Raw genomic sequence first — 72,089 nt, 5'->3', positions numbered from 1 at the left:
AGAGGGTGGGTCACAAGGAAAATGTGAAGGTACCCATATTGGCTTATTAGATTCTCAGTGTAAATAGCTCCCTCTCTCTTCTTTTAACAAGAAAATCCCTATGCAACCCAAATGAGAAACACAACAGAAGAATGTAAATCTTGGTTCTTTAGGTGTTTCTGGCAAATGGGTCGTGGAAACAAACCTACCATTTCCAACCTTCTTTGGTACCACACTCCCTAATGATGTCTCATGCACTTGAAAGAGTGTGGGACTGCTTCTCTTAAAGATTAATGTTCAGAGAGAGAGAGAGAGAGAGAGAGAGATTGAGAGAGATTGAGACACACACTAACAGATGGTAGTACAGATAAATGAATTAATTGTATCATTTAACATCGTTTGTTGGCCTAGGAAAAGGTTAGGTGGTGGTTGAACCCCCAGGTGAAGAAACATGTATATCTTCTACTCTTCCAAAAAAAAAAAAAAAAAAAAAAAAAATAGCCTACTAACAATTATGCTTTTCGTTTCTATACTACATCTTCCAATGACATTTTGTTTACGAAATAGACAGAAAAAAGTGTTTCTTCTTTCTTTTCCTTCTTATTAAAGCCAAGAGAAGAAAAAAGGGCTACTATCTTGTCCTTCACAAATTCTAGGTTGCATTTTTCTCATCCACTTAGTTAGATTTCATTCTCTCTATATATTTATAATTAAGAATAGCCCAACTCATTAATGTCAAAATTATTATTATCATTTTTTCAACAAAATACGTCTCCAAACCTAGAGCATTTATTGCACGCTGTCTTAGCCACATGACTCCCATCCCCCTTAGGTTACAAAGCCCATCACCACCGTCTTTTAATTTTTTAATTTTTTTTTTTTTTGATGAATACCGTCTTTTAAATTATAGTAATAAATGTAAGATGCATATATTTTATCATACAAGACTTATGTGTTGTTTTTTAGGTTCACCTCTTAAAATTCAGCTATCTGGATTTTTTCTCATGAAATAGAAGTATATTTTTTAGTTAAGTAACCACATGGCTGAATTTTAAAAAGGGAACCTAAAGAACAACACTTAAATTATAGTAATCACATGACTCCCATCCCCCTTAGGTTACAAAGCCCATCACGACTGTCTTTTAAATTATAGTAATAAATGTAAGATGCATATATTCTATCAAGCAAGACTTAGGTGCTATTCTATAGATTCCCTTCTTAAAATTCAGCTATATGGATTTTTTCTCATGGGATGGAAGTATATTTTTTAGTTAAGTAGCCACATGGCTGAATTTTAAGAGGTGAACCTAAAGAACAACACTTAAAGTATTGTATTTAAGTTTTGTCATATTCTATCTGTATGATATTTAGGTCAACTACAAGTAGGGAGTACTTGTATTGAAGATCAAGGAATTAAATACCTGTAAATAATACAATAACTAGTAAAAATCCACTATTAGTACCTAATTTGGCCTAACTAGTGGTTAATATTGATGCAATATATATGTGGGGGCCCGGGGACCAAGGAAAGGTTCAATAAGCTGTTATCGTCATTATTAAGGCATCATAAGCCCGAAGAGGGGATCTACCCGAGGATGGGAGGGGAAGAGACAAGAGACTACTGGGAAGTCCAAACGAGGAGGATGAGGTGTAGAGAGAGAATCATGGAAAGTAGGGGAAGTCTCCAGTGAGAGTTATCCTACTGCCTCTGCATTAAATGACTGACAACAGCTTTATTAGTTGCATTGATGAGGAAGTGACTTGAACAGTAGAATCCACAGCTAACCAACTCCTTCTACCACCTTCAACAGAAGTTTAAGGGGACAAGTGTCATAGTGAGAGCCTGGATAGGTGGAGATGGAGGGCCAAGATGTAAAGGGCTGAGAAGTATATAAGGAAAAGGAACTTCTAAGTGAAAGGGAGGCAGAGAAAAACAAAGGAAAGAGAGAAACTAGAACAAGAGCATTGAGAGAAGAAAGTGAACAGTGTATAATTCTGTGTAAGATTGCCTCCTCGGGCAAGCTTGTGATAAGCCTTATATATACGTAAACTTTGATTTGTAGTGAAGCTCTCCCTATTTTTGTCCTCGGGCTAAGCCCTTTCCTTTTTTGTTTAACCTACTCTCTTACAAATATCTATTGATTTGGGCATAGTTGAGCTGCACAATCCTTAATATTCTAAGTGGGATTGGGCTATTTGATTTTTATGTCCTTACAATTGGCGCCGTTTGTGGGAAAAAGTATTGTTGTGGGTTTATCCTAAGTAGTCATGGCCAACTTGGAGCAAAATAGAGAGGAGTCTATTGGTTCACAAAGGGAAAATTAATTTGTAAATTTGGAGCGAATGAGAGACATGCACCATACACCAAGTGTCATGATAGAGTCTTATCACACTGAACATACAGAAAGGAGTCACTTGAGGACCAAAAGTCATATTTCACATGATCAAGAGACTCGAAAGTTTCAGCTTGAGATAGATCACTTGCACAATAAACTGCGGCGAAAGGAGCATGATAGGAGTTCTTCACCCTCATCAAGTGATGGATCAAGGGGAAGTAGGGATCGCTCATATTGCCATAGGTCAAGAACTCCATCCAATGAGTCCTTCTCAGCATCATCACACTAGGATAAACTAGAAAAAGGCAAGTACAAGAGCGAGCAAGGGTCATCTTACCATAGCATGGGGAATGATGTGATGAGTAAAGCACTTCTACAAATTTCTAAATCACCCTTTGTTAGAAGAATCAATAAGGCCAGGCTTCCCCATCGGTTTTCACAGCCAACATTTACCATTTACAACAGAAGGTCTAACCATATGGAGCATGCGAGCCATTTCAATCAAAAGATGGCAATTCATTCTGGCAATAAAGCCCTCATGTGCAAGGTTTTCCCCTCCAGCCTCGAGCTTGTGGCTATGCAGTGGTTTGATGCTTTAGAGGAGGGGTCAATAAGATCTTTTGAGGAGCTAACAAGGGCATTTGGAGCAAGATTTGTAACATGTAGTAAAACCCCTGGACTCTCTTTTGTCCATGGCCATGAGGGAGGGTGAGACTCTTAAGACCTACTTGGATAGGTATTGGGAAACATACAATGAAATAGATGGAGATTTTGAAGATGTAACAATGAGAACATTTAAAGTGGGGCTCCCAATGAAACATGAATTGTGGAAATCATTGTGAATGAAGCTTGTCCTTAGGGCAAAGCTAAGGTTTTCCTAGAGAAAATGGATCCTCGGGGAGGAGGATATCATAATAACTACTGTAGGAGAGACTTCTCCAATCAGACATCATCTGCGGGGGCTCAAGTGATTAATTCATTATTTAAAGAGCCAGTCTATCAAATACTAGAAAAGATAAAGAATAAACCATATTTCAAATGGTCCAATAAGATGGGTGGGGATCCTTCCAAGAGGAACCAGAGCCTTTATTGCCATTATCATCAAGAAAAAGGGCACACCACAGAGGACTGTAGAACTTTACGGGATCACTTAGATCAACTGGTGAAGGCAGGGAAGCTAAGTCAATTCTTGCATCAGCCTATAGGTCAGTTCGGGCATTCAGGAGTTGGGTATCAGAGGGGTGGAGCTCCTTGGCTAGCATTAGGCACAATAAATGTGATTTTCGCTAAGCCTAGGGGCGACGCTGGGACCTATTTGGGGTCATGTCTATGGCTGTGGGCCTTGATTCAGGAGATAGGGATTGGACACTCAAAAAGGCCAAGATGGTGGCCACACCCATTTTGGGTTTTCCGGAGGAGGATAAGGAGGGAACATTCCAGCCACATGATGATGTCTTGGTAGTAACCATTAGGATTGGTGGCTATGATGTAAAAAGGGTCCTGGTAGACCAGGGGAGTGGAGTGATAATTATGTACCCTGACCTGTATAAAGGGTTGAATTTAAAGCCCAAGGACTTGGAGAGGTATGACTTACCATTGATAGGTTTTGATGGGAGGATGGTAGTCCCCTGCAGGATACGAGGAAGTGCAATTCAGTTTCATTGTTGTGGAGGCCTATTCCCCTTACACAGCTATCTTGGCCAGACCATGGCTTTATGCTATTGGAGCAGTCTCGTCAATCTTACACTTGAAAGTTAAGTACCCCACACAAGGAAGAGATAGGGAATTAGTAGGAAATCAAGCAATGGCTAGGCAATGTCTGATAACTACCATTACACGGCAATCCACAGGTCAAGCCATGGTAGAAAAGGAGTGAATCCTATAGCAATCAAAGGGTCTCGAAGTAGGACTTGGTACCGAGTCTCAGGGGGTGCTGTTCGAGGAGTTGGAAAAAATTTGATTGGATAGGATGAAGAAAATTTCTTTCAAGTGGGGTCTTAGTTGCCATTCTTAGAAAAGACAGCCTTGGTGAAGTTCTTAGAGGACAACATGGATGTGTTTGCCTGGAGTACCTATGACGTACTTGGGATTGACCCCGAGTTTATATGTCATCAACTGAATGTGAATCCAAAGGCGACACCATAAAGGCAGCCACATCGGCGTTCGTCAAAAGAGCATATTGAGGCAGTAAGGGTAGAAGTAAACAAACTTAAGCAAGCAGGGGCAATCAAAGAGATCTTTTACCCCAAGTGGTTGGCTAATATCATAGTAGTAAAGAAGAAAAATGGGAAGTGGTGTGTGTGCATGGGCTTCACGGATTTGAATAATGTTTGCCCGAAGGATCCTTTCCCTATTCCTCGGATTGATCAACTCGTGGATGCAACAGTTGGACATCTTCGGATGAGTTTCTTGGATGTCTTCCAAAGGTACCACCGGATACCTTTAGCATTAGCTAATCAAGAAAAAACTGCTTTCTGCGCACCTAATGGAAATTACCATTATTGGGTGATGCTCTTTGGCCTTAAGAATGCGGGATCCACGTATCAAAGAATGGTGACATAGATGTTTGAGTTATAGATTGGGAGGAATGTGGAGGCATATATTGATGATATGATGGTAAAGAGCAAGCAGGTTGTAAAGCACTTAGCATATTTGGGGGAGGTGTTCTTGATGTTGAGGGAACATAGGCTGAGCTTAAATGCATCTAAGTGTTCTTTTGGGATCAGCTCGAGAAAGTTTCTAGGCTATATGATTACACACTGAGGAATTGAGGTCAATCCTGACCAGATTAAGGCCATTAATAGCTTGCATCCTCCTCGGAATGCTAAGGAGGTACAAAAACTAACGGGGATGGCAGCAGCTCTGAATAGATTAATCTCCCGATCAGCGGATAGGTGTCGTCCATTTTTCCAGCACCTCCACAAGTGGAAGGACTTTCAATGGACCGAGGAGTATATGTTGGCCTTTAAGGAGCTCAAGTAATATTTGTCACACCCTTCAGTCCTTTCTAGATGCAAGAAAGAGGAAGTTTTGTATGTGTACTTAGCAGTCACAAATTATGCAGTTAGTCTATTTTTGGTCAGAAATGAGAGTGAGGTGCAAAGACCCATCTGCTATGTTAGCAAGTCCTTGCATGAAGCTAAGACACGCTATTTACCCCTGGAAAAGGTGGTGTTGGCCATTATACACGCCATGAGGAAGCTTCCACATTATTTTCAGGCACATACTGTGGTGGTGCTCACCCAGCTTCCCTTGCAAGCACTCTTACGAAAATCAGATTACACGGACAGAATCGCTAAATAGGGGACCATGTTGGGTGCCTATGATGTCAGATATATGCCTCGTATTGCAATAAAAAGAAAGGTTTTTGTAGATTTCGTGGCGGAGTTTACAGAAAGTGTAACTGATGAGGGAAAAGGAATAGTGGAGACTATGTCAATCTCAGTCTCTATTGTCCCCACTTGGGAGGTGTACACTGATGGAGCAGCCAACCAAAAAGGAGCACGGGTAGGAGTTGTATTAATAACTCCCGAGAAGCTGGTGATGGAAAAGTCATTGCGGTTGGGTTTCCTAATTATTAACAATGAAGTTGAGTACAAGACTTTGTTAGCTGGAATGGCGATGGTTAACAAATTGAAAGGAAAAGTCATAGAGGTATATTCAGACTCACGATTGGTGGTGGGCTAGGTTAATGGAGAGTTTAAGGCTCGGGATGAATGCATGCAGAGATATCTCGTTAAGGTTAGACAAGCTCAGGTTTAGTTTAAGGGCTTTACTCTAAAGAAAATCCCAAGGGGACAAAACTCTCATGCAGATTCTTTGGCTATGCTAGCAACCTTTCTAGGGTCAAATCTGCCTTAGGTCATTATTGTTAAAGACATAGCTAGTTCCACTCTTGTGGAGAAGCCCTTGGTTGGGGTACATAGTATTTAAGTTGGCCCAAGCTGGATGGACCCCTTGGTTACTTTCTTGAAACAAGGATTGTTACCTAAGGATAAGGGTAAGTCAGAGAAAATACATAGGAATGATCCCCATTATTGGTTGTCCGAAGAACAAAAGTTGTATAAACGTTCTCATTCGGGGCCATATTTATTGTCTGTACATCCTGAGGTAGTGGAGTCCTTGTTAGAAGAGTTGCATGAGGGAATATGTGGGAGTCATACAAGAGGGAGGTTTTTGGCCCACAAAGCCCTTACTCAAGGATATTGGTGGCCAAGCATGCAAAGAACATCTCAGGATTATGTGAGGAAGTGTGATTAGTGTAAGAGGTATGCCTCGAATATTCACTAACCTAGGGGGTTTTGAATTCACTTTCCAGCCCTTGGCTGTTTGCTCAGTGAGGCTTGGATATAGTGGGACCATTTCCTCGAGCCATGGGAAACCGAAGATGGCTTCTTGTCGGGACAGACTACTTTACTAAGTGGGTAGAGGCTGAACCTCTATCCAATATCAAGGATATGTGGATGCTAAGAGGTTTATATGGAGAAATATCATCATCAGGTTTGGAGTCCCATACACGTTAATCTCGGACAATGGTCTTTAATTTGATAGTAAAGCCTTCCAAAGATACTGTGAGGAGTTGGGGATCAGGAGTAGGTATTCTACTCCAGCTTACCCACAAGGGAATGGTCAGGCCGATGCTACAAATAAGGCCATAGTGTCTAGGTTGAAGAAAAGGTTGGATGACAACAAAGGGAGGTGGGTGGATGAACTACCCCATGTGTTGTGGACTTATGGCACTACACCCTAAAGATCAACTGGGGAGACTCTTTTTTCAATGACTTATGGGGCAAAAGCAGTAATCCCTATTGAGGCAGGGTTCCCAACCCTAAGAACTAATCAGTTTAGCATCGAGGAGAATAATTGCTTGCTCTCAGCCTGCTTAGATTTAGTTGAGGAAAGAAGAGAAGTGGCTGCAATGAAGATGACACATTATCAGCAGAGGCTTAAGTAAGGATATGACAAGGGAGTGAAGTTAAGGCCATTAGCCCCAGAAGATCTAGTTTTGAGGAAGGTAGTAGGGACAACCAAAAACCAGGCCTGGGGAAAGTTGGGTCCCAATTGGGAAGGCTCTTATAGAATAATATCAGTGGCTAGTATTGGAGCTTATTATTTGGAAGACTTGGGTGAAAATGTAGTTCCATGTCCTTGGAATGTAACTAATCTACAACATTATTACTTTTAATGATATGAAGTTCTTTTTATTCATATATGGTTCATCTGTGCCTTATTATGGTTGTGAGTAATTGGGTGGTTGCTTAAGTAAAAGGTTTTTAAGTGTTAAACAAAACCTTGGTCTTGTTTGACTCCTCGGCAAGGAAGTCAATACCATACCGGAGGCTGTACCAATTTGACCAGTGGTACGATATATTTCAAATACCAGTCAATACTGGTGTACCTTTTCGGATTTATCGCTAATTTTTACTATTTTATTCAATATACAAAGTTATAATGATATTTTTTGATAAAAATTTAGTTATAATGATTATTTTATTGGTATGTTTAATGTTTTATATAATACTTTAGAGTCAATAAAGAGAGGTTTTTTTTTTTTTTTTTTTTTTTAGAAAAAAAAAAAAGTAAATAAAGAATACTCTTCAAGAAATTATATAGAAAAGTATCTACTCTAAAATTTGAATCAACAAAAATAAAAATAGAAAATTCTCAACTCATTAAAATCAAATGTCTACTCACTGTCACGTCATCTAGTTCAAGTCTCTGCATTGGCTTTTTTACATTAAAGGTAATTTCTCTTAAATAAATAATGAAAGAAGCCAACTCATTTCCCATTAAAATTATGGTTTCCAAGCAATCTGATACAGTTTTCCAAGCAATCTAATAAACTCCTTTCCAGACCTTTACTTTGTCTTCCCAACCCATTTCTCAATTTTCGTCTCTTCCTCTCCCCACTTCTCTATCCATGTCTTCCCTAGTTCCTTAAAAATTCTGTAACAAAAAAGTCTCTCTTTTGCAGGTTCGGTCTTTCATTCACTCTACCTCTTTCTCTCTCCTAAAAGTGGACTTTTCGGTTTTGTAAGTTTAAAAAATTGGAGTGTTCATTGGTTACCTTTTTCATTTTTCTCCTTCTTTCTGCTAGGCTTTCTTGGCTTACTCAGGTTTACATTTCGTGTTTCGTGTTTCGGCCCGATATCCATTTACCAGCCGAAACAGTTGGATTTCATCGTTATGGCCGGTATGCGGCTAGTACAACCGATATTTTTTCCGGTACGAAACAGGGGGTGTACCTGTACTGGTGCACTGGCCGGTACGGTATATACCGGCCATACCGGCCGGTACGGTACGATATCACCCACACTGCTCCTCGGATCACAAATTTTGGATAAATTAGCTTTTGTGGAAAAAATTTTCTAACTGTTAAACGGAACCTTAGTCTTGTTCGACTCCTTGGGTCACAAACCTTAGGTAAATTAACCTATATGGAAAAAAATTTCTAAGTATTAAACAGAATCTGGATCTTGTTCGACTCATTTGGTCACAAACCTTGGGTAAATTAACCTTTGTGGAAAAATGTTTCTAAGTGTTAAACAGAACCTCGGTCTTATTCAACTCCTCGGATCAAAAACCTTGGGTAAATTAACCTTTGTGGAAAAAAGTTTCTAAAAGTTAAACAGAACCTCGGTCTTGTTCAGTTCCTCGGGTCACAAACCTAACCTTTGTGGAAAAAAGTGTCTAAGTATTAAACAGAACATTGATCTTGTTCAATTCCTCGGGTCACAAACCTTGGGTAAGTTAACCTTTGTGGAAAAAATTTTCTAAGTGTTAAATAGAACCTCGGTCTTGTTCAACTCCTCCGGTCACAAATCTTGGACAAGCTAGCATTTATGTGGAATTTTCTAAGTATCGGATAGAACCATAAGTCTTGCTTGCTTCCTCGGGTTACAAGCATAAGGCAGTTTGGTCTTTTAGTATTTTAAGTCCAAGGTGAGGTAAGTGTTGTTTGAAATTTTTACTAAATGTCAAAATATGGTTACAAATCACCCTAAGTGTTAGTTTAGTAACTTCCTTAAAGTTCATTTCATGTTGAATAGGATAGTGAGGGTAATTAATTCGGTTAGTCAAAGGTTAGTATGTTACAGATAATAAAAAAAATAAATAAATAAAATAGTAGGAGATATACTCAGACATATTAAACTTAGATGGATGAAATTTTATAAAGTAAAAGTTAGGTGTTTCCATTAAAGTTTAGGAGTTGGATTACAATAGAAGGAAAAGGGGCATCAACTAAACTTAAGCCCAATTACAAAATTAACTAATTGTGACTTAACCTAGGACTCAATTATGTTGATGTTTCTTTCTCCTTTCCCCCTTCTTTTACTTTCTCCTTCTCCCTCTTCTTCCTCTTCAACTATCCCATTTCAGCTGCTTCTTTTGTCTCCACGTCCACAACAACTACTAGAGGTGGCTGCTATTGCCCTTTTTCTATAGCAGGTGGGGAAGCTGGAGTAGTAATAGGCTAGACTGAGTCAGAGGCAGAGGCAGAGCCAGGATCAGTTGAAGACTGAGAGAGGCTGGGGGCCAAGCATAAGGCTGGAGGGTAATATACTCTATCAAGGGCTCTAAGCTTTGATTCAATGCTAACCCCAATTGTAGTGAAGGCTTGACCCCATACCTCAAGGAAAAAGGCCTAAGCGATGTCCCTGAGTTGGGCAGTTAGACTTTAGGCAGTCTTAGTCATACCCGTATCATAGACCGCCTGATCGGCCTTAGCCTTCTTGACATCCTTTGTCTCTAGTTGCTTTTGTTGCTGTTTTACCTTCACCATGGTTTAAGGCCAGCTAGTTTTCAGCTTTCTTTTAAGCCTTTAGGGACTCTGCAGCTTATTTCTCATAGCTAGCCAAGGCAGCCTCGGCATTCTTCCAAGACTTCTCTACCTCGATCAATTGGGAAAGGGCCTCTTTGAGCTTTTTATCAATCTCTTCATGGCCCCTCTCAGCTACTTCCAACTTGCCTTCAACCTCGCGAGCCTAACCAAGGGCATGGTCCACCCATCCTTCTGCCACAAAGGTTGCTTGCACGGATTGCAAAATTACTAAGGGTTAGAGTTTGTAAATGTTTTATGTTAAGTTGTACAAAGAAGAAGGTGATTATATACCTTGGCAAGATCTGTTTTTAGTGATAGGAAGACCTTGTGCTTCCAAAAAGACCGGAGCTCTTGCATGTCCTAGGGTAAAAGGAGGGTCTTTTCCAAGTATTCAACTAAGATGCCCAATCTACCCTTCTAGGTATCCTTGAGGTTGGCATCATCCATAACAAGGTTCCCTGAACTTAGCACAAAAGAAGGCCTCCAGGCAGGGGCCTTTACTTGTTGCTCCCCTTCAGTTCCTTGGGAGACCTCAGAGGGAACACTTTTCTTTTGCTGAGCCCTAGTAGTTCGGACTTCCTTGTTTGAGGGCTGATGGGAAGAGCGTGTAACTTCCCCCTCTTCAGTATCCTCGGATCCTTTTCCCCCTTGTACTATTTTCCTCTTTTTATTCGCAGCGTCACCAGAGGACGCATGCGTGGGGGCAGGAGTTGGTGGTCGGGGGACCATAGGAACTGCTTAGGAGGCACCCCTAGCATGAGCAGTGAACAGTGCTAGCAAATATGGGATCTTTTCCTTAAGCACCATCCCTTCAGGTATGCTGGCTTCCTCTTGGCTAATGCTTACTTGAGCAGGGAGTAAGCAACATTGGGAAGTATTAGGAAGGTCTTTGGAGTCCTCTTGCTGGAAGAAGACTTCAAAGTCCCTATTTGTCACTTCCTGGACAGGTTTGGGAGTAGGCTCCTGAACTTTGTCATCTAAAGTAATGGGAGGCTCCTAGGAGTAGAGGAGTTTGGTTGCACATGGGGCTGGGAGTTGAGTGTCTTGGGTTCTAGTTGGAGGAGGTTCGGTTAACAGAAAACCGAGGATTGCTACGTCGATCAACGCTAGCCTGGGGTCTTTAGCTCTAATCATGTGCTTGGGACTTTGGAAATGCTTGGAAATAGGGGTGAAACCGAGGATCATGTGTACCGCTTGAAGCTGACCGTCCTTTTGAAGGAAAATTTTTGATTTCAGGATTCGGTTGAGTTCGGGAAAGTTTACAAAGTTCTTGTTCAGGGCGGTGTGATGTTCGTCTGTAAGTGAACAAACAGCATAAGTTATAGATTAAAAATAAAAAATAAAAAAAAGAAAAAATAATAAAAAAACCTTTATGGAAATTTTATTGATGTAAGTAAGAAAAACCCTACACACATCTAATGTTTATGGGAACCCTACCTGGTTCCCCCTCTTAGGTGGGACAATACAAACCATCGTGCCAGTCTCTCGAGACGATGAGGAAGTCCTCATCCATGCCCTTGTTGGACTCAAGCATACAAGAGATTAGCCTAACAGAAGGTACCCTACATTTAATATAGTAATTTTTTTCCTTCCCTTTTTGGCAATTGCATACCCAATTTACGTCATGCCATGTAAGGTTGGTCCCCATTTTACGATTTATCATATCTACACTATCGAGAACCCTAAAAATGTTGGGGGTGCATTAGGTAGGAGACAATCTATAGTTTATAAGGAAGTCTCTAGAAAGGCGATTGTCTCCTATATTGAGCCTTAAAAGCGGCCATGTCTAGAAAGGCGATTGTCGGAGTTCAACACCGTTAGGGATCCTATATTGAGCCTTAAAAGCGGCCATGTCTTCGAGGGTATCCACTAACCTAGCAAATATACCCATGGAAACCTATGGTATAGGCAACAAGGAGTCTAAATATAAAAGTAAAAAAAAAAATCAAACACACTTATAAGCAATGAAAGAATCTCTCCTTGGACTGCTACTTCAACAAAAAATGGCTAAATGAGTAAAAGGAGAAGATTTAACCTCAACCTCTCCTTATATAGAGGTAAAAAATGAGCGGTAAAGTTCCTGCTCATAAATACTATTAAATAAGGACCGTAGGATCATCATCGTACCGTAGAACGTAGGGGGACAAACAGTCGCCTGACACGATAAATATGAGATCATGGATTCTGAAGCGTTAGGGATTTGCTAGAGACATCTGAAGAGAAGTTGTCACATGGGAACGTTTTTAGCACATATCACATGGAAAAGGTTTGACTAAAACCTTACTTTTTACCTCAAGGTTAATAGCAAGGTTTTAAGGGGCTATTGTGGGGGCCTGATGATCGAGGAAAGGTTCGATAAGTTATTATCATCATTATTAAGGCATCATAAGCCCGAAGAGGGGGGTCCACTAAGGATGGGAGGGGAAGAGAAAAGAGACTTCTAGGAAATCTGAATGAGGAGGATGAAGTGTAGAGAGAGAATCATGGAAAGTAGGGGAAGTCTCCAGTGAGAGTTATCCTACTGCCTCAATATTAAATGATTGGCAACAACTTTATCAACTGCATTGATAAGGAAGTGACCTGAACAGTGGAATCCACAGCTAAGCAACTCCTTCTACCAGCTTCAATAGAAGTTTAAAGGGACAAGTGTCATAGTGAGAGCCTGGGTAGGTGGAGATGGAGGGCCAAGATGTAAAGGGCTAAGAAGTATATAAAAAAAAAGAACTTCCAAGTGAAAGGGAGGCAAAGAAAAACAAGGGAAAGAGAGAAACATAAATAGGAGTATTGAGAGAAGAAAGTGAATAGTGTATCATTCTATGTAAGAATTGCCTCCTCGGGCAAGCTTGTGATAAGCCTTATATATACGTAAACTTTGATTTGTAGTGAAACTCTCCATATTTTTGTCCTTGGGTTAAACCGCTTCCTTTTTTGTTTAACCCACTCTCTTACAAATATATGTTGATTTGGGCTTAGTTGAGCTGCACAATCCTCACTATTCTAAGTGCGTTGTGCTATTTGATTTTTATGTCCTTACAATATATATATATATATATATATATATAATAATTAATTAAATATATATCATATATCATATATATATATATATATATAAAAGAGCATTCCTAATTTAATTAAAAAATTATTAAAATAATATCAAACTTAATTTTATCAAATGCAATGATGACTAATGATAAAAACCAAGTTAACAGAGTTTAATTATAGTTTAAAATAACATAGTTTGACACTATATATAACTCTAAAAAACTTTTAAGATATATGTTACAATGATGTGAGAAAATGTGGACTTTCAAAAGCTTGTGTTACAACCTTAGAGGAAATTAATAAATAATTATGGACTAGTTGGAAATCCAACTTTAGTTCTTAATTTGGCCAACTAGTCGCTAATTTTGAGCAATGCAAAAAAATGTCAATAAAATAATTTATATATGATACATATTTAATTAATAAGTATTGAATATGTAAAAAGTCAAATTAATCAGATATATAACTTATAGAAAAGAATATACCAAATGTAATTAGAAGTTACTTGGAGAATACTAAACCAAACTTTATCACGTGAAATAATTAATAAGTACAAAAAAAAAAAATTAAACTAACATAATTTAATTATTTTAAACTACAAAGCTTAGCACTATTTATAACTCTAAAAATCAATTTAAAAATTTGATACATATTTAATTAATAAGTATTAAATAAAAAGTATTAATTAGATAACTTATAGAAAATAATATATCAAATGTAATTAGAATTTATTTGGAGAAGATTAAATCTAAATTAATCAGGTGAAATAATTACTAATTAGAAAAACAAAATTAAACTAACATAGTTTATTTAGTTTAAACTAATAAAGTTAAATTCTCAAAAAAAAAAAAAAAAAAAAACTAATAAAGTTTAGCACTTTTTCTAACACTGTCAATTTTGTCTGACGAGCAAGAAAATGCCCCTTAAGTTTAGATAGGGTAAAAGTTATCAAGACGTTTGAGTGGAGTTATGGTATGCTTTTGTACTAAAACTCTTTTCTCTCTCCCTTTTGTGTGTGTGTGTTTGTTTCTCCAAAAAAAAAAAAAAAGGTTTAGATAGGGTAATGTGCCTTTATTAATAGTATATTAGAATATTAAGACACTTCTTTCTTAAAGTCAAGTTTCACACTTCTTACTTTAGAAAGATTGCATTTTGACTTTTATCTGGAGAATATCCCATAACCACTTAATAACTCAATAAATTTATAGGGAAAAAAAAAAAAACATACTAATTTAATTAGAACTCATTTAGAGAAAATCAAAGCTAATTTTATCTAGTGAAATGATAATTAATTATAAAAAATAAAAAATAAACCTTTTTTTTATTGAGAAGATATAAAAAACCAACTTAAACTAACATTTTTTTAATTAGTTCAAAGGTTAAACTACGTATTTGGTTCCTATCCTTTACATCATATTTTAATTTGGTCCATAAACTTTCAATTGTGTCAATTTAATCCTCAACCTTTTAGTGCCATGTCAATTTAGTCCCTGTCGTTATCTCTTGAATGAAAATTGCTAACATAGCTAATGACTAAAATAAAAAATTAGTTTCCGTTAATGTGACAATAAACTAATCTTTTATTTTGGCCGTTAGCCACATCAGTTTTTCTATCTAAGAGATAACGGCAAAAACTAAATTAAGATGGCACTCAAAGGTTAGGGACCAAATTTACACAATTAAAAAGTTAAGGACCAAATTGAAATATGGTGTAAAGGATAACAGGAACCAAATACGTAATTTACCATAGTTAAAAATAACACAGTTTAACACCAATTATAACTCTAAAAATGAAATTAAAAAACATATATTAAAATAATGCTGTAAAAAATGTAAGCACTCAAAAACTTATGTGGTAACCTTAGAGAAATTTAACAAAAGGTTGAAGGTTATCTTGTTCAAATTGATTGGACATTAGTCCATGATGATTTGGGTTGACCAATCGATAATCCATGTAGTGCACAGAATTATTTATTTATTTTTTTTAATTATATAAAAATACTTGTAACTTTATTAAGATAAAGATAAATTCAATACATCATGAGCCAAAACCAACTCAATAATAATTGGATCCTCTTCTACCCAAGTTACAAACTAACTAATCCTTTGGCATATTGAGCTAAAATATGCACCGGTTTATATCCTTCCCTCCTCACATGGGACACTTGCACAAACCGAAAAGCTTGCAATCTATGGCAAATCCTAGAAACAATTTTAGATATGGCCACCGGGGGGGGGGGGGGGGGGTGGGGGAACTCAAGCCTTCAATAGCATTAGAAAGCATAAGTGAGTCACATTCAGAGTTGACATCTCGAACACCAACATCCCAAGAAAAATCAACAATTTCTTCAAAAGCTTTTGCTTCAGCTTCTAGTGTCCAAACAAGTAGTGGAGCTTCTTGCTTAATGCAGCTACAACTCTACCTGCATGATCTCTATTAGGGTTATGTTGTATTGTAATTGACTAATCCGTTGACAAAATGCACTTTGCTTGTAATTAGGTAGATCTAAGATGGGTTTAATACTTCAAGAAACATGTTATTCAAATCAAGTATTAAAGACATGTTGGTCCAAGAAACAAGTGAAGAAAAGTTTTTCTTTAAGTCTCGACAGATAGCTCGACAGATGTTTGCTATCAAGACTAAATATGAAACTCGATAGATAGCTTCATAGCAGCTCAATCTATCGAGAATTATGATTTTAAGATTTCCAGATCTGAAATTTGGCCCAATCGTAATGTTTTAGGGTTTTTTTTCTCACAACCCTAGACATATATAAGGCTTATTTTAAGAGCCATCACATACAGATATGGAGACCAAGAGACTTATTTTCTTTATGAGAAATTACTGCGTTTGTACGCCATAGGGTTTTGTAACAAAGTGCTTCCTAATCTTTATTGTTGATGAAGTGAAGAACTTTGCAGCCAATAACATCTGTTCAAGTTGCTGGAGTTAGTCATGTACTAGGATTCGTGCAAAAGGTTAGTCACAAATTGGAGGTTTGTGCATCAAAGGAAAGAAGGCTACTACAAGATCAAGTCCAATTGGGTATTGGAGCGAAGGTTCAACTGTAGGTTGGTATTTTGGGATAGGCCAGGGTAGTTGGTAAGATTCTTTATACTTGTAACCGCTTGATTGTTGATTAGTGGATTCTTGAAAGTGGTGACCTTAAAATCACCCAGTGGGGTTTTTGCCTTGTGAGATTTTTCCCATTTGTCATCAAATCACTGTGTCTAATTTATTTTCCGCTACTCTTAGTATTTTTGGTGATTTGTTGGTGCCTTCGTGATTTGCATGCAATTAAACTTAATTAATCAACTTGGGTAATTAAATTAATTAATCGGGGTCAAGCTATCTTAACCAACAATCTCGAATTACAAAGATACATATCTAATCTAATCTAATACTATATATAAAAGCAAAAGCTTTTTCCTACAATTAAAGTCATGCTGCCACATTAGAAAAAATACCCATCTAACTTTCAGCCACGTTTATGATTAAAAAGCGAAACATTATACTGTTTCGGCAAAACTGAAACACCATTTAATAGCCTCTCAGTATAAAAAGAAAACTAAACTACTTAAAAGTTAAAATACAATCAGAAGGCTTGCTATACGGAGAAAGAGAAAGAGATAGAAGAAAATATCTTCCTCCTTTCAATTTTCACTTTTGCATCTTCTTGCACTTTTTTGTTATCTTTTGTTTCTTCTTTGCATAATGCATATACCCAAGGTTAGCATAGCGTTATTATTTTCCTTCTTCAAATGCTGTTTTTGCAATCCAAAGCTTTTTGCTATTGCTTTTCCTATTTGAATTAGCATTACTATTTTTACTTATTTCTATACTTTGGAGTTTTATTTTACTTCATTGGCTAGGGATTTTCTTCAATCGCATTTTGTTAATTGTTTGGTTTATGCTCTTTCTTTGGAAAATTTTTCCCCAGATTTACGATAATCCGGCTTTTGGTTTGGTGCTTTTAGGGGTTTACTCCTTGAATATTTGTAGAAAAAGCCATATTCCTTTGGATGGTTGATTTTTCAATCCTGCTCTGAGCATCCGTATTTGAAGGGAAAGTCTATATATTTAACTAATTTACAGAGAAGAGCACCCAATTTCATTAGAATTTATTTAGAGAAGATCATACCTGGTTTAAATAGGTGGAATGATGACTAATTATAAAAATCAAATTAAACTAACCTATATGGTTTAAATTAACATAGTTTAGCATTATTAACAACTTTAAAAATAAAATTAAAAATGTATGTTAGAATGATGTTGTAGGGACACGATTATTTAACGGCCCAAGAATGATGTTGGGCTCACACATGAAAGATCCCTCACAATATGATTTGTAGAGAGTGGGTTTAAAAGGCTTGCCTTTGATCACGGGGCGATGGTCCGGACTTGATTTTAGGCGAACTCATGTAAAAAAGGGGTTCAACCTGAACATCCAGGCTCTACAGCTTCGTAACCTGAGGGATTGGATTCCTCGGACTTTGTCCGAGGAGCATTAGGCTCTTCCCCCGGTTACCCGGCGGTGGGTTTTTTGCGGTGTGCATACATTGTTAAAGTGTTTTCACTCATGGATTCTTTCTCCTGGAGGTGGGATGGGAGGCTCTACTTTTTGGCCATTATTCCCCCCCCCCCTCCTACAGATTACTTACCTTTTCTTTTATACTAGCCTACGTTCGCTATCCTTCGTCCACGTGTAGGGTCGACCTTTCTAAGACTGATATTTGTCCTGTCAGTCTAATCCCAGAATCGTTGGGGGTGGTCGAAAAAGCCGAAGAATCCGGTTTTGTTAGGTGCAGAGTCTTATCTGGGGAGGGTAGTAAGGGCAGCTTTCCTGAGGTATTTTAGGTTTTCTTTCAAGTTTGTTCCTATACCTTTTTTACCCCTCTTCTCAATGGAACATTGGGTCTGCCGAGGACTGAACTGTCCTCGGCTGCATCTCCGGGCCACTTCGTGCTTTATATTATTGAGCTTGGGCCATAGCCTTCTTCGGCTTGGACCTTTGGATTCCCCATGAGCAAGTGGGCCTGGCCCATAAATTATCGGGCCCCACAATAGCCCCTCAAAACCCTGTTGTCCGACCTCTTGGTTGGAGAGGGGGGTTTTGGTAATACCGAGCCTTTATTATGGCTCATTTAATTCAGCCTTTGACTGGCGTTGGCGATTCTTCACCTGCCCAGGAAATGTACCGGTCTACGAGATGTTCCTCTTAATTTGTTCACGATGCGCTCATGCCGTTTGGTTATCCAAAGCGTGTCTTTAATAGTTTCCCTTCACGAGACCCCTCAGATTTAATGGTTACTGATGGTGTGGGGGAGCGGAACGGGCATATTCTTGTTGGTGGATTTCCTTGGAGATCTGAACACATTAAGTACCCTCCTCTTCGTCCCTCATATAAAGAGAAAAAACAAGAGTTGGTTCTCTCATACCTGAATCCCTTAGATTCCTCCCAGAGTTTACTTTTACCCTCTGATTATACCTTAACCTGTAATACGTTCACCATAGTAATAAGCAATGAAGAAACCATTCCCCTCCCAAAACCACCATGTTCTAATAAAGCTTGAAATGGCTCGGTCAGGGCAAGGATGGCGGAGACTCAAGATTTGTCTCACCTTCCTTTCAGCCAAAATCCGAAGCAGGGACTCGTCACGTCTCACTTTCGGCGTGACTGAGTCGAGGACACCCATTATCAGTACCACCCGCTCTCTCATGAGCATATCTAACATGGCACTAGTGTGTTAGGAGTCAGGACCGGGGCAGGGACTAAGTGCCCCTGCTTCTTCCTCTCTTCGTTCACTAGCGCCTCCTTTTGCCTCTCTTTCTTCTTCTTTCCACCACCAGATCCATCCTGGTGCTTTTCCTTCTCCCTCTTTTGCTCCTTTTTCTTCATTTTCATCTCTTCCCTCTTCTTCTCCTCCTTCTTTTCATTCATCTCCTCCATCTTCCTCATTCATCTCCTCCATCTTCTTCTTCCATCTCCTCCATTTTCTTCTTCCATCTCCTCCATTTTTTTCTAAAGACGGTCCCTCTCTCAATATGGGCGATACTGAGGCAGAGATTGGAGAGACTTTGAAAACGAGTTTAAAAGACACCTGACTGTTTACTTATCTGTATTGCTGATGTTATCGTTGTTTCGGCAGTTCACCTTTTGTATAAGCTTGTTTAAGCCCCTCTTTGTACGTTGTAATACATCTTTATATTAATAAAAATTGTTATCATTTTACTTCGCATGTTATATTTCTATGTTTTCAAAATGATAACGCAATGCATAGACATACAGTATTGTAAATTCTTTTTATTTTTAAACCGTGACCGACGTCTAGGACCAAAGTTCCAGTTAATAAAAAGATCTTGCTCTGTGTTTATAAAAATAATCCTGCTCAATAATACTGAATCGAACAAATGATACTTAGGGCTGAAACTCCCATTAGGCAGGAACATAAAGGATATTATGATGAGCTTACTGAATCGGCCGAGCACAATACTGTCGACCTTAGAGTACAATACTTGGGTCCTTAACCCCTTATCAAAGAGAAAGGCGTTTTTACGAATTTGTAAGTGCTGTTCGGCACAAAAATATAGCATTTGAATCAATGACAACTAGGGCCAAAATACTTGCTAAGAAATAGGTGTAACCATAACTTTAATAGAGTTGTTTGGCACAACAATGCCGACCTGTGAAGAATGATACTTATCCTAAAACTAGCCGAGATGAGAACTGAGTGCTCGATGCGGTGTAGGAAGTATCCATCCGAAGACATATCACCCGCAAAATGAACAGCCCCCTTAGGCTACTGAACAGTGGGGCGTTTCGCCATCTTCTTACACTCTTACTGGCCTTAACCTTTTACAGTATTTGAGCCGAGGACTTTCCCCATAGGCTTGAGTCCGAGGACCATGCAAGGCCTTGGTTCTGTCCAAAACTTTTTTTGAGTACTTGGTTTCCCCATAGGCTTGAGTCCGAGGACCATGCAAGGCCTTGGTTCTGTCCAAAACTTTTTTGAGTACTTGGTTTCCCCATAGGCTTGAGTCCGAGGACCATGCAAAGCCTTGGTTCTGTCCAAAACTTTTTTCTTTAAGTATTTGGTTTCCCCATAGGCTTGAGTCTGAGGACCATGCAAGGCCTTGGTTCTGTCCAAAACTTTTTTTGAGTACTTGGTTTCCCCATAGGCTTGAGTCCGAAGACCATGCAAGGCCTTGGTTCTGTCCAAAACTTTTTTTGAGTACTTGTTTTCCCCATAGGCTTGAGTCCGAGGACCATGCAAGGCCTTGGTTCTGTCCAAAACTTTTTTGAGTACTTGGTTTCCCCATAGGCTTGAGTCCGAGGACCATGCAAAGCCTTGGTTCTGTCCAAAACTTTTTTGAGTACTTGGTTTCCCCATAGGCTTGAGTCCGAGGACCATGCAAGGCCTTGGTTCTGTCCAAAACTTTTTTGAGTACTTGGTTTCCCCATAGGCTTGAGTCCGAGGACCATGCAAAGCCTTGGTTCTGTCCAAAACTTTTTTGAGTACTTGGTTTCCCCATAGGCTTGAGTCCGAGGACCATGCAAGGCCTTGGTTCTGTCCAAAATTTTTTTTTAGTATTTGGTTTCCCCATAGGCTTGAGTCCGAGGACCATGCAAGGCCTTGGTTCTGTCCAAAACTTTTTTGAGTACTTGGTTTCCCCATAGGCTTGAGTCTGAGGACCATGCAAGGCCTTGGTTCTGTCCAAAACTTGTAGTTTTTTCTTTGTGTACTTTTTTGTACTTGTTTGCTTTTTCGCAAGTCAGCCCCTTGACCATGGCGGGGAGAGTTGGCTTGAGGCCGAAAGCCCCTAGAGTTGCTCGTGCCGTTGGCACTGCAGGACGTAGCCCCTGGCAGAAGTTTATGTCGGAACAACAACTGCATGTCACCGGAGATGGGGGAAAACCCGCGAATCTCTGCTTGCTAGAGAGTTGACTCAAACGCCACCTGCGCCAACGCGCAAGCCTTTCCCCACAGACGGCGCCAATTGTAGGGACACGATTATTTAACGGCCCAAGAATGATGTTGGGCTCGCACATGAAAGATCCCTCACAATATGATTTGTAGAGAGTGGGTTTAAAAGGCTTGCCTTTGATCACGGGGCGATGGTCCGGACTTGATTTTAGGCGAACTCATGTAAAAAAGGGGTTTAACCTGAACATCCAGGCTCTACAGCTTCGTAACCTGAGGGATTGGACTCCTCGGACTTTGTCCGAGGAGCATTAGGCTCTTCCCCCGGTTACCCGGCGGTGGGTTTTTTGCGGTGTGCATACATTGTTAAAGTGTTTTCACTCATGGATTCTTTCTCCTGGAGGTGGGATGGGAGGCTCTACTTTTTGGCCATTATTCCCCCCCCCCCCTCCTACAGATTACTTACCTTTTCTTTTATACTAGCCTACGTTCGCTATCCTTCGTCCACGTGTAGGGTCAACCTTTCCAAGACTGATATTTGTCCCGTCAGTCTAATCCCAGAATCGTTGGGGGTGGTCGAAAAAGCCGAAGAATCCGGTTCTGTTAGGTGCAGAGTCTTATCTGGGGAGGGTAGTAAGGGCAGCTTTCCCGAGATATTTTAGGTTTTCTTTCAAGTTTGTTCCTATACCTTTTTTACCCCTCTTCTCAATGGAACATTGGGTCTGCCGAGGACTGAACTGTACTCGGCTGCATCTCCGGGCCACTTCGTGCTTTATATTATTGAGCTTGGGCCATAGCCTTCTTCGGCTTGGGCCTTTGGATTCCCCATGAGCAAGTGGGCCTGGCCCATAAATTATCGGGCCCCACAGATGTCATGCAAAAATATAGACTTTTAAAAACAAAAATTCATTATATTATAATAGCTAGTTTAAATCCACCATTATTCCTTAATTTGGCCTGAATTAGTTTTTATTCTTTTAATTATAAAATTAGGCCTAACTAGTTGGTACTACTTACTGTCATTATAGTAATGTAAAATCTAATTTTGCTAGAAATATAGATTTAGATATAGACGTAGACGTATATGTAAATGTAAATATAAACATTGACGCACATCTAAATATAGATATAAATTTAAATGTTACCTAGGCCTATGGTTTTTTTTTTTTTTAAGAAATGATAACAAATGCTTTAAAAAATTGACTTATAAAATATTTTTAGATTTTTTTTTTAAAAAAGAAAAAAAATAATTGACTTTTTTTTTACAACTTTTTATATTATTCATAAAAGTTGTAATTTTTTTTAATAACTTATTAACAAATGTCCAAAAAACATCAATTAACAAAACCCTATTTTTTACTCTAAAAAAAAAAAAAAGACCCTATTTTATTTTAAGTAATACAAAAAATGTCAACAATATCAACAAAAAGATCCTGCCCATGCTTTAAGTGGATTTAACTTCTAAGAACTTGAGCCCAGAAAAGTGGTTGGACCATGATTGGACGGTGTGATTGCTCACCGAAAGATCATAGTCAGATCGTTACTCTAACAAGTAAATTTGTGCCAAGTGTGTTGATGTTATAATAAGGAGTTCGAACTTATATCACTTAAACCTAATATACGCCTATTTATTTTCTTGATTCAACTACTAATAATCAATATATTTTTGGATGACATCAGTTGCTGCGAGACAGCATGGAAAATGTGGCACCAACCATGAAATTCATTGGCTCTAAGCCTCTAACAAATGGAGAAAGGAAAATGTGGTGACATGAAATTCATTTTAGGCCATACAATGATACAATGGATGTATACAAATATCACAAGATGGATTTCAATATTATCGAAATTCTTTTCTAGATTGTTTTAGTTAAAGGTCAGTACATATAAACCATAAAGGCCTCCATTTGTAGGTTATAACGAAGTCTTTGTCAATATTAATTGTATTAAAAATCTATTTAAGTTAATTTCCAGCTTAATATCCTTCACCACACAGCTATGTGAATTAAGAATATAATGTTCTTGTGTCTCGGACATGTGCTAAATAACTTAAAACCATTGGGCATGCGGCAAGCGCCAGTGTCATGGAAAAATTCTAATTGAGAGTTTAATATAATATATATGAGCATCACTTAACCCAAAAACTTAATTAAGTCAATGAGTTCGGGCCCGATTACATTATTATCTACTCATTCACTCATTCTTATCAATATTATTCAATGGGGGATTATTTCACCGCTTAATTAGTCACACCACTTACATATGAATATTTCAACAAATCTCTTCCATTTTGTACGTGCCTTCTACCAAACCATTTGTGGTTACACCTCAATTGTTATGCAGTACCATCACCAGAGTGTCTTTTACTCAACCATCGGTGGAACCAACATGAGAGTATTCATTCCTAAATTCTGAGAGTCACCAACATGTACAAACAAGAGAAATCTTGATTGATCTAGTAAGAGTCAAGAGGCCGTTGAGAAAATGCTTCAATTGATTGAGATATAGTTGAGAGACATTAGTAAAAACATAAGATCACTTAAACACTTCAATAATTTTTGATTGATTTTGAGTCAATTGAATAAATAGAGCAAACATGCAATTAATTAAGCATAAGCAAAATTATGCAGAAAATGCAAAATGATGCAATCTCTCTCAAAACTGTTCCAACAAAGCAGCACACCTGTCATGAAAAGCACATACTAATGCAGCTTTTCATGCAAACAACTCCTCTCAACCAAATTTGAAAAAAAAAAACACAAAAAACAAAAATAGGGTAGTGGCAGATCATAAAATAAAAAATAAAAAAACCTAGCGTGTAGTTTGTAAAATAAGCTACTGTGCAAGTTTAAAACCTTAAATTTATTAGGGTAACAACAATATATGCGGACATATAATAAAACAAGTAAAACTCACGACACAAAATCTAAACTCACTCGCTATCCTCCAGAGAGGTACTCAATACGTCTACTCCTCCTAACCTTATGCCATTACATGCAATGTGTTTGATGATCACCTTTTGCCCAATACATGATCATCGACTTTTTCCATCAACAAAGAACAAAATAACCCTTTATTCAAGCAGTGTTCACCTTTTACCTGGTTTAGGAACACCGGATTTTTCTCTTAAGCATGAGAAAGGCACCGACTTCATTAAAACCGGTCATTGACTTAGTCAGCGATTCTCAATTGACTAAGCCGCTGTCGAATATCAATCAAAATTCATCTTTTGATCCATCAAAACTGTAATTTTGATTTATTGAGGAGCAATCGAAACTCAATTGAAATCTTTAGTAACAGTCTTCTTTTGATAGACATTACAAACTCAATCTAGATTACAATTTCATGAAATTTGACCATCTAAAACCTAACATTCTTTTTTTGTTGATAAGATATTTGTTTTTGTTTTGCTTGTAAAATGGGAATTCTGTTTTTGTTTTGGAAAGGGACCATAAGTAATATATATATATATATATATATATGGTTTAATTGATCATTTTACTTTTCGGGTTTTTTAACACAGTTTTCAATTCCGAGGATGGGTTTTTTTTTTTTTTTTTTTTTTTTTTTGGGGGGGGGGGGGGGGTGGGGGGTGGGGGGATAATTTGCAAAAAAATTATTAGGAAACACAAAGCCAAAAGCAGCTACAAACAAAAATGCAGCATTCAAACACTGGGCTGCACTTCCGAAATGATCTTTTTATTCTTTACAAATTCAAGGGGTTGAGCCAAAACAAAAAATTTCGACATGACAAACTTCAAAAAAACACCTAGCTAATACTTTTTTTTTTTAAAGAGATAATTTTAATCTATAGCGTTTGCTAGCTGTTAATGATTGTCTTTTATTATTAGATCAATACATCAATTGGTTTATGATATAAGTGAGGATCGAACCTTAAATTTTTTATTCAACTACAAAAGACTTTATCAATTGAGTTAAAATTCTGAAACCCACATTTCCTAGCTCTGAAACCCACCTTTCCTAGCTAATACATGAGCTGCGTTATTTGGATTTGGAGGTGGGGTTGTTGGTTTTTTTTAATTTTTGTTGACCAGGTGTGAATTTTTTTGGACCCACAAACTCTCAAATCTTAATTTGAAAAAAAAATTTATGGGACATGGTGATGACCCTCCCTTGTCTCTTCATAATTCCGCTGCCATTGCGGATTATGCTACAATTTTTTTTTTTTTTTAGTTTGACTTTCTTCCAGTACTATTTTAACTGGAATCTTTTTTTGTTTTAATGAGAAATTGTTACTTCATCCACTAATTAAATAAAATGTAGAGATTAAAACTCATTACCACTTGTTATTGTATATTTAAAACAAAAAGACATGTCTAGTTATAAAATTACTTGAAGTAAGCCAAACCTTTTTTTTTTTTTTTAAACTCCTGTACAAATCCTTACGATGTTACAGCATTTTCTTCAATTCCACAAGATAAATAATTTGATTAATTAATATTTCAGCATAATCAGTAATTTCTTCATTATACAAACATTTTTTTCCCCTCACATTATCCTTTTTTTTAATGAGATAATTATATGTGCTTCTTGGACTATATATATAATATATGTTGCGTAATGTTGTACTGGAGATCTCCAGTGATGTTGTTGTGATTCTCAAGAATAGCACAATATGTAACAAAATACTGATTCAGTCATTTCTTCTTGCATCATCTTTCTCTATAAGGTCAAATGTGGTTATGCATTTTTTTTCCCTTTCGTTTCCTGTCGGTTTCCTTTGTCCTTAATTTGGGAATTAATAAAATAAAATAAAAACAGAATATTGAAGATCATGATATAATAATATATAACAACAGAAGTTGTGGTCATTTCAAAATGACAAATGAATGTGCATCTTTTAGTTTGTGTGTAAAAATCATCGAGAGATTTGAGACATGAATTAATGCAGTCTAACAAGTAAAACACTCACTGGGACCCTGTAAATCTATGGCTGTCTACACGAAAATGTTGTCTTGTGAAAATGATAAGCCACTAATTAGTTCCATCCGTAGTCTTCCTAGTTGCTCAGCAGAAGACGTCATTAACGTTTGTCATACCAGCCTTGCCAGTAGGGAGCCCACTTAATTAATTAATCAAACAATGGACGGTCTTTCTTTTGGTCATTAAATCTTGTACACAAATTTGTTTCATAATATTATTGTTTTTAAAGATATGATTGTTATTTTTAAGTAAAAATATCAATTGATTTTTGGGTAGATAGAGTTTGAATCTTAGATCTTTTATTCAATGGTAATAGAATTTATCAATTAAGCTGATTAAAATTCATATAACGATTGATTTTTACATAACATGTTGTGATTGTTATATGACAAAGGTAAATATATAACAAAGGTAATGTCAATACTCAGTTGTGGACTCAAGTAAAAGGGATTTTTTTTTTTTTTTTAAAAAAAAAAATTCTATAGCTACAATAGAGGGGGAAATGATCTCTTAGAAATACTAAGAAGTTCCAATTAAACTATAAAGCTCTTGGCATAAAAGGATTAAAACTAATATAAATTTTACTACAAAAAACTCACAAATTAATGTGATAATAAAGTGATTGATGCCACTTCATCAACATAAAAAAAAATAAACCAACAAGTCTATATATTGACACTAAAAACTTCATCGAATTTTTACACCCTCTCTTGTGTTTTTGAGTTATGGTGGGTTTTGTTGAGTGAAGTGGCAATACTTGTAAGAGAGGATGTGAAAATTCGGTTCCACTTGCAAAACTATAAATAAATTCTAAATGACTTTTTAGATTACACATTAGTTTTTAAAGATAATATAGTAAATTTATTCCATGTAAAAATGATGTTGAAGTAATGACACCTTAACAAACGGTAAAAATGTAAAAAAAAAAAAATAGTTTTTTTTTTTTTTTTTTGAGAAAAAAAAAAAAAAAAAGGTTGTGTGATCTAACATTGTTCCAAATATGAGGTCATGAACACATGTAATATGTCAGTATTTCATAGACCTAGTCTCCCACGAGGGGGAGACATGTTCAAAGATGCCCTTACCTGCTTTGGCAGGCCATACGTATATACCTACTCAACCATCCTATTTTATTTAACTATGTTAAGGTTACAAATTACAATATAATTTTCAAAACAATGAAGATCTTCGTTATTTTTTTGTTTATCTCCTTGCATATCTTGCCATGTCTTTCTTTTACTTCATTTGTGTTTGGAGATTCTCTGGTTGATGCTGGAAACAATGACTATCTTTTCACACTCTCAAAGGCAGATTCACCTCCTTATGGCATTGATTTCAAGCCCTCTGGTGGTAAACCCACAGGCAGATTCACCAATGGTCGAACTATATCAGACATTGTGGGTAATGATACATGCTTGTTTTTTTTTTTTTTCTTAACTATATTTTTATGAAGCTTATTTCTTAAGTAAAATAAACCAATCTAAATAAAATACCAAACCCACATTGAGTGTGTGTTTGGTACTTTGGTCTTCTAGAACATAATATTTGGCATTAGCCACTCCATTGAAAGTTGAAACTGTCTCATTCTCTATTGATTGGTCTCGCAAGTAACTAGTCACTCAGTAGGTACCGACACCTTTTTATCGGTGTTGAGCTTATTAGTTCTAGTATAAACGATGTGGTTGACAGCAAATCGGAGAATATATATAAATATATATATATATATATATGTAAATCTGACATTATGGTACATTGTTACTATATATGGTAGTACTTTACCTTTTCTTTTAAAATTAAGGCTTTATAATTGATTCTGGTCCTATAATTTTTCTTATTAATATGCTATGACAGTTTTTTGGCAATAAGTTTAGGTAAAGAAATCTGCTGAAAAGTATTAGAAGGCATTAATGCCAAGGTCGGTAAGTAGGGAGAATGATAAAAATAAATATGTGCAAATGTTGCCCCCAACTGCCCCCATTCATATTCTCGAAAATGACATTTATTATAAGTTCAGTGGGTGAATTTCACAATTTAAGGTCTCTTTGAATACCGCTTATTTTGCTGAAAACTAAAAATATTGTAGCAAATAATTTTAAACTAATTTTCACTCTCAGCCTTGACGCAGGATAGTACAGTGAGACCATTTAGAGTGAAAACACGGTAGCAAATTATGTTTGGATACCACTGTAGCAAATAGTTTCAGCAAAATCATTTCAACTAACTTTAGTTGTGGGTCCCACTTTTTCAAACGCAAACGCAAACTTTCAACTAAAACGTTCAATCCAAACGCACACTTATTTTATAGGTGTTGTTAACTAGTGCTTTAAGGCACATGTTAAGAATTAATAAAGGAAAAATTTTTACTGGTAATTGCTGCATAATAGGTTATGTAGCAGCCAAAAAAAAAGTAACATGTGTCCTAAAGTCATGTGCAATATATGTACATGATCAAGGGGCCCTTGAACATATGTTGCTTTCTTTTTGCTGTCATATAACCTATTATGCAGCAATTACTGTAGTATGCAACAAAATCTTTCCCATTAATAAATGCTTAAATATAAGTTGTAATGCATATTTTTCAAAAAAGATAATAAACTTGTTAATGATTTAGTGGGTTTCAGCACAAATTCATTTGAATATTTGTGTTTGTGTACAATTTGAGTTTCTTACTCGTGACTCATAATGACACCGTTTGTTTAAATATGGTTTGGGACTTTGGGGTTCAAATGATATTGAGATTTGGGGTTTATATATTGATAAAATTTAAGTACAATTCCTTAGATATTGTACTTTATATTCTCCAATTAGATTCAATTATATGGTTATATTGACCAAAGAATTATATTGTTAAATTTAATTGTTCATAAAGAAGATAACACTTGTCTCTTCTTTTTTATGAGAACCATAGCCCAAATTTTCCCTCCTCATTTTTCTAACTATCAAATTATTAATTTTTTTTTTAAAGAAAAAAGATAACATTGTTTATATTAACCATAAATCATGCTAAAATTTACTATTAACCATTATAGATTGTAATATTAAATTTTGCTTATTGTGGTAAAATCAGGTCAAGCCCTTGGATCCAAGTCATTTCCCCCACCTTACTTAGCCCCAAACACTCAAGTTGATGCAATTCATAGAGGAATAAATTATGCTTCCGGAGCCTCAGGCATACTGGATGAAACAGGATCCTTGTTCGTAAGTATATGTTAGCGTTGATTTCATTCACAAGATGATCAATTGAGTTTCTAAAGTACTGACTAGAACCACTTCTTTTCTTCTCTCTCTCATCTTTTTTTTTTTTTTTTTTAATAATTTTTTTGAACTTATTAGATAGGGAGAGTTCCATTAAGGGAGCAAGTGAACTATTTTGAGCAAAGTAGAAATTACATGGTGAATGTGATGAGAGAGAATGGTACAAAGGAACTTTTAAAGAAGGCAATCTTCTCTCTAACCACTGGGTCCAATGACATATTGAATTATGTTCAACCATCAATACCCTTTTTTGAAGGTGACAAGGTTTCTCCCTCTACCTACCAAGATTATATGGTTTTCAACTTAACCGCACAGATTAAGGTATAATAATTTGAAGAACATAGATATATAGTAACATTTAATATATTTCTTCTTTCAAGTTGGTGATATTCAATTACATCATTTATTATCTATGGCTTTGTGTAGCGATTACATGAACTGGGGGCAAGAAAGTTCATTGTGGTTGGGGTTGGACCACTAGGATGCATACCATTTGTTCGATCACTTAATTTACTAGCAAGTGGAAAATGCTCAATTAAAGTGAACGACTTGATCCAAGGCTACAATAAGAAACTGAACATGGCGTTGGATCAATTAAATCAACAGTTGGGACCAGAAGCTATTTTTGTATATGCTAACTCCTTTGATATTGTCATGAGGATCATACTAAACTATCATCAATATGGTAGCTAGCCTAAATCCTTAAACTCCTTTGATTTTGTAACCATTTATTGGTTTAATTTCAAATAGTTTTCAAGTCCACTAATTCTTTTTTAATTTTTTGTGGATGTTGTTAGGATTTGAGAATGCAAATGACCCATGTTGCGGAGGAAACTTTCCACCATTTGTTTGCTTTAAGGGCCCTAATGCAAAAACCTCTGCTCTGTGTGATGATCGATCAAAGTATGTGTTTTGGGATGCATATCACCCAACAGAAGCTGCTAATATCATCATTGCCAAAATGTTGCTAGACGGGGATGAAAGCGTTAGCTTTCCTATCAACATTCGTGAGCTTTACAACTACAATTCCTAGCTAGTGTGTTGAGAGTATCATTCAGAATTCACTAGTCCAGCTACAAGTCGTTTAAGTAGTTTTCTGTGTTATGTAATAAGTGGTTCTACCACGTGCAGTGCATGTGATGCTGAAGTTAGTTATCAGTGGATTAGTTTGTTATTTCTGTTAGTTAGTTAATCCTGTATAAATATCATTATCCAACTTAATGAAGATTCAGTTAATTAAGCATTTTCATCATCAGTTTCTCTCTAAATTTCAATATAGTGACCTATCAAAAGAAAGATTCTGGCTGAATGTATCTATATGTGTGTAATGCTTAAAGATTAGTATTAAGTTGGACATCACTGGACAGGTTGGATTGAGGTGTATTGCAAAGTTGATTGAGAACTTGAGCCCTAGTTTTTTAGTGTTTGAATCCCAAAAAAAAAAGTGATGAGATCCATATATGTTAGCTAATTATGGAAGAAATGATGATCTTGCCATGCAAACGAAGTAATCGGTAACATTAAACCTATATTTTTTAGGGGGGGGGGGGGTGTTTGGAAATCAAATCACGGACAAACAAGAAAATCATAGACAAACACACACATAGAGCTGTCAAGATCAAGATTCACATCAAGAACTTGATGATTGCTTCAATTGCTGCATAAAGAACTTTCAAGAAGATCTGAAACCTTTGAGAGGTGTCTCAAAGTCACAAGTAGGAGAACTTGTGGTTGCTGTAGATCAAAGAAAGAAGTAGCCCGTGGACTCGAAGCTGTCACATGGTCATGGTAGTAAGTTTTCTACACGAGGTAGCAATAGGATATTAATGGTCTAAGTTTTATTGTACAAATTTCAATTCTTTTATAGTGGATCTAAAAACCTAACAAGTGGTATCAGAGTAGTTTAGCTCTTGTGTTAGATCTTTTGATCTAAGAGTTGATCATTGACTCTTGTTGTCATGGAACACGATCACTCTCTTGTGATCTCCCCACACTTTGATGGTAACAATTATGCCTATTGGAAGGTTAGGATGAAAGCGTTCCTGAAATCTATAAATGAGAGAGTGTGGAACGCCGTTGAATACGGATGGGAGAAACTAACTACTCTTGTTAGTGAGTGGTCAACATCCCAAAAAGAAGTAGCCGCTTTTAATATTAAAGCCATGAATACTATTTTTAATGCTGTCTCTATGGAGGAGTTTAGGAGAATCTCAAATGTTGAGGTTGCTTATATTGTTTGGAAAATCCTCCAAACTGTGAGTGAAGGCACAAAGGTAGTTAAAATAAACAAGTTGCAGCAGTTAACAACTAGATTTAAAAGTATTAGGATGTTTGAAGATGAAAGTTTTAATGAATTCTATGCTAAGCTTAATGACATTGTTAATTCTGCATTTAATTTGGGTGAAATTTATGATTAACCTAAGATTGTTAGGAAGATTCCTAGATCCTTAACTGAGGACCTTAGACCCAAAGTAACTGTCATTACTGAAAGCAAGGATGTGGACTCCATCCCTGTTGATGAGCTTGTAGGATCTCTTCAGTCCTATGAGTTTAACCTACCCAAAACAAACAAATCTAAATCAATGGCTCTTAAGTCAGTTAATGATGTTGATGATAATGGATTTGATGATGAACTCTCTTCTACAAAGATTACATATCTTGCCAAGAACTTTAGAAACTTTTTTAGGAATAATAATAGAGGGACAAGAGGTAGAAACAATGCTGAACCTAAGAACTTTAAGAAAAAAGAACCAACTAAAATCAATAATGCTGAAAAATCAAAAGAAAAAATTGGTCAATCTTCTAGTAATTCTCTAGGTTAAGAATGTTTTGGTTGTTAAGGGTATAGTCATATGAAATCTGAATATCCAACATTTTTGAGATCAAAAGGTAAAGCTATGGCTGTAACCCTTAGTGATGGTGAAGTTTCTAATCACGAGTCTGGAAGTGATGAAGATGAAAACTTCTTTGCTTTCACAGCTACAGCTGTAGTTAATAAAAGTGATTTGGTTGAAGAGAACCCTTCTGATGGGGAACTCTCTAAGTATGCTAACTTGTAAGAAGTTTATAACAAGCTATGCAAGGTTGCTGTAAAGGATGCAATAAGTGTGGATTTAGGGCTAAAGAAGATAGCCACTCTTGAACATGAAAAGAAAAAATTGTTGTTGAATTTGCTTGATGCTAATGAACTGGTTAATAAGATGAAGATTGAAAATATTATGTTGCTTGATAAGATTAAGAACCTAGAACTAGAATTGTCTATTGCTAGAGAACAAACAAATAGGTCTGTTAGTTCTAAACTTGATCACATGTTAATTATTCAGAAGTCTCCCTTAGACAAATCAAGTTTAGGTTCTGTTGATAGCATCTCTGTATCTGAAACTCATTCCCCAAACTTTATTTCTTCTTCTGAACCATCTAAGATAGAAGTTGTCAAACCAAAAGAAGATGTTCATGCTCTTAGGAAGATTAGGGTTGATCTTAAAGAATCTAAGCCTAAGAGTCCTAACCTCCCTAAGGACAAGAAGCATGATAGACCTTTATGGGTTTGTCATTTTGTGGAAAAGCTGAGCATACTTTCCCAAACTGTTTCAAGTTGCAAGCTACAAAGTGAGCAAATAAGCAAAAAGTACATGTGCCTCAAGCACAAGATCCTATGGTACTTCTTGGTGAATTGGTAAAGGCTTTAAACCTTTATACTAATATTGGAATTGCTCATCATTCTAATCTAAATAATAACTTCAAAACCAAAGTTGTATCTAAGAGGTTGTGGATGCAAAAAGCTCAATCTAATTGAGTCTTTCTGACATGGTCCTTGTACTTTAACTCAAAATTCTTTGTGACCATTTTCTTGATGTTTTTGTTTTTTGTTTTTTTTTTTTTTTAAATTAAACAAAAAAAAAATGGAAAGAGGAATGTGGAAGAATGTGTTTTGTATTACATTTCATGGATGTGTAGTTAAGGTTGGCCATATTATCTTTACATAACATGCTTGTGTACCTTGATTAGCTTAGATGAGCTTTTTTTTTGCACTTTGCTAGTTTGAGCTATGTAGTGCATGTTGTGTGTGAGTTGTTTATAGTTTTTGATCACATGATCTTGATTTTGAAGTCACATGCTTTTAATTGTAAGGACTAAAAAATCATAAGAAAAAGGCATAAATAACCATTTCATCACGTTTACTAGCTAATCATGAACATCTTAGTGCATATCGTAAGATTTTGTGCTCGAGAAAGTGTAGCCTTAAATAAAATATATATAAAAAAAGGAAAAAAAAAAGGCATGTATACAATAAGGCTAAATAAAAAAAATGCATGATTGCAAGCTTGTTTTTTAGGAGATGTGAGAGTTATATGATGTAACTCTTTAGGTGATAGTCACTTTCAAATTTATGTGATGAATAATGTAGAAATTGTGATTGATTATTATCTACATATCACCTCACATGTATCTTATGCTATTACTAGTTGCACACACTTCACAAGTTATTCTTTGCTAAACTTAGTACATGAAATTGTGTGTGAATTTGGTTTAGCCATCCAAGATTATATATTCTATGATTTTGATACAAAATATGTTCATTGGTTGAAAATTTAAGGGTAAAAAGTGTGAAAATCTTGTTTTTGAAGTTCTAGGTTGAAAACAAATGTTTTTGAAAAACTTTTAAACTCATTCTCATGCATTTCATTCATGAAATTGTTTGGGTTGAGTGTTTTCTGCAAAAACTTTTGCTGTTTTTCAAAAAATCCAGTTTTCCAGAATTTCGATTGATCGAATGTGTTTTTTGACCAATCGAAAATCCCTTGAGTTTTTAAGCTTGGTCTCTGCCTGATTCAATTCGTACTCGATCAATCGAATCTGTTTTTCAATTGATCGAAACCATTTTTTGACCAATCGAAATTTTAAGTTTTTTTTAAAGAAAACCTTCTACCTTGTTTGATTGGTACCTGATCGGTACTTGACCGATCGAGATTCAAAAGAAAAGAAAAATAAAAGAGTTTTTCACCTCACGTGTTCTTCACTTTTTCAAATAGTCTTCTCTCTTTTTTTCCTTTTCTTTCTCGACCGATCCAATCCAAGACTTTTTGTTGTTTTCCTCCTCAAATCTTCAAGGTTCCCCCCCCCCCCTCAAGTGTAGGTAAGACCTATATACCCTTCCTTTTTCAAGTTATTTACATTTTTCATGCATTTTCTTCATGATTTTCGAACTAAAGATTTTTGGGATTTTTGATATTCTGATTGTTTTTGTTCAATTTTGATCATTGGATTTTTGTTCTTAATTCGTATACACATGATTCCCATGCATTAATTTGATCAATTTGTGATTTGGGAAGAATTGGAAATTCTAAGGCTTGAAATTTTAAGAAATTGGGGTTTTTGTTCAATTGGGCTTAAATTGATGAAATTGACTTGTGAAATTGATGGATTAATTCATTATATGATGTTTTCTAACTAGTATAATGTCTAATTACTCAATTTGATTTGATTTTGAAAAATGGGTTTTTCAAAATTTGGGGATTTTGGTTAAAACTCTTTGTTCAAGTCAATTATATGAAAATGTTTTAAAAAATTGAACAAGCTTTTTGTGCATTAGAGCATGCATCATATGTGCCTTCATTACATGCATCATATAGATTGTTATTCATTGATATATTTTGTGCTCTAACCCTTTCTAATGTAGTCTGACCTTGGTTTTTGTGTTTTCTTGTTTTTTTCTTTCTACTCTTAGAGTCATGGTTAGGAAAACTAGAGCTAAGAAATCCACTACCACCTCCACTTCTGATTTTCAATGTTCTAGATTTCAGTTTAAATCTAATCAAGAAACCTATAAGAGGTTGAATATTTTTAGGTCTGTTTGGGCTGAAAGGAAAGTTATCCTAGATGAGGTTAATCCTGAGATACGTAGGAAATTTGAGAGTCAAGGTTGGTTACCTCTCCTGGATGTTGAGCATCCCCCTTTGGCTACTTTGATTAGAGAGTTTTATTCAAACATCTCTATCCATCTATTCCAATGATTCCAACATTCACTATATGAAGACTTGGATAAGGGGTGAAGAGTTTATTATTACCCGTGAGGTAATGGCTTCTGCTCTTAGTGTACCTTTAGTACAGTAGCCTGTGTACCCTTACACAGAATTTCCTCCCATTGACAACATCATGTCTCTTCTTACTGGTACTACCATTTGGCCTATTTCTCACACATACCATTCCTATTTGAGAGATGTGCATTTTTGTACGCTCTCATCACTGATGCTCCTATTAGTTTTCTTACTCTTTTCATTCGTTCTCTTGTTAAGGTTCATAGGAGTAGTGCTAAGTCTCATGGTTTGTTTTTCCCGGTTTTCTTTCATAGGATTCTGTTAGATTTAGGTTTAGAGGACTTCCCTACTTTAGAGCCTGTTCATATCATCGCCTTTATAGGTGCCACCTTTCTTAGGCAAAGAGTTGTTCAGTTAAAAGCTAGCTCTAAATGCACTAGAGTTGAGTCTTCTACAGGTGATGCCTCTAGAGCCCTTCCTTCTGGTGATCCTACTGTTGAGGATTTTGTGGATCCCACTGCTGCCGTGGATCCTCCACCGTCTACATCATCTTCTTCGTCTATGCGTACTATACTAGAGACGTGTCTCACCGTTTAGGCGGCTCATGGACAGATTTTGTTGGATTTGCTCAATGAGTTGCAACCTTACGAGTAGATTTAGCTTATGCTAGAGGTGCTTCTCCACCGGCTCCACCCTTGGATGAGACTTGATTGCCCTTTGGCAATACGTCACAAAAAGGGGGAGTGCATAGTGATAGGGGGAGATGAGGAGATATGAGATTTTTTGGTGTAGATTGTATTTTAGGGGAAGATATGTGTTATGTTTTGATGATGTGATCAAGTGTACATGTTAGGGGGAGACATTGTTTTTATATTTTTATGTTTCTTATTTTACTTATGATTATGTTCTTGTTTCACAAACTATGATACATTGGTTATGATTTATATTATGAGGTTATTCATGGTATATGCCTTTATTTTTTGTTTTGTGAAAACAAGAAATTTATTTTGGTTTACTTGTATTTTCCATACATGCGTTTATGGTTTGTTTAGTGTTTCAGGAATTTACAGGTTAATTCATTCGAAGCTGCTATCTACTTTTACAACTGATAGATAGTTAGGTTGAATTGTATTTTGGGCAATAATGTGTAATTGGGCTATTTTTTACTTTGAGCTTTTTATTTCGTGTAATGTGTTTTGTCACAGATTGTTAAAAGGGGAGATTGTTAGGTTCTAAGACTTTATAAACTAATGTATTAGAACTTCAATTTGTATATGTTGGCAAATCATGATCAAAACATTTAGTCTAGGTTTAGACTTGCTCAAAGTTTGGTTTAACGTAAGTTTGGAATCAAGTAATTGCATGAAATTACTATTCAATTTCTGCAAGGCTCAACCGATCGAAAATTAGACTCAATCGATCGAGAATCATGGATCAGCAATTTTTTGCAGAATTCTCAAACTAGCCCAAGCCCATATGACGTGTAGGATTAAGTGTTTCACTCTAAGTATAAAAGGAAAAACCCTAGCTACATTTTAGAAGTCTTTGTTGAGTTGTGTGTTGAATCTTTTGTGAGATCTGAGAGGTGTTTACCTTCAAACACACATATAGAGCTATCAAGATCAAGATTTACATCAAGAACTTGATAATTGCTTCAGTTGTTGCATAAAGAACTTTCAAGAATATTTGAAACCTTTGAGAGGTGTCTCAAAGTCACAAGTAGGAGAACTTGTGGTGTTGTAGATCAAGGAAAGAAGTAGTTCATGGACTCGGATTTGTCATGTCGTGGTAGTAAGTTTTCTACACGAGGTAGCAATAGGATGTTAGTAGTCTAAATCTTATTATACAAACTTCAATTCTTTCATAGTATATCTGTTTTTACCTTGAGGATAGCTAAATTAAATCCTCCTCAGGTTTTTTACCGGTTTGGTTTTCCTAGGTCATCAGATCTGTGTGTTCTTTACTTTCCACTTTATATTTGTTTTACACATATTTGTTTAACCTAGATTTAATTAACAAACTTGTTGATCAATTTGGCTTAATATTAGGTTAAACATATTGTGTGAAGGGGTCTAAAAACTAACAAAGACATAAGAAACTTGATTTAATTCAAGTTGATTATGTAGGCTGGTGTCTACAAATTTGTGCACCACTTACATAAGTATTAAAGGAAACTTATTATTCAACTGAAAAAGGATAGGTTTAGAGAGTTTGTGCAATGTGCTACAAAAGAGCCCTAAACCTACTTTCATCCGACATGTGAGTTTAGAATTCAAATCTCAAGACGGAGTCTCTATTTGGTGATCAAGGTTGAAGCCACAAAACCATCCCAATATGTTTGCTATAGATATCAAAACCTTTAAGGCTGTCCTTGGAGTCACTGACACGATTCAGGGGAAAAAAAATTAGAGTAGAAGAGTTTAAATGACTTAGAGCTAATCATGAGGTCACATCAGTAAACTTTCTATAGGGCAGAGTTTAGGATCATAGGTAAGACTCAAGTAAATTTCAATTCTATTAGTGGTTTTTTTTTTCTTTTCTTGGAATTTGGGAATGCACATGGTGATTTTTTCTTTGGATACATCTAACGGTTTTCCAGTTTAATTGATTGTATTATTTGGTAATTACCTTACTGTACTATGATAATTATTGGTGACTTATTTATTTTGGTTAATTAACCAAAAATAAATATTAATTAATAATTGGTTAATTTCAAAAATTGATTAGCTACGCATAAAATCAAGCAAGGGATCTAATGTTACTTTAAGATATCATTTATTCACTTTACAGGAGTCAAATGACAAGAATCCTTATGTTTGGGATGACGACAATACATTATGTGCTTCTATTTTATGGCTTTTTACTATTTTTTTAAGCTTATAATTTATAGTTATTTGGAGTTAGGTTAATATATAATGGGGGAATAAATTGTTAGGTTGGTATTTGAATAAATCTTAGGGATGGACTTCTCTCTCGTTATTGTTTCTCCCGTTATCTCCAGTTTTAAAATAGATGCATTACATTTGGCAGTTATCTAATCTAAGGATGTTCATTAAGCCATGTCACATGAGCAAAATAGTATAAAAACTAGGGGGGGGGGGGGGGGGAAGAAACACAAAGGAATAATGCAAAGAATGATTGAGCACCTTTTGGAATTCAGAACTTTGAATTCCAGTCAAGTTGTTGAAAACAATAGGGGTTCTACTTTGTGGTCTCACTAGACAATGGATTGTTTTGTGGCCTCACTAAAGCTGGAATGATGTGAAGATTTTTGTCTTGGGTACACTCAGTAGAAATCAAATCTTCTTTGTTGGGCTAGAATTCAAATGACTGGAAGATTTTGGAATTGTTAGATATTTTAACAGGTTGCTCAAAGGTTTTAGCAGAATGGTTTTATGTAAAATTTTGAGTTTGAGAAGTAGAGTTTTGTGTTAATCTTTGTTAAATGGGATAAAATTTTGTTCATGTGATGTGGCTTAATGAACATCCTTAGATTAGATAACTGCCAGATATAATGCATTTGTTTTAAAACTGGAGATAACGGGAGAAACAATAACGGGAGAGGAGCCCATCCCTAAATCTTATTTAATTCTAATAGAAGACAAGTCTAAGTTTGTTTTTTGTTTTTAATAATATGAATGTAAAATCATCTATTTATAGGACTTTTTTTTTTTTTTTAATACAAGATAGAAATTCTATTCTAGCTCATCTAAGTGTATATGTGTGTGAAAACTTCTTTATGAAGGCTTGAATCTTGACCCTTGCCCCCCATACCCCACAAATATTTATACTTGTGCAATGACCGTCGCACCAAAGGTGTATGGTTATTTATAGGACTTAACATTGAATAAGAAAACATGATAGAAATCATATTATTGAGTTAAACTGCATTTTCGAGGCTAGTTTTTCTCAAAAAATATCAATTAATTGCTTCTCTTGATTTTGTGATCTGTCCATATGTGAGGTGCCATACATAACACAACATTGGATTCATTACTGCTACGCTTACCCTTAATTTATAAGAAACAAAACTCCATATGGACCAATATCATTTGGCTTTAGAATGTGATACAACCAAAGCCCTGAAAGGCTGAAACCATGAATGAAATAAACAAAGCAGTAATATTATCTCCAAGATTTAACAATTAGTAGAAGAAGCATCATTCCAGAAAAATTTTTTCCCTGGCATTTAAAGCTCAATGCATGGCAGCATAAGAATAAACGAAGATAAACGGTTTTCTGACACAGCTAGCTATTAAATCCCAAGAGAAGTCAACCCCTCCCTTATTTTCTTGCTGCTAGAATAATTTCTTTCAGAACCATCATCAATGGATTCGAACTAGATCGTTGACCATTGCTTCCCCATAACAATTTTTTTTTTTTTTTTTGCTGATTTTTTAAAACAATTTTACTCTGTTAGTCAACCACCACCAATACTGATTAAAGATACAGTTATGCTGCTGAGACAGCCAGCTTAAATTTCAGACCACGTTAACGTGACAAGTGAGCCACAGACATGAATGAGTTCCAAAAGTCCAATTCAAGGTTTGAAATGCCAGGGAAATTAAAATAAGCCCACTGGAAAACACAGAAATCATAGTGTTATGACTTATTTCTTTCACATGCTGACATGCACATGATTTTGCCTTCCCAATGCTGTGAGATTTTGACCCAAAAAAAAAGGTTTCTAAATGGTCCAACCCTGGCTGAACTCCATGTGTATATATATGGAAAACGATTAAACGTTGACTTGCAGTGAAACTGAACAGAGATGAGCTGTTGAGTGGTAACAGAAGCCATTTTTAGTTTCAGGCTGCATGTGGTTCTTACTAAATATTTGACCAATGACGAGCAAAGTAATATTGAGAGAGAGAGAGAGTGTAAGTGTTATTTATTTGAGAAGTGTTCTTCTATGTCATCTCTATGCATACATAGAGCCATGAATTTGTTCTTTAGGACATTAAAATTTCCCCCTTGAGTGCTTGCATTTGGTGTATTGATTTAGTAAAGATCAATTATTGTAACATTAAAAAAATTTCACAACTTTTGTTACAACTCGTCATATAATGAGTTGTGAGTAATGAAGGTGTGGATCCACAATAAACCTACCACTCATAACTCATCACATAATAAATTTTGGTAAAAGTTGTGAAATTTTTTATATTTCTAGAATTTTTCTTTGGTAAATTGCATGTGACATGGATACAACATATGTCCACATGTCACTCGTGTGTTTTGTCCAATGCGCTCCAACACTACACATAAGCTTTTTTCTTAAGAAAGTGTATATTTTATATTCCTACCGTACAGGCATTTAGTAGTATAAAAAATGCATTTATTAAACTTGACAAATTTTACGACAAAACTAAACATCTTTATTTAAATTACAATACGTAGAGTGCAAGGACTACATCCTTATTTGTTTTCCATTTATTTTTTGGATAATTGTTAAAATAACCACAAGTTTATTGTAATTTTATGAATGTTCAATTAATTTAAATAGCTGATATATATCTATATATATATATATATATAGATATAGATATAGATATAGATATAATCAAGATTTAGGGGGTTCCCATGAAAAAAAAAAAAAAAGATTTAGGGCGCCCAACTAATTTGACCATTCACATACATATACGTAAAAAAGTTTATTTTAAAAATAGAATTATACATATCCCTATATTTCATTAACTAATTAAATGTGTGTGTTTTTGGAGATTATTAACACGGCTCCTCCACTGGCCAGTGCCAAGGGTCGAGGGTGAGAAATTTCCTCTTTCCAGCCAAAAAACACCTTAGCACTACAAAAAAATCGTCCTGTCCCAGCGTTTTTTTCCCGGCGTTTTTACAAACCGCCGTAATAGATAAACCTATACCAGCGCTTTTTGTCGGCGCTTTACAAAGCGCTGCCATAGGAGGCCTATAGCGGCGTTTTTCAAAAACGCTGGTATAGGAAGCCCAAAAGCGTTGGGATAGGGTTACTGATTTCCATTATGGAGAATGAGAAAGACCTGTCCCAGCGCTTATAAAAGCGCTGGGACAGGTCTTTCTCATATCCTTATAAGAATGACCTGTCCCAGCGCTTTTAAAAGCGCTGGGACAGGTCTTTCTCATTCCCTTATAAGAATGACCTGTCCCAGCGCTTTTAAAAACGCTGGGACAGGTCTCTCCATTTCCGTATGGAGAATGAGCTATCCCAGCGCTTTTAAAAGCGCTGGGACAGGTCGTTCTCATAAGGGAATGAGAAAGACCTGTCCCAGCGCTTTTATAAGCGCTGGGACAGGTCATTCTTATAAGGGAATGAGAAAGACCTGTCCCAGCGCTTTTAAAAGCGCTGGGACAGCTCATTCTCCATACGGAAATGGAGAGACCTGTCCCAGCGCTTTTAAAAGCGCTGGGACAGGCCTCTCCAAAACGCTGGGATAGGTCCCTCGTACCACTTAAAAATTTTCAGACTTCCCACTTATTTTTTTCACCTTCCCACAACTTTGGCCTCTCGTTTTTGGTTTCCCTCTTCTTTGCTTCAGATGTTTTCCTCTCACCCACATTTTCTCTCCCTCTCTCTCTTCCTTAACCCATTTCCCCTCCTCCTCTCTTCTTCTTTACTCAAAACCCACCATTTTTTTTCCAAAATTTCAAACACAAAAATATTACCCAAAACCACAAACCCTACCCAAAGCAAGGTAAGTCTCTCTAGCTCTCATTTCTATTTTGTAGCAATATTTGTATATATATTTTTTTGTTAAATTTCTGGTTTTTTATTTTTGATTTTGGTTGAAGTTTGGTTTGGGTTATGTGTATATTTTTGTGTAACTGTTGGTTGATTGTATGGGTTTTAATTTTGGTTTTGGTTAAATTTTAGTTCATTTTGTGGCTTTTCATTTTTGATTTTGGTTAAAGTTTGCTTTATTTTGGAGGAAATGTAGGTGGCAGTAGTGCTAACAAAAATTTTCTCTAAGGTTTACATCAGAAATCGTTAATCTACCTCTGTACAAAGCAAGGTAAGTCTCTCTAGCTCTCATTTCTATTTTGTAGCAATATTTGTATATATATTTGTTGTTAAATTTCTGGTTTTTTATTTTTGATTTTGGTTGAAGTTTGGTTTGGGTTATGTGTATATTTTTGTGTAACTGTTGGTTGATTGTATGGGTTTTAATTTTGGTTTTGGTTAAAGTTTAGTTCATTTTGTGGCTTTTTATTTTTGATTTTGGTTAAAGTTTGCTTTATTTTGGAAGAACTGTAGGTGGCAGTAGTGCTAACAAAAATTTTCTCTAAGGTTTACATTAGAAATCGTTAATCTGCCTCTGTACAAAACAAGGTAAGTCTCTCTAGCTCTCATTTCTATTTTGTAGCAATATTTGTATATATATTTGTTGTTAAATTTCTGGTTTTTTATTTTTGATTTTGGTTGAAGTTTGGTTTGGATTATGTGTATATTTTTGTGTAACTATTGATTGATTGTGTGGGTTTTAGTTTTAGTTTTGGTTAAAGTTTAGTTCATTTTGTGGCTTTTTATTTTTTATTTTGGTTAAAGTTTGCTCTATTTTGGAGGAACTGTAGATGGCAGTAGTGCTAACAAAAATTTTCTCTAAGGTTTACATCAAAAATCGTTAATCTGCCTCTGTACATTTTTTTTTTTTTTTTAAATTTCGATTCTCTGATATAAGGAAATTGGTATAACTTAAAATATTTCATCTATCTGATTATTACACTTAAAATCATTACCCTGTTGCTTGAAATCGTGTAGTTGGTAGTCATTTTCCCTTGCAAATATTGTCTTGATGGTGGCTTTGGTTGCTTGGCTCTACCTTGCAGATCTATTTGAGCCTTGTTTAGGGGCATTATGAGGCAATATGACAGTTGCAAATGCACTGGTGGAAACATATTATCTCTATTTAACTTATTATCCTCATTGTTTGTTAACCATCCTTTGTGTGATTATTGTTATTAATCCTCGAAAAACATATTTAATCTGGACTGGTTGATACTATGTTATAAGACTGCTATGTTAATCATTAGGAGATAGATTGTTGCATAATTTTCTGCAAATAATTTTAATTTTGAGATTGCTTTATACTGAAACACAGGGCAGACTTTTATTTCTTACTTGGCAACTGTAGTTTATATTTGCTATGTTGTATTGTAGGCTATTTCTGTGGCTGAAAGAGTTGCTGATGAGTGTTGTGAACCTTCACCAGGTTAGGATGGTTCTTTGGTTGGTTATCAAGTCCGTCTTGATAGTGCAAGGTGTTTATATGCCTGCTCCACTAATTGTTTTTTAATGGTGCTTATAATATCAGAGGCATCATCTTATATTGCTTTGACTGCATTTTGTTGTTATTTTCTCAGTATTCTATAGTTTGACACAATCCATTTCACTTATCTTAAATTTTTTTCAAAGACATACAGTTTTGGAGTTCAGTTGTGATTTCAAATCCTGCCTTATGTGTCTTTCTTTTTGGGTTTTTCTTTTGTTAGTAATCTGATGTTGACGTGTTTGGCTGAGATGTTCTTTATAGTATATAGAATCAAGTGTTTGATGTTTTGTTTGGTGTGGGTATATAAACTAGCAGAGAGAGTTACTGATCACCATCAGTATACTTAGGACTAAACTGAAGTAGTAATCATGTTAGCAGTGCCAATTAAAATGTACCTTTCAGGTTATATATATATATATATATATATATATATGTCAACTGTATAACTTATATTTGCTTTAATTTTGTGATCTTAGGAGTGAAAAAACAAAGCTTCTTTTTTGTACCACGGGCATTCTTCTTAGAAAATTTGCCGTATGCCCTTCTGTCTGATTGGGTGATATTACTGAATCTATTGTAATCTCTTTGGTACTCATGCTAATTTTTGATTTCATATCAGATCTAAATTTTGATTGTCAAGTTGTTACCTATCCAAAAAAAATAAAATTATTGTTATGTTGTGGTGGTGGTTGTTTTCGTTCTAGTACTATAATTTTTCATGTCTATAAATTGTGTAGATGCTTGAAATGCTTTACTTCACGAACTCTTACCGATCTATTAATGGCAACCTAGCTATTTTAAATTCTCATTCTTTTTTCTGACGTATTTCTCTCTCTCTCTCTTCCCCCCCCCCCCCCCCCCAATTTTAGTGGATAAATCACAAGTCACTAATCTTTCTCTTTGTCATTCGCTTTTCTTGCTGCAGCCTTAAAAATCTAGTATGCTTAAGGGGTATTAAATATCATTCAAAGTGGAGTGAACATAACATTTATTTAAGATACTTCTTTGATTAAGATAAAAAGAAAAGCATATACTTGAAATGCCACTCCACTTTTTTTTTTTTTTTTTTAATGATTAAATGTCATTTAGAATATACTATTTTCTTTCATTTTAATTAAAGGATTATCCTAAATTAATTAATTGGTATAAGACTTAGTTTAGTTAAGTTGGTTGTGTTTCATACATTACCTTTAATGATACATAATAATTATTTCACCAAATTGTTTCAGATTAATGAATTTCTTGTGATTACAGCCATTATTAGTATAGTTTAAAGTAGTCTTTAGAAGTGACTGCAGTCACTTCTAAAGACTATAGAAAAGTGGTCTATCATATTGAGAAATAAATAGGCAACAAATATCAATAAATCTTAGAGCAAATTACATTTTAAACCCTATACTTCAGAGGTGGTTCAAATTAAGGGGTGAAATTTTTTAGCATGTGTGTTTGTGTGTTGTGGCCTTATCTTGTCTTTTGGATTCATAATGAGCTGTTGAGGGTTCAGGCTAAAGCTTCCCTTTCCCACAATGATTTAAATTTTGTTTTTATGTTTTTTAATTTGTTAAAATTGATATGCTATTCTCTTAAGATATAGATAAAGATTTAGAAAGAGAACTTCTAACCTACTGGTTGTTGAATAGAATAAATCATGATAGTATGAGTATCAGATTACTAGCTAGTTCTTATTGACAATTTATTTTTACCTCTAATACATACATATATTTGATTAACTCTGCAGACTAACATTACTGCCATAGATAAAACAGTAATGGTTGTGTTGGATATTGAGAGACTTGCACAATCCTCAGATAGAGGTTGGGGGAGCCCAAAAGTGACTGTGAGTAGCAAATCCCCTACATTGAAATCTTCACTACTCAACTTGCATGAACTATAATTCAACAACTACTCTCTCACCTCTATTGTTTTAATCACATACCTTGTGCTTTAAGATTGGTTAAATTATTTAACCAAAAAAAAGAAGATTGGTTTAATTACAAACCTTTTTTTTTTAATCCATATGCTATTAACAATAATTAATAGAGGTGTGTCACATAAATGCCATGTGACTTATAAAAGTTATAAACCAATAATGGCCAGCATAATACGTCTTGAATAAAGTTTAGCACTCTTGTACTATCATCATTGTGTTATAACCAATAAAGTTTAGTTTATTTTTTTTTTATAATGACAATACTTGATCCATTATATTTTCCAATTAGGAATTGCTGAAGCTTATAGTTTAAATTATTTAGAATTTATGAATGAACGCTTAGACTATATGTGTTCAAATTTTCAAATTACTATATGTGTTCAAAATTTTAAATTAACTATCTCTTGAAGAATATTATTGGACTTCTTCTATTTCTATGATATTATTGGAATTATATTCACTTAAGTATTTAAAATCATTTGAACTAAACAAAACATTAAACTGTTTACTACTAAACCTAGGACTCTTTAGTCTTTGCTTATAAGTTAGACACAGAAGTCTCATATAATGGTTTTTGTGTTATGAAATTGTATGATAAATTTCCCTTCTTCCATCACAAAGTTTTGGAAAGCTTGAACTACAATTATATTAAGGTGAAAATACATAAGTGAGTTTATGTTTATCCACATTTGTTTTTAGGATTCCCTATGAGTTTGGATTATTGGAATGACATGTGTTCATCTTAGCATCAATTATTTGATTATTATGAATTTGTGTGTTTGAAGTTCTATTAATTGTGTGTGACATATAGAAACTTTACCCTAGGTTGGGTAGGTTTTTTAATAAATTACAATTTATTTCTCTCTGTTTCTTAAAATTAGTGATTTGCTTTTATTTCTCTATTGAAATTATAGAGATTATTGGTGTTTGCTTTGTTTTGCACGTTCTGTTTCATGCCCAAAACCATGTTGTGCCTTATGGAATGTTGGAAAGGGGTGGGTTGGAAAAGGAAAGCGTAGCTTTGTTGCACAATTGTCCCACTGTGTTTGATGTGGTGCATTTGGAATGAGGGAAGTACACATGAAGTGATTTGAAGAGATGTTTAAAAATTTTAGGGGATATTGGATACTATATGTTTAAATATGCTACCATTATTTAGGTTTGAATGCATGTAGTGGAAGCATGATAACTAAGTTTATATTGAAAGTAAGCTCATTAATACATAAAATGATCTTGCGCATTGCGCAGGTTAAAAGCTAGTTGGATTAATTTACGTCATTTAAGTTATCATAGTAGTGAGCAATGGTCATTTCTCTTTTGCAGGAGTGGCAGCTTGTTTGAAGTTTACATTCTTCTTTCCGTGGGCAAACACTGGGATTGCCAAAGGGTGAGTAAGATCTACTTCTTAATTCCCTTAAATTGTAAAATAATGTGGTGGGTTGTTGTTTAGGAGCAAGCAGGTGGCTTGCATGGAGAGAAAAGGTGGAATATATTGGGAGTGTTGTTTGTTTTGTGAATGTTAACATATTGTTGTTCAATTTGTTGTCAATTTCTTGTATTTTTTCTAAGCAAATACATATAGTATGCTGTGGTGGGTGGTTGTTGGAGAGAAAAGGTGGAGTATTTTCTATTAGGAGTATTGTTTGTTTTGTGACTTATATTTTTGAAACTCAATGTGCAATGGTGAAATTGTAGTGTAGGTGCGCCTCATAACACCCTAGACACTTGGGATGTTTTATTTTGTGTATATATAACATTCTAGACATTTGGGATGTAATTATAGATATGGTGTAATTAAATATATTTAGTTTCTTGGTTTAATGTGTTATTGTATTTGCTATTGGAAAATATGAATTGTGGTTCATTACCGTTGCTATAAAATAGGTATTGGAAAATATGTATTGTAGGTACATTACAGGTGCTCAAAAAATATAAATTTAAAAAAAAAAAAAAAATGACCTATCCCAGCGCTTTGAAAACCGCTGGAATAGGGTTTGGAAATTTTTTTTTTTTTTAAATGACCTATCCTAGCGCTTTTGAGAGCGCTGGAATAGGTACCGCCTATGCCAGCGCTTTTGAAAGCGCTGGTATAGGCCTTTTAAATTTTATTCATCCTTGACCTATACCAGCGCTTTTAGAAGCGCTGGCATACCTATGCCGGCGCTTTCAAAAGCGCTAGCACAAGTAGTAAAAACGCTGGTATAGGTTATATTCACATTTTCATAAAAGCTATCCCAACACAAGTAAAAACGCCGGAACAGGGTTTGAAAGCGCCGGGACCTATCCCAGCGCTTTTGAAAAGCGCTGGTACAGGTCCGCGTGACCCTATCCCCACACTCAAAAGCCAGCGGTTTGAAGCGCCGGGAAAAAAAACGCCGGGATAGGAATTTTGACCCTATCCCAGCGCTTTTTAGGGCTATCCCAGCGGTTTTGAAAACGCTGGGATAGCCCCATTTTTTTGTAGTGTAGCCATCATAAATGTGGACCTTACATTTGATTCTCATACATGGAATTTACATTTATGTGAAAAGGTATAGAACACTTGGTGTATGAAATAAGTTTTCCATCCTAAGGGTCTTAAAGAAAAGCTTTCCCAAATATATTTGAAATAAAAAGATAAAAATGATATATTAATATATTTGAATTTCTATTTGTTTAATTTTTTTTAACTTCTTTGTTTTTCTAAAAAAATAAATAAATAAATAAATAAAAAACTTCTTTAGGTTACATTAATCAATAACCTGTACAATACGCGGCAATGTTTAATAAAATATGATTTATTATTATTATTATTTAATTTTTCCATAGAGACAAATACTACATACGTTATTGTCTTTTAATTTTGGACATTTTAAACTAAAATTTTAGCTTTGCTACTAATTTTATAATTATAAGAATTCTACTGTGCGTTCAGTGGTGCTTATTATTTTGCTGCTAATTTATTAGTTTAAATGTGAGATAAAAAATGACTTTGAGCAAATAATGAAATTGTACTTTATATAATGTTGATGAATTTGTGAGAGAGAATAAATGCCTTGAATAACAATCCTCTATTTCCAATGTGTGTTTTTCAATTTATTCTTGTTGTATAGTTATACTTTTTTTTTTTTAATAAAAAGACCAAAGTTTAAGATGAAAAAAATAAAAATAAAACAAAATAAAAATCAGACATACTATAATTATTTTTTATACAATATAGAAATTCTAATTTCAACCCTTACCTTTCACATCCCACAGACCCTAATATTTATTGAGTAATCATCAGCCAAGAATATCAGACCTACTATAGTTGTTGAACATAAAGCAAAAACGTCTTAAATTCTTAATAAGACAAAAAGATTTTGTTCGAAAGCCTTTAATGCGACTTGGATGGGCCTCTTTATCTGGTTTGTGTCAATTGGAAGGCCTGGGAGTAATTGTATGTCTGTGGATTGGAGTGAGTTATTGGCGCACGAGCAAGCCCCAACAACAATCTTTTCATATTTCATTAATTTCGTATAATAACATTTAAAAATAACAAAAATATGTTAGGTAGAGTTGTGTTTACGGCAACTAATGGTGGAGCCTAGTCTTTATGGTGATCCTTGACGAGTCAACTAAGTCCTAATCCATTTAATTAAATGATGTAACACTTTCTTCTCATTAAAAAAGAAAAAGAAAAATGATGTAACACTTATATTAAATACAAATACGAAGAGATGCCTTATTTTTCCTTGGGCTTGAACTTGTTGGACTGAACCTCGAAATGATTTGGTGAGTCGGAGATCCAACCTTAGCAGCGTTAACATTGCTGAGCCCACATCAGTTTAGTCTGGACTCTGGACCAAAACAATGAACAAATGAATGGCCAATTAAAAATTACTACGACTTGTTTGTAAGGTGCATCATCGATTACAAGTCAAGAGCTTTGTAATTTATTTAGTACCTCGTCGTGTTTTCAAAATGAAGATATTCAAGTTTAAATTCTCCTCCTCCAATTCTCGGATTATCAGCACTTTATTCCCAATTAATTTATAAAGAATGTAATTTTCCTAACTAATTTGGCAAAAAGTTCCTCCAACACATTAGATAGCCAAAAAAAATGTTAATTTGACAAGCATTTGAACAATTGGGTGAAATAGCAAATTAATTGAATTAAAGTATTGATGGCAGAATTTGGTAGTTTAGAATGCACATATAAAGTTTCCATAGAAAGACACTTGTAAGAGCTGTATCAATTCATAAAATATACAAATTGTAGTCTACAATGATAGAGTTTTTTGCCGTGGGAAAATGACTTAAATCTTTTGTGCAGTCTGCGCTCAATTGCAAGTAATACAAGCCTGGGTTGGACTTGGATCCTCATATCCCCCCATTCACATGGTTTTATAGTTTATAAAATTCAATCGTGGCATCTATTTTAGCCTCATATCCATCCTGATACTGTTGCTTAATTCTACTTCAGGATCACAATTTTTTGAGGCCAGCGTTATATAGCTCTCATTCTCAAGCATCAATTTCAGCAATAAAATCTCCAAAATACCTGAATGTGCTTTGAAATTGATACATATAAATGGGGCTACTTTAGCCATTCCACAAAATTTAAGGGGGGGAAAAATCAAATAATTAAGACGTAAAAAGAGGTATAGATAAAAGTGGCATGTATGGCCATAATTTGTCCTATGGAAACAAAGCAAACTCAACCAACCATATCCTCATTAGCCTTCCTGGATCCCCAGAAACTACATAAATCTTATTGAAGGTTAATAGTAAAAGGAACAAGGAGAATCCTTAAGAGTATAAACCTCAATGCAGTTTATGTGTTATGTGGTCTTCATTTTAGTACTCAGTTGAGAGCTTTAGTTTCATTTCTTTGGACAAAAATCAATACACTGAAAACTTGATGGTGGTCCTAAGCCTTCAAGTTGTCCAGTTTAGGCCTTCTCCTCCTCAACATTTTCCATTGCATAGCCATAGAGCAAGCAAAGGAAATATTATTCGATGTGGGATTGCAGAGCCATCAGGAGAGCCAGCTCCTTTAGGACAAAAAACAAAGTATAATGATGGGTTTTTTGAGAGGGCATTCATGACACTCTTTGCTAGGAAGATGGAGAAGTTCGCAGCTCCTGCAAAAGCTGGGACAGAAACTAAGAAGAATGGGTGGTGGGATCATGATTATGAGAGTTTTGTGGAAGTGTCTAAGAGAGTAATGCAAGGAAGGTCTCGCATGCAGCAACAGCAAGTGGTTCGTGAGGTGCTCTTGTCTATGCTCCCTCCAGGTGCGCCTGCTCAGGTGGATAATGAATAATGCTTATATTTTCAGTTCTCTCACTTGGTTTCAGTTGGTGTTTACATGTTTTTTTAAATGGTTTATGGTCAATAACACATAGAAGATACGGTAGTTGGCATAAAACAGGATTCTCTCCATTTGTCTTGGAATAGTCCATTTCACAATTATAATTTTATTTCCTGAATCTAATAATATTCTTCAGATTGTCGCGTCATATAAAATTTTAAATGAAGTTGACACTAGATACAACTTTGACTTATTATGTTTCATCTATTCAAATAGAGATTATCATGGTTTGTCCTGGTATATCTGAAGTGCGAATGAGAGTATTATTTCTAATTAGAAATACTAAATTACTAAACCTTGTTACAACTCATATAAGATATAGCTTGACTCAGTTTATTGTTGCTGTAGTTCAAGAATTTATTTCCTCCAACAAAGTGGGCTGCAGAATTCAATGCAGCATTGACAGTGCCCTTCTTCCAGTGGTTAGTTGGGCCATCTGAGGTAATTATGCTGCCACATTCTCTTATATATTCATAAACATGTATTCCTCAAGTAAGAATTCTCACAAATTTAGCAATGTGCACACTTATTCCCATTGGAAGAATTATGCCATATAGAATATTAAAAGTTTAGTTGTACATATCCAAGTTAATTTCCTTTTAAACTTGATACTAGAATTAAGGACACTTGTTTTTCATTCTTCACTTATATGAATTACATGCATGCCCAGCTTGACATTTGTCATCTTTTATTTTGAGATTTCTGTGCTGCTTCTTTTAGTGTCCTTTATATTATATTATTTTGGTGAGCATGCGTCCACTAGGTTGTGGAAGTAGAGGTAGATGGGGTGAAGCAACAGAGTGGAGTTCTTATAAAGAAGTGCAGGTAAAATCAAAGTTCTAAGAAATAATTTAACTTTCATTTTACATTAAACATTGAAAATAGAAGGTTCCAAGTTTCCTTTCTTTCGATCCTTTCTGGCAGCAGTCAAATGAAGCAGCATTCTTAAAGGAGAAGAAATCATTATTAGAAGATCTTATCATATAGAATAAAAAACTAACAATGATTTTCCAATTTTGACATTCTTCCCCACCAAGGTATCTGGAGAACAGCGGGTGTGTAGGAATGTGCGTGAACATGTGCAAGTTTCCTACTCAAGATTTCTTCACCAATGAATTTGGGCTTCCATTAACCATGATACCAAGTATGTCACCTTATATCTTTGGTCTACTGATTGGTCAGAAAATTTTCCTTTTCTATTGAAATCCTATAAAGAGATCTATTGTTCTGTAGTAAATATCAGTTTCTATGGTCTCAAATACATGGTGAAAACTGTATCTCAATAATCATTCATCACTCCCACCCACACCCGAAGATGAAAAAAATAATTGTGTTCTGGATTATTTAGGCAGATTCTTACTTAATGTATCCACTTTTCCATGTTCATCTCAGATTTTGAAGATATGAGTTGCGAAATGGTGTACGGCCAAGTTCCACCCCCATTTGAAGAGGATCCTGTGTCCAAACAGCCTTGTTATGCAGATATTTGTAAGTTTGTAAAATTTCTATTATGTGGTCCATGGCATTTAAAATTTTTCTGTTTCCTAACTATAGCAACATTTGCAGGCTCCATCTCAAATCCCAGCTCCAGTGTTTGTCCTAAACTACAAGCCTGAGACTGATATTTCACTCTTTTTGATATCTCCTATTGGAGAATTAGATATTTCACTCTTTTTGTGATTTCACTGTACAGATATTGTGTTCTTGGTTTGTATTAAAGAAACATTTATGATATACATTACAGCTGTCACAGGGGTGATTGTGCCCTTCCATCTATTAACAAATTGTACAAGTTTTCTCCCATATATCAGAGAAAAGTAAGAATTAAAAATGGTAGCATCCAACACATTGAAATTTAATCAGGTTTAATAATACATCTATACTCATGCTCTTTCCTAGACAATAGATAGGAAATCCTGTATTTAGAGCCAGAGGACTCCATCATATGAACATAAATTTATCAGACAGCTTCTAATCAATATTCAAAACTAAAGAAATGGCAGTGAGACCTGTATTTGTCAAGGCTTTACAATGCCTCAATCTAGAGAATGTTTAGGTGAAATATACAAAGTACTCTACTCAAGATAGACAGTAGCAAAGTGAGTTCTCTTGATGCTGCAGGAGGAAAATTCATCTCTTTGAAGTTAGAATTCTCTGCAATGAGTTTCTGTTTTCCACAGCATGAGATAAGGAAGTTCATTAGTATGCTACAAATAGTATTAACGTCTTCTTGAAATAGTTCTAGCAATTTCTTTGTCATATTGTCGTACCTTTGCTTGAGTAGTATCCTTACAGGTGCATACATACATAGTTGATTGGAGAAGAATGAATGAAATGAGTACCAAGCACATAGCTATTAAGTTTCAAAACACTGGATAGTCAACATCTCTCTCCTCCTCTGTCCCCAAATTGCTAAATTCTGTTTGTCTAATGCCAATATACTTCCCTACAAAATTGGGGAACCAAATCATTGCAAAGTGATGAAATGCCCAAGACTGCTGCTGACTTGTTAGTAGTTACTGGTCCAGTACCAGCAACACATGATTCTTGATGTGGTGTTGATATAGTAGGCAAATCATCTCTTTAGCTATCTGTGAAATTGAAGGGGATATACAATTTTTTTTCTTTTTTGGCTGAATGCAAGGGAAGTACAACAGATGCAGGAAGCGGCCTGCCTTTTACTGTTGATGCATGGAAAATATTTTGGCTCTCCTGCAGTCCAAAGATGTAGGGGACATTCAAATGTGCAAGAAGGCAACTCTAGCATTAAGAAAAAAATTCCTGTCTTTTGTCCGGAAATGTAGGGGTCATTCAAACTTGCAAGGAGGCAATTTTAACATTAAGAAACAAACATTTTTTGGCAGTTGCATTGGTCGGTAAAAGACAAAATTATTATAGGAATAAATTCACCAAGCAAGCAAAACCAAAACCCATCAGATAAGGAACTTCAATGATATACTAATGCTGAAAGTATCTTCAAGGATAATATATCCATTTTAGGTCTCAAATTCTTCATTGGATTTTTTTCAAATTTGTCTGATGTTTTTCGGCCTTTTGTTAATCGAATATTTCAAAAACAAATTCTAATGCCAACAAGTAACAAACTTATGATTTCAAATCTATTGCTGCAAAGAGAAACAAATATGTATTGCTCAAAGCAGTATCGTTTTCTTTAGTCAAAAACAGTCCCTCAGAATTTTCATAAAACAACAGAAGTCATTACACTGCTATTCTCTCAAGTGCACCCTATATATGAACAATGAACCATAAAATCAACATATTTGATCGTCTCACAATTTTATTTTTTTATTGATAAGTTTGGTTCGCTATAATGTGTCATTAATGTAATGCACGTTACAATGATGTGACATTAAGGTTTTTAGTTTATTTTATTTTTTTCTAACATTATCATAGTCTAAAATTACAAAATATATTACATCATTTTAATCTCATCACCTTCCTAAACAATATAATGTTTTATTCTTGTATTGAAATTACATTAATGTAAGATTACAATAATGTAATATTACAGTATAATGTGACATCACGGCAAACCATACGCCCGCCTAAGTTATACACACATCCTGTGAGTCTTAAACCAGCGATCTCAATTTCCACCTTACTGATACACAAAGAGAAGGTACCAATTAAGTTATAACTCCTTGGTCACAATCTGAATTCTACCATATCGAATCAAATGGAATTCACATGTGAAATATTTCTACTACCAAAGTCATGAATGGAGAAAGCAACCAAGGGTCACTGCCATCACGGCCATCTATGATACTGCATGTTTTTCAAAACAGAATCCTATTTTGGCTGCTCATGGTCTTCCAAAAGTCCAAAAATCATGCCGCACCTTTCTGACTCTCTCATGAAATTGCAAATAAGATTATGGTATTTTTTTCCACCGAAAGAATTGTAAAATACTTGACCATCCTCGTGATAATATAGTATACTCAATAAACTCAATAAACCTAGTCACATGATATAAGGAATTATGTTTGCTCTCTCTCTCTCTCTCTCTAGTGGCGCTTTAACTAAAAAAAACTGTGCATTCATGTTGCTTTATAACCTCTTCCACCTCTGCTCACATTTTCGACTTTTTTGCCTCGGTGGCACACGTGATTCACTTTTCTACGTATCCGTGACTTAAGTTGCAATGGACAAAATATGTTTGTCCAAAATTCAAAACACTACTGCGCCTTAAATTATGGCATCAAATGTTCAAGCAGTTTGTAGAAGACTTTTGATTGAATCTTTCTCTGTGCAAAACCCTGAAAAAAATGAAGAGAATTAACTATAACTGCAGGGTACACTTTTTTTTTTTTTTAATTTATATTCACAATCATTGACATGGCTTGTATTGATTGTTGCCTAATAAAAATGATATCAACTATAGACACACAAGAAAGAAAATGATATTGTTCCAATCAAAATATGCTAGGTCCGAAATTGTGAAATAAAGTAACGAAAATAATTCTTATCAAAAAATAAAAATAAAAAAATTATGAAAATAATTGTGTCTCTAACGTGATTATATTCTCTGCCATATCCTAATTTTGTCATTTTGTGAGTCATGACTTTCAGACTTCAGTTTCTTATATCCTACAGGGAAGATAAAGTTTGTTTGTCCCCACAATTAAATGTCCGGTTCAGCGCAGTTGATCCCGTGATAAAGCATGAGACAAGTGCAATTTCAACGACCAACGAACATCCTAACTTCCCTCTTCTTGTTTTTTCTTTTTTTTCATTTTTTAATTGTATTTTTTTGCTAAACTTCCCGCTTTACCTTGGTCTATAAATTTCAGCCCTATCTCAAATTTTTTTCAAGCCCACAAGTCTCTTAAACCACCAGCATTAGACTAGAACATTGAGGCTTTAAGGATTAAGCAAAGAAAAATATATGGCTTCTGCCACCACATTTACCATGATGATGCACATTCTGTGCTTAACTCTTTGTTCCCTCAGTTTATTTTGCTCTGCCTTCACTTCTCAAGATTACTCTAACGCTCTTGAGAAATCCATCCTCTTCTTTGAGGGGCAGAGGTCTGGAAAATTGCCTTCAAACCAAAGGCTCACATGGAGGGGCGATTCCGGGCAGTCGGATGGCTCTTCTTATCATGTAACAATAATTCTACTGTGGTTTGTCATTGTTGAATTTAAAATAACTACCAATCACTTGTTCCAGTCTCCATAGAAGTGGGAGTTTTGTGCATTGGGTATAACTTTATATTTTTTTAGTATGTACTATAAACAAATGACTGAATGTTTTCTTGCTTGTGGATATATTTCAGGTGGACCTAGTAGGAGGTTATTATGATGCAGGAGATAATGTCAAGTTTGGCCTACCAATGGCCTTCACCACTACATTATTAGCATGGAGTGTGATTGAGTTTGGTAGCTCAATGCACAACCAGATTGAGAATGCCAGAGCTGCCATCAAATGGAGTACTGATTATCTTTTAAAAGCAGCCACTGCAGCCCCTAACACCTTATATGTCCAAGTGAGCAAAAGCAACATGCTCTTAAGCACCAACAAAGAATATGGTTAATTCAGCAAAATGGTGTAAAATATATCAAACATAATTATATACTTAGATGCTATATACAAACTCAAACCAAGGGTGAATCCTAACATTACAGTTAATGCTAGTTGGCAAAATGGAAGAATACAACTTTGACATGGCATAAATAGATTTTTTACTACATCAAAGCATGGCAAAAACGAACATAATAAAAGAGATAACCTTATCTACATCATTCTTAGTTTTGAAGAAAAGGGCTCAAAAGCTTATGGCTTGGTGCTGAATGGTGCAGGTGGGAGATCCAAACATGGATCATCGGTGCTGGGAGAGGCCTGAAGATATGGACACGCCACGCAACGTTTATAAGGTATCTGATCAAAACCCAGGGTCTGATGTAGCAGCAGAGACGGCCGCTGCACTGGCTGCAGCTTCAATAGTCTTCAAAGATTCTGACCCTTCTTACTCTGCAAAATTGCTTCATACAGCCATGCAAGTAAATATCCTGACAAATTACATTCATTGTTTACCAGTTCTCTGTTTCATCCACTTAATTAACAAGCAATTGCTCTTCACAATGATGCAGGTATTTGATTTTGCAGATAGGCATAGAGGTTCTTATAGTGACTCTCTCAATTCAGTTGTCTGCCCATTTTACTGTTCTTACTCAGGCTACCATGTAAGATTATTACATTTGCTTCTAGCTTTGTTTATACTTCGCCAAGTTCTTGACCCCAGTTTTATCAATTAGGATGAGCTTCTCTGGGGTGCTTCATGGATTCATAGAGCCTCACAGAACAGCTCATACTTGGCTTACATTCAGTCCAATGGCCACACTTTGGGCGCGGATGATGATGACTATTCCTTCAGTTGGGATGACAAGCGACCTGGGACCAAAGTTCTACTTTCCAAGGTCTTATTCCAAAACTCAGCTGATGGTACTTCTGCACTATTTTCAAGGTCTTAAAAAATAACCTTTGTTGGAACTCTCCTCAGGATTTTCTAGAGAGAACTACTCAAGAATTCCAGATATACAAAGCACACTCAGACAATTACATATGCTCCCTAATTCCAGGAACATCAAGTTTCCAGGCGCAATATACCCCTGGTGAGCAACCTCCTTCCCTTTCTCCTCTTTTGCCATATTGAAATGCCAATGGTATGGGTGCAGCTCCTTTGTCCAAACAACAATTACAGCACTTTACACCACAGTATAGGGAGGCCAGTCATCATCTCAACAAAAAAAGTTTGTGCCAAAACCCAATGTACAAAACTCCCACTTTTGCAGAGTCTACGAAAGGCGATTGGTAAACAGCCTTACCCCAAAAACAATTTTGGTGTGGCTGATTCCCAATTGTCATCATCTTGATAAAGATGATAATTTCTTCTTTTACGGTTACTCCCCATGCTGTGATGTGAAGTAAAACAAATTTCCCCGGCAGGGAGACGCACCTCAATGGTAAAATGGTTGCCTAATACTTGAATTTTCAGGGGGACTGCTCTACAAAGCAAGTGAGAGCAATCTGCAGTATGTTACTTCCACAGCTTTCCTCCTCCTGACATATGCCAAGTATCTTAGCTCCAATGGAGGAGTTGCCACGTGTAGTGGTTCAACAGTCACTGCAGAAAATCTCATCTCACACGCAAAGAAGCAAGTTGACTACATTTTAGGTGATAATCCAGCAAAGATGTCTTACATGGTGGGGTTTGGGGAGAAGTACCCTCAACATGCCCACCATAGGGGCTCCTCTCTACCATCTATACATGCACACCCTGATCATATTGCCTGCAACAATGGATTTCAATACCTCTACTCTAGCTCACCCAATCCAAATGTCCTTGCTGGCGCCATAGTCGGCGGTCCTGATAACAAAGATAGTTTCTCTGATGACCGGAATAACTATCAGCAGGCTGAGCCAGCTACATATATAAATGCACCATTTGTTGGTGCTGTTGCTTTCTTCTCGGCCAACCCCACTACAAAGTAGTTACATCTTCATTTTCTCTCTTAAGGAATAGTATGTGTCCCATGTAAGTCCTAAATTTCGAGGAAGTGGTATTGCAGAGAAAATATGCTACCACTTACAAAGAAAGTTTAAGTGACTACTAAAATTCAGTACTCTTACCTTCTTGTGCTACCTCTGAAACTTACCAAAGGTTCTTCAAATGATCGCACTTGGCATGTAATGGAAGTGAATTAATAAGAAACACTTCTGATCTGCATATTAAACAACAAAATACATTACTAATTGGTAATCAGACCTTGATTAAACGCAAGTAACCAACGTACTTGATGATAAGCGCAATAAGGAAACCATTGACATCATGGTATGCCCATTATTGGATTTAATCAACACTACTGAGTCATAATGGATATGGTTTTCAATTAAACAAGAAATACTCTTAACAATGAGCATATGCTTGGTCACTATCACAGTCACAGAAATCTAATCCATTATCAAACCCATCTATATTGGAGTCTAGACTGTCTAGTACTTAATCTTTACTAGCATGGACCTAGAGCTTACCTCAAGGGCATTAATGCTCTATAGTAAACCAGCTAAGCTACATAATTGAGCATTGATAAATATTAGGAAGGCCCTGAATTCGAATTAAATCATCATGCTGAATCCTTATAAACCATTTGTGTCAGAACATATCATTATGTTTGAAACCTAAACTTCATTGTTTACACTGAACGAAAATGTTAATGAACATAAAAGCATTACTGAAAATAGAAAAAGTTTTACACTGTCGAATGAAAAACTCTTGAATTAGAAAATAGAAATCAAGTAGAAAAAGAATTCGCAGATCCTGAATTGTCTCTCTCAAACCAAGAAAAAGATGTTGAACAAGATTCTTGGCCTCCTCGTTCAATTCTTTCAACCTCGTTGGATCCTTTTTCCTCGAGAATCTCCTCCCTTTCTTCCACTCCGCCCCGAAAAGTAACTGGAGCTCAACAAAATCTTAATCTCAAAATTTGGTCCGACATTCCACGATAAAATAGAAAAAAAAAAACGAACCGTCAGGTCCATCATGCCAAAAGTCCAAGGACTCGTTGAAACTTGGAAGGTTCAAATTAAATTTGTAAACAAATTCTAGGGAATGAATACTTCCGTTTGGATTGAGTTTATTTTTGCTAAAACTGAAAACATTGTAACAAAATTATTTTTAAATGTGTGAATAGTGCCGTGAGACCCATTTTTAATGAAAAAGTTACTAAAAAGTGGAATTTGTGTGTTCGTGAACAGTGCACTCCTGCACTGTTCACGATTGACTTGGTCAAATAGTGCGGCTGAAAACTTGCGTTTCTCAACAGCCTTGCGTTACCTCCAGCTTCAGCATGCACGTGGGTCCCAGCTTCAGCAAAACGCAAATGCAGATTGAAAACGCTGGATTAAGTTGAATCCAAACGCTCACTTGGTGAACGTTTGCATCCCAAGTCCAGCATTCACGTTTTGCTTTTCTTTTCTTTTCTTTCTTTTTGACCAACATCTCTTGCACTGTTTATGCGACATGAACAATGCATCAAGACAAATGAACAGTGTTTTGTGAGTGTGAACAGTAACAAGAAATTATTTTTTTATTATTTTCAGTTTTTAACAAAATAAACGATATCCAAACGCACCTTGGAGTATGCTTGTAATCGGCTTATAAGTTTAATTTTTAATTTTTAGTTTTTTTTTTAGTTTTTATGTATAGTTTTTTTTAAATTTCACTTTTTTCGTTTTTTTTTTTTAATTTTTCAAATTTTTTTTAAGGTACAAGTATATTTTAGCATACTTTTAGCCAAAAAAATTTCAGTAAAAAGCTAAATAAACTGTTTTCAAACAAACACTTAGTATGAAAATGAAATGCTATTTACAATTTGCAATCCAAGTAGCATTTGAATTTCCACATAAGTGTTGCACTAGCACAAAATTTGGCTCTTATAGGACATGATCACCAATAGATTAATATAAAACATGATTCATATATTTTATCATATCATATCATAAAAGTTAGACTTAGAAGTCGAGATTATGCCTAGTGGCTTCACTAAATTGTAGAATTTTTTTTATAGATTTAAAAAAAAAATAGATATATATATATTTTTTATGTTCTTATCTTCTTCTTCTATAATTTCTAAGTTGATAAAAATTTTAATTTAAAATCTCTTCTTTGGATAAAGTTTAATAGACACAAAAACTTAATAATTTAATATCAACTTAACTTCTTCTCATCCATCAAAAAAAAAAAATTCCTCTTCTTTTTTTTTCCCCTTTTTTTTTATTTCCACGGTTTGTCAATTAGTTGTTCTTCTTTTTTCTTTTCTTTTCTTTTTTCTTTTTCTTTTTTAATATTTAGATAGACACCATTATTTTTAGGTTTTGTTGATGATAAATTTTAATAGGGACAATAGGATTACGTTTTCTTTCTTCTTCTTGTTTTCACTTTTCTTTTATCTCTACATTTTGTCTCATACACCACTGTTATTATTATCTATTCTACTATTTTAAGGGCTTCTCCTGTTTAAAATTCTCACTTATTTGGTTTAAAAATGCCTTTACACCCTTATGATTAAGTAGAGACAAAACTAAATGACAATCAGATAAAAATACAACTCTAACTCTCACTAAAACATTACCTAAAAAATAGGGTCAATCTCCCGTTAATTTTCAAATTGCTTTATCTACCTATAAATTAGATTTTCAAAATAAAAATTATATACAAAAAATAAAAACACAGGTTTTTTTTTTTTTTTTTTGGCTACCAAAAAAAAAAAAAAAAAAAAAAAAAAGAGAAGAAAAAGAAGAAAGCCTCATCCCACGTGCAAAGCATGTGTGATGAGACTAGTACCTTAATAATTGGGTTTAATTGTTTTCTATTTGTACCTTTTTTATTTAAAGTTTTTAAACATACAGTTGCATTTAAAAAAAAATTATTTTCTCCTTCTCCTATAATTCTAAATTGAGGATAAAATTTTACTAGAAGATATAAATTTGATTTTAACAAAGGGATAATCTAAACGATATATGTTATGAAAGCATAGATGAACTCAACCATCGGTCTTTACATCTAATCATGGGCGGCATTAGATAGAGTTCAGGGGGTTCAAATGAACCCCCTGAGCTGGAATGTATTTTTATAATATATAATATCTTTTATATTTTATTTTTGATTTGTCTTCCTAAATGAAAATTTGAACACCCTGAACTTTTTTAAATTCAGTTGAAATAAGGTTAAATGTGATTTTTTTAGCAAAATCTTGATCTTTTTAAACACACAATAAAAGCCCAACAACAAAAGTAAAAACTTGTTCATCTTAATCCTCAAAAAAAGCCTATTTAGATCTTAAGTACACATTTGTTTAGTTTACAATGTAATTCTTATATTGATAGTACAATGTAAACATATAATTGTCCTAAACTAATAGATAAATTTTTTTTTAAAATAGATTCAACTTATGGCGTTCGCTCATAATGATAGTTCTTTATTATTAGACTAAGATACCAATCGGTTTTTGGTGTAACTGGGAATTAAACCCTAAATCTCTTATTCAACCATCAGAAACTTTACTAGTTGAGTTAATTGAAACCCACATAAATAAAAGTATTTTAAGTAGTGATAATTAAAGTTCACTTAATGAAAATTATTAATATGTTCATTGTATTAAAAAAAAATTATGTCAAATGAACTTATAGTTTATCTTTTATTCTTTTGCTAGTACATAACAAATTTGTAATAAAAAATCTTCATAAAGTGTAAGATTCATCTCTTACCCAAATTACATCTTTTTATTGACCCCCCAAGAAAAAAATCTTGGAGCCTCCATTGCATCTAATGGATGTTATATCTACTAAAGGCTCCCTTTTTTTCTTCTCCAAAAAAAAAAAAAAAAAAAAAAAAAGGCCTATCTTTTTTTAATATTAATATCTACTCTTTGATGATAGGAGATTTTCTCCCTTTTGTGAATCATTGTTGGTGGCTCAAAGGTTTTCTTTGAAACCTTCTTTTATAGAAACTCTCCAAATTAAATATGAAAAGTTGAAAACAAGGTAACCTCTACCCTATTTTTGTCTCATACGTATATGATTTTGCATTTTTGTTTTTTATTATGTGAAAATCTAGCTAGGTTTGTAGGAATTAAATTCTTGTGAGTTATAGTAAAATTGCAATTCCTATTTAGCTTAGATTCTAATCTGTCATTTGCAATATATATATATATATATATATATATATAAGCCCATTATAATTTTAATCCTGCAGTCAATTATCTCCAACTCAAAAGCAAGTTCATGAATCTCTGATTGTTGGTTCATGCTAAAAAAAAAAAAGGAAATTAAAGGTGAGAAATGAAAAAAAAAAAAAAAAAAAAAAGAAAAAAGAAACAAACAAACAAAACAAAACAAAGTGAGGTCGTATTTTTTGTCATGCGTTTTATGTCTTATTAGAGCTTTATTTAAAAATTTTGAGAGAATTAAAGAAAATGACAGAAATTATGTAGCTCTAGGTCTGAAAATCATTCTTTCTACCACACTATTGTGGTGGGTAAAATATATTATTTGATTTTGAATCCTTGCCAAATTTTCTAGGAGTTGTAGGATTTCTATGAACAAGTAGCATCTACGTATGGTTCATGATCCATATATATTGATTAGATATGTAAAGACTAAAGAGAACATAAACATCTATATAAGATAAAAGATTACGCGTCTATGTTTTTCTTTATTATATGTTTATTAATTTGATATGACTAATAAGGGAGGATGCTTATTTAAACCTTTTATTATAAATGGAATGCCAAGATTAATACCCAATTTCAATTTTTTTTAATAAATTACTAGATTTGAAATACTCTTCACTCTCCAGGACAACCATTCAATTCTTATGCAATTAAGTCTCTCCCTATTAGAAGTACTTCTATTTTTTTTAATGTCTTTTTTTTTTTTTTTTTTCAAGATTTTTGTATATTGGTTACCCATATATTATTAGTTATTCCATTCTAACTCTTTGTATTTCTTAAAACATATATTATTATCCACTATCCAGCATATCTTTAGTCACCCATTTTGGTTTGGAATCTTGGATTCATTTTCCTTGTTGGCCACTTCCCACTTTCCCAGTTTTCCCGCAAAGCTAGCCACCCCATTTTCCCTATCCTACCCCCAACCGACAAAGCCCTTTCCTTTTGGTAACCCCGTAATTCCGTCTCAAACGGTACCACGTTTCGTAATCACACCAAAAAAAAAAAAAAAAACACTCTTGGTCAAAAAACACAGTTGTGTTCCTGATTTTTGTTCAAATTCTATTTTAGTCTCTTAATTTTAAGTAAATTACAACTTAGTCCTAAAAATGTTAAATTTCGTTTTCCTTTTTTTTTTTTAGGATCGTTTTCCCATCCTTAATTCCATATGTCTTCAAATAAATTGAATTTGTGATGGATGGACATGATATCTGTATCTACATCATATATTAATATTATACAATATAAAATTATTTGATTTATTTTTTATACAACCATGTTATTTCACATGGCATTTGTTGTATAATAAATTGCATTTTCTATTTTTAGTTGACTTATATTATGCTAACTAGTGTGTAACTTCGTGCACATGCATGAGTACATTTAAAAACAATCACAATCACAATTTATATATATATATATATATATATGATTTAAAATCTAATTGGATCTAGACTCTTCGGTTTTTGCACCCAATAATTTACTAGCTACAAAAATTAAAAAAATTAGATAGGACACATGGCGCAAAATTGAACTTCAATTTAGAATGTAATTGAATTTAGACTATTTGATTTTTGCACATAATAATTCACTTGACACACAAATTTAAAAATTAAATGAGACACGTGACACAAAATTAAACTCCAATTTTGAATTTAATTGATTTTCTCTTGGTTTTGCATATTAATATATATATATATATATAAGTTATAATTAGTTTTAAATTTTCATATTCTTTTCACATAATCTATATATCTATATATATAATAATAAGTGAAACTGAGAAAAACTCAAATTAGAATTCCAAATTAGAGTTCCAATTTTGCGCTATGTGTCCTAATTATTTATTCTTAAAGAGTTTTATTTTTTAATTTTAGAATCAAATGGGAGACCACGTCATAAATATTCATCCAAGTGAGTTATTAATTACAAAAATCAAAGAGTCTAAAATAAATAAATCGTAAAAAAAAAGTGTTTAACAATAATTTTTTAAAAAAAATAGACAATTTACATTTTATAACTAATAATATCCTTACAAATTTTTTTTATAAAAAGTTAACAAAATATAAAAATAACTATCAATAATATTTAAATTATATATATAGGAATTATATTATGCATATTTTTCTTTTCTTTTCTTTTCTTTTTTTGAGAAAGAAGACTTGAATTTTATTCAATTAAGGCATGTATGCTTGATAAACATTCAACAATGGACTGAAACATTCTTCATCTATACATAATAACCTGTGATATGATGTGCATATCTATCCAGATTGTAAGCTACTTTGTCACCTTCCCTACCAACATGTTGGAACCTAACCCCATTAAACCGATTCGCCAAATTTTGTGCATCCTGGATCAGCAAGCCATAAGTTGCAAATGGTTGTGATGGATCTGTTAAAGCCTTTATGACAATTTCACAATCACCTTCAAAGATAACTCTGTCAAAACCCAGCTCGGAGGAGAGTTCAATGGCTCAGATGGTTGCCAAGGCTTCCATTTCCACCACTGAAGACATGAGCTGAATGTTCTGTGAAGCAGATGCCATTACCAACCCCTTGCTGTCACGCCAAATGACACCGATACCTGCTCTTTCATCCTCTTGGAACGTTACTGCATCAAAGTTTGCTTTATACCAGCCATCTGGAGGAGGTGATCACCTTGCACCTAATCTGACCGAGTACCTTGTGCTGATTGTCCGTTGCTGAGCTGCCCTGTACTCCATCAATGCCTCATATGCTCTCTGTGCTATCAGATACAAAGGAAAGCCTGGAGGAGTTGTTCTAACCTTATTTCTCCTGAACCAAACAGTCCAAACTTGCGTTGCAAATAGTTCCACATTGCACTCCGAATTAAGGACATGTAGGAGCAATTGTGGAAAGTCATGGAATGTCATGTCTTTGAAACTCCATTGGTTATCTTCATTCCACACCTGTGCTAGCTTTGGACAAGACCAAAGTGCATGGAGCACGGTCTCCTCATGTTGCGAACATAGAGGACATTGTGGATCATCAACCACATAGCGGCATTCCTACAAGTTCTCCACAGGAAATTTCAAACTTTACAAGGCAAAGACAATTTCCATATATTTTTACCGCATGGTCTTAGCATCTCGGTATTGTTTTGTCTCAAAGGAAGGACTGATCTTGCTTCAGTTTTGAGGAAAAAATACCCAGACCTGACCGTGTACTCACCAGATTGAACAAAAGGCCAGAATAGAGTGTCATTTGCGGTGTATCGGCTGAGTGGAATTCTCTATATTAGCTCTGATTCCTCAGCGATGAAAGAGTTCTGCAACAACCTATGATCCCATAATTGCCTAGTGACAGGATTTATGAAGGAACTCACCATGGCTTCTTGCAATTCTGCCATGAGGGGTCCATCGACTAATGGAGTATGTACAAAGGGCAGCCATTTGTCGCCCCATATTTTGATTTTTTCCCCATCACCAACTCTCCACTTAGCACCTGGCCGGATAACCTCCCTTCCCCTCGAAATACTCCTCCAAGCATATGAACCACCATGACCTTCCTTAGCTTCTAGAATTGAACAATTGGAAAAGAACTTTGATTTGAATACTTTGTAAAACAAGGAATTTTGGTTTTGCAACAACCTCCAAGTCTACTTAGCCAAGAGAGCATCGTTGAACAAAGCTAATTCCTTAAAGCCCATACCACCTTTGGATTTTGGTTCACACATATCCTTCCATTTAACCCAATGAATCATCCTTCGATCACCCCTTTGTCGGCACCAAAACCTTCGAATGAGCTTTTCAATTTCATCACAAAGGCCCATTGGGAGCTTAAAACAACTCATTGTGAATGTGGGGATTGCTTGCACCACCACCTTGATCAACACTTCCCTCCCTGCTTGTGAAAGCAATTTTTCTTCCCAACCCTGCAACTTCCTCCACACTCTCTCTTTTATATAATCAAAACTCGTCTTTTTGTGTCTCCCCACTAGTGAGGGTAAACCCAGATATTTGTCATAATGCAAAATTTCAAGAACCCCCAAAGGTTCTTTATTTCCATCCTCTTGGCCTCGGTAGTGGACTTGCTAAAAAAGATGGAAGTTTTGTCTCGGTTAATTTTTTGCCCCGACAAACTTTCATAGGAAGCCAAAATTTCTAACACATTTTGACATTCACTTCTGCTAGACCTGCAAAACAATAAGCTATCATCTACAAAGAGCAAATGGGTTAGTTTTGGACCTCCCCTATTTAGGGCAAATCCATGGATAAGGCCTTCCCTTTCGGCCTTCACAATAAGACTATTAAGTCCTTCCATGCATAATAAAAATAGGAAGGGGGATAGGGGGTCTCCTTGGCGAATACCCCTTGAAGGTTGAATCAAACCCTTTGGCTCCCCATTTACAAGCACTGAATATGACACTGTTTTGACACAAGTCATCATAAGAGCAATCCGTTGTTCATTGAAACCCATCCTTCTCATCAATTCCTCCAAAAAACTCCACTTCACTCTATCATAGTCCTTACTCATATCCAATTTTACCGCCATATAACCTGATTTGCTAGATTTATGGATATTCATGCTATGCAAAGTTTCAAATGCAACAAGAATATTATCCGAAATCAAGTGGTGTTTGGTAAAAGTACTTTGGTGTTCTGTTATTATGGATGGTAAAATTTTCTTTAACCTGTTTGCGAGTACTTTAGAAAATATTTTGTAAAGAACATTGCATAGGCTAATAGGATGGTAATCAGTGACAGCCAAAGGGTTCTTTGTTTTTGGGATTAGAGTTATAAAGGTGTGATTTAGGGGGTGGTGTATAGTGGTAGAATTTAGCATGGACAAAATTGTTTTAGAAACATCATCACCAACAAGACTCCAATAATTTTGATAGAAAAGAGGGGGCATACTATCAGGGCCAGGAGCTTTTAGGGGAGCCATTTGTTTAAGTGCTTCTTCAACCTCCACCACCGTGAACTCTTGCAATGGCATTGCATTCATGTCGTCAGTAGCACTTCTTTCCATGTGATTCAAGGCTACCTCCTCCATTGTTCGATTTGAAGAGGCGAAGAGTTGCTGGTATGACTCAATGAAGATCTCGGCAATGTCATTAGGATGAGTGACCCAATCCCCCAAGGAGTTTTGTATGCCCAAAATTCGATTTCCCCAATACCTTTGGGTTGCTCAATTGTGGAAATATTTTGAGTTCATATCTCCACCCACCAACCAAAATGATTTTGCACGCTGCCTCCACATTGTATTTTCTTTGATCAACAATTCATTTATCTCCAATTTCAACTCCCTAACCCAAAAATTACATCCAGTCTACCTTGCCTCCAATTTGGCCTTAGCCAACCACTTTCTTTTCTCCACAATTTCCTTCCTAACATGTCCAAAATTCCTCCTACTCCATTGTGTAAGTTCAATTCCACATTTCTCAATTTTTTTAAGCACTTGAGTCTCGCCCTCATGGTTAGAAGTATTTCTCCATACCACTTCAACTACCCGTCCACACCCTTTATCTGACAGCCACATTTCTTCAAAATGGAAAGGCCTTGACATTGGGGGGGGGGGGGGGGTTGTTATGTCACTTGGAGTGATCCATAAAGGAGAATAATCCGATGTAGTGCATGTAAGGTGATTGACCTTTGTACTGGCAAATTGGGTGAGCCACTCTGGTGTACATAGAGCTCTATCTAGTTTTTCCCAAATCGAATACCCATTACTGTAGTATTTGCTCCATGTAAATTTTGAGCCTGAATGCCCAAGATCAATAAAACCACACTCATCAATTGCATCCTAGAAGAGTTGCATCTAATTATTACTTCTCCTATTTCCACCCAATTTTTCATCACTTCGAACCAACTCATTAAAATCCCATGCACATAACCATGACAATCTGAATTTCTAATTTTAATCTCTAAGCAAGTCCCAAGATTCAACTCGCTTCTTTGTGTCAGGTTCGCCATAGAAACCAGTTAATCTCTACTCATTTTCTTTATTTTTATTGATGGTGGTATTGATATGGTTCTTATCAAAACCCTCCATTGAAATGTCAACTAACTCCCTCCAAAAAAGAACTAACTTGCCTCCTCTAGTGTTTCTTGGTGATATAAACATATTTTCGAATTGAATTTTCCTCTTCACATCTTTTAGCCTTACTTCGTCTGCCCATGTTTCAGCGAATACAATAGAGGGATCTTTTGCCCGCACCATTTTACCAAGCTCATTCCCTGTAAATGGGTTCCCAAGCCCACAATAGTTCCAGACTAAGCAGCTCAAACAACTCCCCCTTATCTTTTGAAACCCGTTGGTGTTTACTTGGTAACTCTAGATGAGACACTCCCCTCCACTTCACACAATTTTTTTTCTCCACTGCCAACCCATTTGCTGCCCTCTCCTTGACCCCCTACCTATTTATTTTTTTTTCCCTGTTGGTGGCTGTGGTAAATTTTTTTCCCCTATGTTGCCCCAATGCCAACCTGTCTAGCTCTTTCCCTCCCATCAAAAATGGCTTGCTTTGCTATTGAATTTAACTGCGAATTAATTACAGTAGTTGGAATTTCCTTAATTTCAGAGTTATTCCCAAAAGCCTTTAAAGCCTTATCAATCTCCCTTATTTTTATATCAAATAATTCTGCTCTGAACCCGAATTTGGAATTAAATATTCGGATTCCATATTAACTTCCTCAGAATTAGGAGCATTAATAGGAGGTGATAATGTTGATATAGAATCTGAAATTAGTTCGTCTTCCTGATTCGGTTGTAACGTTCCTTCCATGTCTACACAATTATTGTTCAGCGCTTCACCCTCTCTAATGCCATCAACGCTCATTAATGCCTCACCATCAACGCTTCTTTCTATCACCCTCTCTACTGATTGCCCTCACCGATGAACTTGACTGCGACTGAACACCATGAAACTCAACATGGGCTCTAGGCTTTGAACGCTCATAATAACCTAGGATGTAAATAACATCCTTCCCTGCTGAGGTATAAGGGGCTACCCTTAATGTGGAATTAAACTGTTGTTGATCTAGAGTAAGAGTTCCCTTACTCTCTATCCACAATTCGCAATTTTTGTTGCTATGGTTCAAGCATCCACACCAAAAACAAAAATTCAGTAGTTGTTCGTATTTGAAGCTAATTCGAATTTTCCTTCCATTCTCCATTGTGATTAGCCTACCCTGACACAGTGGCAGAGAGATATCAATGAGAACTCGAACCCTTATGAAATGTCCACCCACCTCATCAACTACACCCATGGACTTCTATACCTCTCTAATTGTGTCACATATCTCTTCAGCTACCTTTCTCATCATGAAACACACCAAAATGTCATGGACCTGAATCCAAAACACCGTTGTCTTGAAAACTAGATCTCTTACTAGAATATCCAAATTGTACCTTTGTAGCATTACTAGGTGTTTGTCAAAACTCCGGGGTTGATTCTTTAGTATCCAATCCACATCACCTAGATTTTCAAAGACAAATAACACTCGACGCTCCTTATGATTGTGTATCCTGAAACCATTCGTGGACCTCCATAATTGTTTGAAGGTTCTTGCCATGGCTTCCATGTTAAGGAATCGTGGCATTAGGAACTTTGCTACTAGAATGAACTCACCCGTTTGTTGGTCTCTTTGAAGTACAAAGCCTATGTTCTCCCTCTCTGACAGTGTAAATTGACTCCATTTTTCAGCTTAGTCCTTCATACCCGTGGTTGGTAATATGCAAACTGACCGTGTTTCCCTAAACCCCAAAAAAAACAAAACCCCACTAGCTCTAATGGTAACCTTGTTATCTTAGAGATACAAACTATCCTTCGTTGGAAGGGACAGAACACTTTTATTGCCTAAGAGACGAGATGAACTCACTTTCTATCGACAGAGAGACAAAACCCCTATATTATGCATCTTATTATATATCTTTAAGTGTATCCATATATATGCATGAAGTTATAAGTTAGTTATTATAATGTTTATTTATTTATGTATTATTTTTTCATATTAGTTAAAAACTAATTATAACTTATTGGAATTTTGCTACCTTAAGATCGTTATAGTTACACTTGGGTTACTCTCTTGACCTTCCAGGATTAGGTAGACATTAATCCTGCATGGTCTTGCCACTTGTGGAGAGTCTAGAGATTTGTGTTTTTGGTAAACATTCACCTAAGGTTAGTCGCAAGACCCCTTAAGTAGGAGGCATCTCTTCTTTGAAAATGCATTTAAAATGTTGCTTGGTTGAACTCTATTTGTGATTTTTCTTATACGTGACAGCCTCTCACTCTTTATCTACAAAGTTATGTAATTCCTTCTGTTTTAGCACAAATTTTTTTTTTGCTAAAATTCTGCTTTAGCACAATTGAGATGTGGAGAGTAGTTATTCTTTTTAGTCCTAAATGGATTTTGAGTCGTGAAAATAAAATAATTTAAAGCATCTTACTTTTACTGTTTCACACAATTTACAAGGTTCAACAAACAATTAATATTCAACATAAAGGGTAATAGGGTATGGTATTATTTGTAGTAATAATCCTTATATAGCATATAAAAAATCAAAAGATGGTTGAAAGGAAAAAAACTTGATTTGATATGACTTATTTCTATACTTATGAATTTCATTGAAACTATAAATAATACACTCGAAAACTCCTTAGCTCTTCTGACATCAATGGTTGATTGTTTCATTGTTTGGCTAGGATAGGACTACCTTAGAAAGTGATAGTCACAACCCTTATTATTGATATTTGAGATTACCTTAATTACTATGGAATGGAGAAAGGGTTTATTCATAAAAAAATAATAAAATAATAAAAAAGGAGAAAAGCCTTTTCAACTTTCTAACCAAGGTTGGCAACTAAATTCAATCTTCGACACCCCTTAACATAAGAGCATCCGTAGCAGCTAGTGTATAAATTATGCCATTTTACAACACCAAATGCTTACTTTATTATTTTACCACATCATTTTACAACATTTCATTTATCAGATGTTTTATAATTTAATTTTATACATTAAAATAATATTTATTACACATTAAAATAATATATTATCTCCTCCCCCATTATCATCAACAACAGCAACATCAACAACCTACATGGCAGATCAACCGCCACACAACCACCGGCCACCCCACAGATCAACCACCGACCACCAATATCAGCCACTACTACCCCCACACCCAAAAAAAAAAAAAAAACTCAAACAAACACTACAATCAAAACCCGATCAACCAAAATCAACCAACTCGATCAACCCAAACCCAAACCCGATCATCATCATCAACAACAACGACACAACCACCTCCACTGCAACAACGCCGACAGCCACCATCGGCACAAACCTACATCCACTAACACCACCTTATAAAAAAAATAAATTAAAAAAACCACAACTAGAAAAATTGTTGCGGCCACAACCACCAGAAAAACAACAGAACCCACAACCCACCCACCCACAACACCAGAAAAATTGTTGCGGCCACAACCCATTCACCGAT

General features: G+C 35.3%; 4 protein-coding genes and 1 long non-coding RNA gene across 6 annotated transcripts in view; 4 read left to right on the top strand and 1 right to left on the bottom strand.

The window, feature by feature from the left end:
- Positions 1–422, bottom strand: part of LOC126713205 (probable lysophospholipase BODYGUARD 3) — a 7,376-nt gene extending 6,954 nt beyond the window's left edge. The window contains exon 1 of the mRNA XM_050412891.1: positions 1–422. This exon is cut by the window's left edge and continues 661 nt beyond it. The gene's annotated coding sequence lies outside the window, so the exon portion shown is untranslated.
- A 26,708-nt stretch (positions 423–27,130) lies between these two features.
- On the top strand, positions 27,131–30,499 carry LOC126706315 (GDSL esterase/lipase At5g41890). The gene is made up of 5 exons (XM_050405733.1): positions 27,131–27,447; positions 29,114–29,244; positions 29,380–29,622; positions 29,728–29,986; positions 30,099–30,499. The coding sequence occupies exons 1-5, from the start codon at positions 27,225–27,227 to the stop codon at positions 30,332–30,334; spliced, it is 1,092 nt and encodes a 363-aa protein (XP_050261690.1). The 5' UTR covers positions 27,131–27,224; the 3' UTR covers positions 30,335–30,499.
- An 11,247-nt stretch (positions 30,500–41,746) lies between these two features.
- LOC126713204 (uncharacterized) lies at positions 41,747–47,351 on the top strand. Its single transcript, XR_007651300.1, has 5 exons — positions 41,747–42,025; positions 42,269–42,660; positions 43,489–43,540; positions 45,339–45,437; positions 46,854–47,351. It is a non-coding gene; the product is annotated as an uncharacterized LOC126713204 (long non-coding RNA).
- A 2,839-nt stretch (positions 47,352–50,190) lies between these two features.
- LOC126713202 (beta-carotene isomerase D27, chloroplastic) lies at positions 50,191–52,668 on the top strand. 2 transcript variants are annotated; one of them, XM_050412889.1, is made up of 6 exons: positions 50,198–50,802; positions 51,214–51,306; positions 51,629–51,690; positions 51,903–52,009; positions 52,258–52,353; positions 52,432–52,668. In XM_050412889.1, the coding sequence occupies exons 1-6, from the start codon at positions 50,413–50,415 to the stop codon at positions 52,479–52,481; spliced, it is 798 nt and encodes a 265-aa protein (XP_050268846.1). In that variant the 5' UTR covers positions 50,198–50,412; the 3' UTR covers positions 52,482–52,668. The 2 variants fall into 2 exon arrangements, with proteins under 2 accessions (XP_050268847.1, XP_050268846.1); XM_050412890.1 differs by lacking the exons at positions 52,258–52,353; positions 52,432–52,668 and having other exon boundaries at positions 50,191–50,802; positions 51,586–51,690; positions 51,903–52,007.
- A 3,018-nt stretch (positions 52,669–55,686) lies between these two features.
- Positions 55,687–58,511, top strand: LOC126713201 (endoglucanase CX-like). Its single transcript, XM_050412888.1, has 7 exons — positions 55,687–55,990; positions 56,163–56,372; positions 56,686–56,886; positions 56,977–57,069; positions 57,142–57,303; positions 57,387–57,498; positions 57,882–58,511. Exons 1-7 carry the CDS (start codon positions 55,772–55,774, stop codon positions 58,376–58,378), a joined length of 1,494 nt encoding a protein of 497 aa, XP_050268845.1. The 5' UTR covers positions 55,687–55,771; the 3' UTR covers positions 58,379–58,511.
- Positions 58,512–72,089: the final 13,578 nt, after the last annotated feature.

This window comes from Quercus robur, chromosome 2 (genome assembly GCF_932294415.1).
Source record: "Quercus robur chromosome 2, dhQueRobu3.1, whole genome shotgun sequence".
Classification (NCBI taxonomy): domain Eukaryota; kingdom Viridiplantae; phylum Streptophyta; class Magnoliopsida; order Fagales; family Fagaceae; genus Quercus; species Quercus robur.
Note: the sequence above shows the minus strand (reverse complement) of the source record. Positions and strands in the feature narration are given on the sequence as shown.

Coding starts and splice junctions, on each gene's coding strand:
- LOC126706315 (XM_050405733.1), top strand. CDS start 27,225: ATGAAGATCTTCGTTATTTTTTTGTTTATCTCCTTGCATATCTTGCCA. Junction 29,623..29,727: donor ACTTAACCGCACAGATTAAG/GTATAATAATTT, acceptor GGCTTTGTGTAG/CGATTACATGAACTGGGGGC. Junction 29,987..30,098: donor ACTAAACTATCATCAATATG/GTAGCTAGCCTA, acceptor GGATGTTGTTAG/GATTTGAGAATGCAAATGAC.
- LOC126713202 (XM_050412889.1), top strand. CDS start 50,413: ATGGTGGTCCTAAGCCTTCAAGTTGTCCAGTTTAGGCCTTCTCCTCCT. Junction 51,691..51,902: donor GTTCTTATAAAGAAGTGCAG/GTAAAATCAAAG, acceptor TTCCCCACCAAG/GTATCTGGAGAACAGCGGGT. Junction 52,010..52,257: donor TCCATTAACCATGATACCAA/GTATGTCACCTT, acceptor TGTTCATCTCAG/ATTTTGAAGATATGAGTTGC.
- LOC126713201 (XM_050412888.1), top strand. CDS start 55,772: ATGGCTTCTGCCACCACATTTACCATGATGATGCACATTCTGTGCTTA. Junction 55,991..56,162: donor CGGATGGCTCTTCTTATCAT/GTAACAATAATT, acceptor GATATATTTCAG/GTGGACCTAGTAGGAGGTTA. Junction 56,887..56,976: donor TGCTTCATACAGCCATGCAA/GTAAATATCCTG, acceptor ACAATGATGCAG/GTATTTGATTTTGCAGATAG.